General features: G+C 32.8%; 2 protein-coding genes and 2 non-coding genes across 6 annotated transcripts; 3 read left to right on the plus strand and 1 right to left on the minus strand.

The window, feature by feature from the left end:
* Positions 1-327: 327 nt before the first annotated feature.
* On the plus strand, positions 328-5,113 carry LOC107920442 (rhamnogalacturonan I rhamnosyltransferase 1). 3 transcript variants are annotated; one of them, XM_041083149.1, is made up of 8 exons: positions 328-1,051; positions 2,306-2,373; positions 2,459-2,547; positions 2,628-2,790; positions 2,997-3,286; positions 3,723-3,927; positions 4,341-4,498; positions 4,573-5,113. In XM_041083149.1, exons 1-8 carry the CDS (start codon positions 787-789, stop codon positions 4,844-4,846), a joined length of 1,512 nt encoding a protein of 503 aa, XP_040939083.1. In that variant the 5' UTR covers positions 328-786; the 3' UTR covers positions 4,847-5,113. The 3 variants fall into 3 exon arrangements, with proteins under 3 accessions (XP_040939083.1, XP_040939084.1, XP_040939085.1); XM_041083150.1 differs by having other exon boundaries at positions 439-1,051; positions 2,676-2,790; XM_041083151.1 differs by having other exon boundaries at positions 971-1,051; positions 2,514-2,547.
* Positions 5,114-13,905: 8,792 nt separating this feature from the next.
* Positions 13,906-17,656, plus strand: LOC107918749 (phosphate transporter PHO1 homolog 3). Its single transcript, XM_016848332.2, has 13 exons — positions 13,906-14,640; positions 14,731-15,076; positions 15,155-15,203; positions 15,292-15,363; positions 15,462-15,591; positions 15,692-15,812; positions 15,894-16,152; positions 16,244-16,348; positions 16,457-16,501; positions 16,588-16,737; positions 16,839-17,117; positions 17,197-17,333; positions 17,425-17,656. The coding sequence occupies exons 1-13, from the start codon at positions 14,043-14,045 to the stop codon at positions 17,528-17,530; spliced, it is 2,397 nt and encodes a 798-aa protein (XP_016703821.2). The 5' UTR covers positions 13,906-14,042; the 3' UTR covers positions 17,531-17,656.
* Positions 17,657-27,887: 10,231 nt separating this feature from the next.
* On the minus strand, positions 27,888-27,993 carry LOC121212048 (small nucleolar RNA R71). Its single transcript, XR_005907259.1, has one exon. It is a non-coding gene; the product is annotated as a small nucleolar RNA R71 (small nucleolar RNA).
* Positions 27,994-61,434: 33,441 nt separating this feature from the next.
* Positions 61,435-61,541, plus strand: LOC121212037 (small nucleolar RNA R71). The gene has a single exon (XR_005907249.1). It is a non-coding gene; the product is annotated as a small nucleolar RNA R71 (small nucleolar RNA).
* Positions 61,542-72,089: the final 10,548 nt, after the last annotated feature.

A 72,089-nucleotide genomic window follows, 5' to 3' on the forward strand; every position in this document is an offset into this window, starting at 1 on the left:
TGAATTTCCAGTTTAGAAAAAAAATCGAGAAAATGAGAATGTAGAAAATAAAAATGGAGTGAGGTAAACTGTTTGAAGTTAATGTTATTTTTTAAAGGAATTAATTAAATCTTTAAAAAAAATAAAATATTTAAATTAACCTCGAAATTTATTAATTAAAAATTGTTATTTAGAAGCTTTGGATTGAGGAAAGACTTAAAAAGATTGGTTATTTAAATCTCGAACAAATCTCGTTAATGGAGGTGGGTTTGAACAGACTAAACAATATTTTGGAAAAAAAAATAGTTTAATAATAAAAATTGGATGAAGTTATTTCTCCCGTGAGTGTGCATGCTGAGGCTGGATTTAGACAATAAATCATTGAAACGTTCGAACTTCGAAGCCGTCCGTCCAATTTAATTTTTCCCTTATATATATATATTATTTTATTTAATTCCTCAAAGTTCTTCGATCTTCCCGGTAACCAAACAGACCCTATCCACTAGAGAAAACAGAATAGAAAAGTGAAAAATATGCATAAAATTCATAGTCTAAATGTACTTTATATCAGTTAAAAGCCTGAAAAGGAAAATAAAAAACTTTTCCAGTTGTTTTCTGTTCGGTCGGTGAGATTCTTTCATTTATTCAATTTAATTCTCTTTTTCTTACCTTCATCTGTTGGGGATCGAGATCTCTTTCTAGGGCTTCTTTTTTTTGGGGAAAAAAAGGACGGAAATCGCAAAGTGTGAAAAGAAATGATATTTTTTGTTGAAATGAAGAAGCGGCAATGAAGAGAGAAGAAGAGGAATGGAGGTTAGATCAGAGAATAATATACAAGTGAGGTGCGACAAGATTCCTAGTCAACTGATTCCTAGGACTCGTCTTCAGGTCTGGTTCTTTAGAGTTTGTTCCAGCATTTTGCTTTGGACTTGTTTGATTCAGCTCCTTGCCGTCTGTGAGTTATGGCACCCGCGTTTGCTTACTGGTTTGACCAATCGGATTCCCTGGACCTCTCGCCCTCCTCTTCGTCTTCAACACTCGCTCCATTCCCCGCCTCCTCTTCCTCCCCCCAGTGAGTCACCCCTTCTTTCTGTTTTGCTTTGAATTTGCCCTAAATTTTTTATTCACTTAGGAATTTATTTTGAATTTGATTAAGAGAGAAAAAGGGTCTTAGGAAATATGCTTGGGAATTTTATTCTGTTTATGAGTAAGTTTTTTTAGGCCCTCATAGTGATTTTTAGCTACAAGTTTGGCAGATAAATTGTAGGAATGTTTTTCTAGTTGCTACCTTGGTGTTGGCTTCAGTTTCTCAAAATGCATATCACAGATTTGAGATTTGAAATTGTTTTGTTTTGATCGTTATTTTCTCTTTTAAAGGTATAGTTTTTCTTGTTCACTATCATATGCTGATTCCTTTTGATTGGCTATTTCTGCATGTTTAGATGATCAATACAAAGCAATATGTTGCGACAAAGAAAAGAGATCATCCCCTTTATTTTCTATCTGGATGCTGATCTTGCAACATTCTGATCGATCATCTTGTTACATTTGATATATTTGTTACCTTGAAGAACTACGACCTTCCCCTTTATTTATTCATTTTTCTCTAGTTGCTGATTTAACAACATTCTGATTACATGTCATATATTTACCTTTCTTCCATCATTCCACCGATGGGGTGTCTGGGGCTCATTAAGATTGCCAATTACTCAAGGAGTGCAATCATTGCTAACGGAAAGGCCACCTTTCAGATTTGAACTGCATCACTCTGTTATACTAGAAACACTTATAACAGCATTTTATTTTTATTGCTTGCTGGAAGACAGTGTCTGTTAGATTGCTATTTACTTTTCAGTTTGCATTTCATTATAGCATCCTTAGTTTTATTCGTAAGTAGTTTTGCCTTGAAGCTCTAATGCATTCATGCCATCTATGTTACCTTCAAGGCTTGTCAGCATACCGTGGATGCTAAATTTCTAGGTTCTTGATCATCTTTCTGAATTACTTGGGTTAAGGTACGGTTTGTAAGTTCTGCTTTCCAAAAATTGTTAATGGTTCATGACTTAAGAACCTCCGTATCTTGGTTTCTTTAAATATCTTACAAATTCCATATAAGTACAAACTTGTGCTACCAGACTATTTTGAGTCATTAGCTTCCTTATTATCTAACATGCTGGGCAATCTTCTTGGGCAATTGAGAAATTTATACCAATACTTTGTACCTTGTATGTGTCCCTGAATTTTATTGAAGGAAATATTTTTGCTTTCTCAGTTTGATCTTTTGGTAAAAGTAAGAACTTCATTCTTGTACATTTGCATTTTGCAGGAAACTATAGAAGTAATGGTTTTCTCAAAGTTTCATGCAATGGGGGCTTGAATCAAATGCGTGCTGCGGTCTGTGTCTTTTCTCTAGCTCATCTTTTCCTTGTTCTTCTATTCAACATTATGTTATTAATTTAAGCTGATTAAGCCTTTTTAGATCTGTGACATGGTAATCGTTGCTCGACTTTTAAATCTCACTTTGGTTGTTCCAGAACTTGATAAGACATCATTCTGGGCGGACCCTAGGTATATTTATAATTCTGGAAAGGTTGTTTAGTTCTTTCTCAGCTGCTGTAAATGTCTTTGACTCATGATCTGTTTGGCAGTGATTTTGGTGACATTTTTGATGTGAGCCATTTCATTGATTCTCTAAGGGATGAAGTTCGGATTATCAAAAGGCTGCCAAAGAAGTTTAGTAGGAAATATGGGTTTCAAGCTTTTCAGATGTCTCCCGTTAGCTGGTCAAATGAAAAGTACTACTTAGAACAGGTTTGGTTGCTCGTTATTAATTACTATTTTTAGCTTAAAAAAGAGTTTCTGTCTCATTTACTGTTTCAACAACAACAAAATGGTGATTCTCTCAATGAATGGATGGAAGTGTTTATCTCCTCTTTTTTTTTTTTTTTGGGGGGGGGGTGGGAGTGGGGGAGGGATATATGCAGTAAAATCTAATGCCTTTGATATTATTTTCGCAGATTCTTCCCCTGTTCAGTAAGCATAAGGTAGTGCACTTCAATCGAACTGATACACGACTGGCAAATAATGGGATTCAACTTGATCTTCAGAAACTTAGGTGCCGTGTGAATTTCCAAGGACTGAAATTTACTCCTGAGATTGAGACATTGGGGTACAAATTGGTTCGCATACTCCAAGATAAGGGACCCTTTGTGGCATTGCATCTAAGATATGAGATGGACATGTTGGCTTTCTCAGGTTGCACGCATGGCTGCACCGTTGAAGAAGCTGAGGAGCTAAAACGATTGAGGTTTGCCATGTTTGAAGCTGAAATATTCATGTCAAAACACTCAAATTATCATAGCAAAAAAGTGGTGTACCATCTGTTTAGGAGACACAAAGTAGTGATTAGTGAACCCCAGCATTCACACACCCTACAAATAAGATAGCAAATCTGTGTGCTGCGACTTAGATATGAGCACTTCTCTAAAGTATAATGTCAGACAGGGAATAAAAATAACAGTATGATGCCTTCTGCCGTTGGTAGGCAAATAACCAAAGTACGACCATGGTGTACCCTTGCCTTGTTTTTTATGAGTTGCATCAAATGTTTGCACTAGTGATGACAAGATATTAATCTGCACTTTTAGATCTATGAAGTATCTTGTGATCTTAACATTATCAGTTTCAAGAATCAGGACGCAATGATACAGAAATGTAACTAGGTAGTTACCCCTTTCTTTCAGGTATGCATACCCTTGGTGGAGAGAGAAAGAGATAATGTCTGAAGAGAGGAGACAACAAGGGTTGTGTCCTCTGACACCCGAAGAAGCGACGCTAGTTTTGCAAGCATTAGGTTTCGATAAGGAAACTCAGATTTACATCGCTTCTGGTGAGATTTATGGCAGTGAACGGAGATTGGCATCGCTAAGAGCTGCATTTCCACACATTGTGAGATTTTGACCCTGTAAATGTTTTGCTTTGGGCATTCGTAAGTTTGTTTAAAGTCTGGTGAGAGCACTGGGTTTCTATATTGACAACTTTTTCGGTGCACATGAAAACTAGCTTTTGTTAGGGTTTTTGGAACCTAGTTGAAAATGGTTGTTGAGGTCTTCTTTGATTCCAATGTGATGTGGCACTCACCCATGCCAAATGGACAGTTTGGATGGCATGAACCATTTTCGCTGCACTCAGTTGAGCTAACAGAATCTCTTTAATCTTTGCCCAGTTTGCATGTTTTCTAACCGCAACCGGTGTTAGCTCTACTTCTGGCTTCTAAATCAGGCACCTATAACTGTAGTTTCTGTTGTGTTTTTTATCCCCATGTAGATCTTGTAAATCTGATAACAATGTAACAATTTCAGGTTAAAAAGGAAACAATATTAGATCCTGCAGAACTGCAGCAATTTCAGAACCATTCATCTCAGATGGCGGCTTTGGACTTTATGGTATCGGTTGCCAGCAATACATTCATTCCAACATATTATGGGAACATGGCAAAAGTTGTAGAAGGTCATCGCAGGTATATATATTACTGAATTATGTAATGACACTGTGGAACGGTTATTTTCATAGGCTTGACAAGCTTTTGTTCAGGTATCTTGGGTTTAAAAGAAGTGTCCTGCCTGATCGAAAGAAACTCGTTGAATTGCTGGATTTGCATCAGAACGGGACACTTCCATGGAATGATTTTGCACTGGCTGTAAGGCAAGTGCATGAGAAACGGATGGGACAACCCTTCCGTCGTCGGATAATTCCAGACAAACCAAAGGAGGAAGATTATTTCTATGCAAACCCTGAAGAGTGCCTTTGTGAGGGAACAAAGTGTGAAGATTTGGTAGGCCCTAGTAACTCAAGTACACTACATTAATTGTGGGTGCCCAGATCCTAACTTGGACTAATATAGTGTGGATGATGCAGCAGTTAGGTTCAGGATTGAATGCCCAAACCCACCCATTTATACAACACATGCATTTAAAGGAGTTTTGTAAGAAACGGCTGCTGAAAATACCCCCAGCTCCCCTTTGTTTTTGTCTTTGTTTTTTTTTTTTTAAATTTTTTGCCTCTCACCTGTTGAATTTGTATTCAGAACTGTCACATAATTCCACAGTTAAATTAACCAATATTTGTACATTAATGCCATTGTCTCTCTGGTCCCTGATGCAACCAATTCGGTTCCTCTCTCCTTCCAAATCAAGCAGTCATCTAAAATTCATGTTTATCTATGTTGTACTAAAATTTTAAAATATATATTAAGGATGTCTACGATCTTATATTGTTTTTATATTATATAAAAACAAAAATAAAAAAAATTAAGTATCCAGATTTTAAATCAGAAACAAGTTCTTTCAAAAGTAATCATAATAAATAGTTTAATTTTCAGGTGGGCTAATTTTAGGTGTATGAAGTTGGATGTGAGGTGTGGATATTAAAAATCCTTTTTCCGTATCTGTAAACGTGGATCTTGTGACTGTTTTTTATTAAAAGAAAAGAGAAAAAGACGTATCAAATTATTTTGAAGTTTCATCAGAGAAACATGGGTGTGTTAGAGGGTATCCAATTCCATCCAAGTGAGAAAAGAATAAAAGCAAAAGGTGAGGATTTGGTGGTGTTGTTACTAAATGTTTGGAAGGAAGCAGTGACGTTGTTGTTACTTTGAAGCTTAGATATTATGACGAAACAGAAGTCCAACGTTGACCAACCCCCCCCCCCCCTCTCTTTTGGGGAGTCCACCAAGTTTAACCAATAGGAAATAGATCAACTTATCATCCAATTCAAACGCACGCTGCTCCACTAATTAGTATCTTATTTCGGCAACAATTAATTCCCGCCTCTCCTATGTCTACATTTTATTCGGTTTAAAGATATTTCTTACACAACCAGGGCGACTCTACCTTTTAACACGCACTGTTGTTTGTAATCTTTTGAAACGTGCTGCACGCTTCTCTCGCACTCAATTTTTTTTTGGATCTTTTAAAATCCACCGCACAGATTCCAAAATTAAAAATACTTATTTTCAGAAGGTCACACTTTTTTATTTTTATTTTCGCCTTAAAATATTTACATTCAATGTTTTATTTTATTTTAACAAGGCCTAAAATAGTAATTTTACAATTTAGCCAAACGTTCACAGTAACCATTTTTTTTTGTGGATTATTATCTATTTTAAATTTGGTGCAATGAGTTAATTAGGTCCACATTACTAAAATATATTGTTATATATAAATACAAAGATGTTTTTTTGTATTTTCATGTGTTTTCCATGGGCCCTTCATTTCTTTGTCTTAATTCACTTGTAATGAGCTGGGAACTTCATACTTGTCTTTTCCCCTTCATACCATCAAATTTTAACATAAGAATTTATGTCTACAACAGGCAATAACTTGGAAAATATGATGACAGACTCCCTAAAAATAATTTTTTTTTCATATAACTCTTTTAAAATTTTAAAAAAATTTAAATTAGTAAAAGTAAAATTATATTTTGACTCTTTCTAAAAATATAAAAATTCAATTTAATCCTTTAAAAATTATAAAAATATAATCTATTAAAATAATAAAATTACATTTTTTCTATCGTAATAATTATAATTTAATTTCGACCGCCTTAAAAATTTTTCTAATTTTGTCCCTAGGCTGACTTATTAGCAAGTCCATGGGTCATCCTCCGAGATTGGTGCACCTGTAGAACCGGTGAACATACTGAGATGACAGGCATGTACATTTTTAAATGGATTCTAACTAACAGTTCCACAAGTGATGAATTCGTAAAGAGACTTCAGCAAATGGTAGTTATTATTTAGTATGATAAAAGATGTGTTGGTGGATCAAATTGATAGAGTTTGTAATTGTGAAGAGTTAAATTTGTTTAGTTATTTAAAATTAAGATTAAATTGATAGAATGTGTAAATATTGAGGACTACATGGGTTATTATACTAATAAAAGAAAGATCAGATCATCATTCCTTAACGTAGGGTGACTAAAATAGAATGGATTAAAAACATTAGTGACAAAATTGAAAGTTTTGTAATTTAGTGACCAAAAAAAATACACTAATAATTAGGTGACTAATGATGTACTTTATTTTTTTTATTTTTTAATTAAAATATACTTCGAGTTTTTGTACTTTTTAGTATACTTTGAATTTAATTTGTCATTTTTTTTATAAGAGAATAAATGCACTCCAACGTGATTAAAATCACATCTTCTTAGGCTAACAATGAAATCGATGTCAACCAAAATCACATATGTTTTTAATAAAGATATTAATTATATATTTTGAAAAACATTTCATTTTAAAATTTAAAATTATTATAAAATTTTAAAATATTCAAATATTGAAAAAATATTTTTAAATATAAATTTTTTATTTATTTGTTAAAAAAATTATAGTATTATTTTTTTTAAAATAAATCTTACGAAATTGTTTTTAAACATATAAAACATTTTTTTGATATAATATCTATTTCTACCCGAAATCTCTTCTCGACTTTAAATTAGAGAAAAAACAGGCATAATCCGAAGTTAAATAATAGCAATACTCAATTGGCACTTACAAAGTAATTCTAAAATTGGTACTTTTTTTTTTCCAATAATAAAAAATGGTATCTTTTAATATTTTTAAATATTATTGGATAATCACTTTGGTAATTTTTTAAGATATATAACATGATATTATAAATAATCGTTTTTATTTTAAAAACCAACATATTAATTTAAAATATAAATTTAAAGTGGAGTTTAAGGGTTATTACGATAATCTTGCATTTAATATTTTGGAAGTTTTGGTCCCAAACCCAAAAGCAAAGAAATTGGGGTTTCATATATGACAAAGAAAATGACCATCTGTAAAAGGTCATCTGCAAAAAGTCATGCACGCACTGCCTATTTTATTAAATAATTTTGGTATTATATGAAAAAGGGGAAAAAAACTTATCCAGGCCTTCGCCTCGAAATCCCTTTTTCATGCCAACAATCCCCTTTTTTTTTATACAATCAAGTCCATCTCCTGGACCTGAATTTATTATTTTATTTAATACAAAGAGTAATTATTAAGATTAAATGGGATCAAATTAAATTGTTAAAAACAGCTCGGCTTTTGGAAAAAATCTATAAAAAAAAAAAGTAATTTGAGTTCCATATACATATGTACATAAAAAAGTGTATTAACAGAAGATTATTAGTTAATATATAAAAGAAATCAACGAATTAGATTAGCATACAAATTACGAATTAAACAATGAAGTAGTAAAATAAATAAATAAATTTATAGTTAGATAAATCCACCTTGAAATGTGGATCAAATTTACCGTACTGATGGAACTTGTACCTAATATTTCATTATTCCATCTTTGTCTCAATAATATTGAATACAATAATGTTTACAAATATGGAAAATGTATTTGAATGTTGGGTGCAATGAAGTCGAGTCGAGTTTGAATATTATCAAGTTTGAGTTCGAGTTTAATTTGAAGTTTAGAGCTCGATTCGAGCTCGATTGAACATATTTATTTTTAAGTTTGAGTTCGAGTTTGGTTAAGCTCGTTTTTACTAATTTTCGCACTCAAGCTCGACTTAGTAATTAAGCTTAAGGTTAATAATATATATTAAGAGCTATAATGTAATTTAATAATATAAATATATGAAAAACTTGATAAGGCTCGTGAGCTGTTCGAGTTTAAGTATTATTAAGCTCAAATTCAACTCGATAATTACTAAATAGAATTTATTTTTTTTGAATAACTTGCGAGCATTAGTATCTCAATTTACACCCTACAAGAGAGTGTCCATTCCCTTACCACGTTAGTACTTTCTTGAATGATATTTATGGTTTTGCTTATTATGTGAATGATATCTGGACTAATAAAGATCATATCAATTGTTGAAACATATTTGAAGATTGGATTGAATAGGATCAGATCAGATGAGATCATTCTTATCTAATCCTTTGAATCAATGACCAAGAATCTCTGTTTACCTTGTTTTTTTTTATTAATATGGATAAACTATACAAATAGTCATCCAATTAAAAAAAGAGAGAGTTAATTTTAGGCACCAAAAATAAAAAATTGCAATTAAAGCACCCACGTTACATAGTTTGGTCATTTTGGTCACTCTCGCTAAAATCACAAATGGGACACTAATGTGGGAATTAAACAATCAATATAATAATAAAATTAGCCTTCAACTTTTACATATTATATTAATTTATTTATAATTTTAAAAAATTTAACTCTCAAAATTTACAAATGATCTCAATTTGGTCCTAATTCTAAAAAAGTTAAAGAAATATATAAAATACACAAATATTTTTTAAGAATATAATAATAAAATTAATATTAAATAAAAATAAAAAGAAGAAATAGAGCATTTATAAAATTTTCCAAGTATTTGGTGATGGATATCCATGGTTTTGAGCAATGGCTTGATATTTAAGACTGGTAATTACGATTAAATTGATTAGAAGAGAGGGAGACATTAGATATTATCTGGAAGTTGAAACTTCAAAGTCGACTTATGAATGAAGTGGCTCAGTTTCTAAGACTATTTTGTGCCAAATTGATTGAAGCTCTATGTCTCATTTTCAACTTAACCCACTGTTTAAACTCCAAAATTCAAAATGTAGAAGTAGAAGGCCAAGTCGTTCATGTATGAAGTTAGGTTAAGTGCAGACCGTAAAAAATGTGGTTGGCCTAATGCCTACACAGTCGTAAAAACGAAGAAAACATTTTACTCTTCATCGTAAAAAGAAATTGGCTCGCAACAGACTCTATTTGTTTTGACTTTTTAATAATTATCATGACAATAGTGTGCATAGACGTGTAAAAACTTTAGTATTTACCTTCTTTTCGAGTAAGATAAATTTTATTATTATCGTGGTGAAAAAATAATTATATAATAAATATATTCATTGAAGACAACTAAAGATGGTATAAAATTTAAATGATTAAAGCAAAAGTTTTATGTACATATTATTATTGGTTCAAATCTTTTCTTTTTATTTATAAAAATATTTAAAAATAAAATATTCACATAATCATAAAACTTTGTAAATAAAATAAATTTTTTTTGGTAATTCGATTGATGAGTGATAATATTTCAAACTCTATAATAATAATTTTCTATTTTTATTATACAATATAAATTTCAAGTCAAATATAATATCTAAAAATTTGGAGATAGATAAAGACATTTTATATATAAGATCTGAGATAAAATCTTTGGATAAATTGGAGGATTTTTCTTGAAATAAAATTTTTAAGCCAAATTATTCTATGGGTAAACTATAAAAACAATTGCTTTTATTTGCCTATATTTTAGTCACTTATGTTTTAAATTTTATGTTTTAATCACTTACATTATTATTTTGTTACGAAGTGGTCACTCTACTGTTAAGTTCCATTACTTCTTTAACGATGGTCCTACATATGGCAGTCCAAATTAATTAAATTTATTTAATTAAAAATCTATTTAATCCCAACAACTGAATATTTAAGTTGACATTTAAAATCATTTGGACTGCCACATAGAACCGTTGTTAGAGAGGTAATGGAGTTTAACGGTAGAGTGACCACTTTATAACAAAATAATAACATAAATGAGTAAAATGTAATATTTTAAGCATAAAGAAAAAAACAAAAGTCACCCCTAGTGTAAACATACCCTTAACTTGTCTTTTTCTTAAGACAAAAAAATTGAAATTATGGAGATCAATATTTAAAGATGAAACGAATTAAATTGTGAAGTCTTAGTTAAGCAATAAAATAATTTTAGATGCATGAACATGATACGTGAAGGAACGACCAGATAACTCGGCAAAATTATCAGAATCAATATTGACCGAGAAAAAGGGAAGGATGGGACCCAAAATTTTAGATATTTGTCAAATTCCGTAAATCAAAGTTTTAGGAATGACTTGTCCAGCAGTCCGCAATGGTTACCTCAAATGGTTCCCTTTCAGTTACAGCTGAGGAAAAAAAGAAGCTCAAAATCAATTAGAGATAAAATTATTTCGGTTAGCTTTTCACTACTCTATATATATTTGACTGTGATTTGGATAATTATTGAGATACATTGAAGTTTATTAACTGAAAATGATTTCACTTAATATTTAGATGAATCAAATAACATGACCAATTTTCAAATAAATATGTACAATAAAAATTAATAATAAAATTTGACCTATTCAATATATAATTGGTGTAATTATTACGATTATATTATGTTAGCATCTTAGGTGTGTAATACTTAAAATTTAAACAATAATTAATATAGCCAATAAGATTAAATAATAAAAATTTAAATATCTAAATAGAAAACCTTAATATTATATTAAAATTGTAATTGATGTAGTCATGAGATGTTATTATTGATTAAGGTGGAAGCCTTTATAGGTTTTGTTTGGATTTTTTCTTGTTTTTTATCTGTGGTATTTTATAATAATTTGATTATATATTATAATTACTTGTTGAAACATGTATTTGTATTAATAAATATATTCTATTTATAAAAATAAAAAAATAAATTTTTTTTTATATTTATTGGTATAAAGAATCAACAAAAATAAATCGAAGAGGTTCTAAGACAGCAGAAAATGGATCCCTCATTTCAGAGAAAAATGGAGGCTCAAGGAGTCCCCTACTTTCGGGTTTAGGGTTTCCCTTTATTATACTAGGTTGAATCCCGAGTCGAACCCCTGGTCAAATCATTTTTATTTTATTATAATTATATAACAATACTATAAATATAACGTACTAACAACCATGAAATCGTATCATTACAGATTTTTTTTTTGGGAGAATGTATAAAATTATAATATAAGTTTAATGATCCAAAGGAAAAAAATGGATTTAAGAAGTAATAAAAAAAATAATAAAAAGAAACATTTGTCAAAAAGGTATATTGAATGAAAGGAAAAATGTAAAGAAGCAGAAGCAGAGAAGGGGAAAACGAAAGTTACAACTTTTTGACCTGAAAATCTTTTGCTGTGATTATGATGACGCTAGGGATGATGTTAAAATGCTAATTGATTTTGATTACGACCCTCCTCAATTGGATTAAGTTTTGACGGTAAAAACTTTGCTAATCCAAAACCTACTTTCGCTATAATTAATTTATAATCAAACAAAATGTAGTTAGATTTATTTATTTTTATAAAAATGAAACTAATCAAATGTCGGGTTTATTATTCAGATTTCAGCAAAACCAAATATTCGTACAATTAAGTAGCATACTAATGTTGTCAATTTGTACAAATAAAAAAATAAAAAATAAAGCAATTTTGTAAATTCAAAAACGGTTTATTGTGTTTGACCAGAAAAAAAAGCAACAAACGGTTTCTTATTTAAGATGTAAATAATAATTAAATTATCAAAATGTTTTCTTATTTCATAGATTACTTTAATTATTTAATGCTTTGATTTTGTCCATCCGTACTACCTAACAGAAAGAAATTTTGATAACTTCAATTCAAACGATGGGTCTCCTAATAACTAAAACTCCCAACTTTTTAATTAATTAAATATGAGATTTGATTTCTTATTTCTTACTTTACCTTAATTAATTCAATGTTTAAATAAAGAAATTATAACTAGGGAAATCAATTGAGATAGTTTTAAAATTTAATTTAATCTATTCATGTAATATTTTGTTGGACAGAAATCATATAATTTTTTTTTTTAAAATTTTAATAATTCCAATTTTCATATAATTTCTTCTTAACCCAAAACTTTTTTATGAGCCCTTTTTTTATAATTTATTTTCTTAACAGAATTTGTAAAGAAAGAGACAATAGTCAAAAGATTTGACAATTTTGACGACTAACCCTATAATTTAAGCGAAACGCGATGAGGAAGAATATTCAAGAAACTGGTTCTAATTTTTTAGGACATTATTAATTTTCTTTTTTGGTGTAAAAAATTGTTAAAAATTTCAAAGAAGAAAGAGAAAGCAACATTTTTCTTCACCTGCTACATTAAACTAAGCCTAAAGTTAAAACAGAAAAAACTTAAATTTGACTCGATTTAAAAAACCCTCCAAAATACAAAACCAAGGTTTAAGAGATGGTCAACCATTGTTTGTCTTAAATTCTAAGTGGTCAGACATGTGAATGTTTCTTCACGTCAAAAGGTTCTGCTCCCTGTATACATGCAAAGTCTAAACGGTCATGCATTCCAGCTCACTCTGTTCCCCATACCTAAAATGTTATTTATTGAATTTCACGATTTTATTTATAAAAATATCTTTCATAATTCTTTTTTGTCTAGAACCATCTCATTTTCTTATACCTCAAGTATTAGAGCGAACCATTCTTGGTAGGCATTACAATAATATTTTACTCTAATATTTAGGGTGAATATTCAATCGAATCGAATAAATATTTTTAGAGTTAGCTGAGTTAATGAATTTTATTTTACCATCCTAACTCAATTTAAAATTTTCTCGAATCGAGTCAAGTGAGATGAAATTCGAATCAAATCGAATAGAAAAAAATAATTTTGGGTACTTGTAGCTACTAACACCTACCATAATTAAATTTGTTGTTAACTTTTATCCATTCAAATTTTTTATTAATTTTTTCGAATCGAATCGAATTTTAGTCACACTTACTAATATCAAATATATGCTTCACGATTTTATTCACAAAAATGTGTATCCATCAATTTAGTGAAAAACAATATGAAATGAGCTCAGGGATCCCTTTCTATTTCTAGTTCATACTAGTCCTCCGTTTTCACGTACATGCATGGCCTGCTAATTAATAAATGGCCTTATACAGCTGCCAACCGCAATGGTAGGTGTTACAGTGTTGATTTTTTAACTAAAAGTTGAAGTTTCTTTACGTGAACAGTGAAACGAAAAGTACTGAGAAAGGATATTAAAGAGAAAAGGTCAATGTTTTACGTCTATAAATATGCACACAAGGACGTCAGGTCGAGGCCAAGCTAATTTCCCTCTCCTCATTGATTTTCTTTCAAACCCATTTTCCAGACATTTCTTCAAGCTTCGTTTTGCACTCTGTCTGCTAAGTGCTAAGCAGTAAACAAAAACGAAAGAGTGGGTAAAAGATGAAGTTTGGAAAGGAATTTGCATCTCAAATGGTGCCGGAATGGCAAGGGGCGTACATGGATTATGATTATCTCAAAACCCTGTTAAAAGATATTCATACTTTCAATCAAAGAACCAAACAACAATCCATCCCACATGGGCTGAAACGCAGCCTGTCAATGTATAGAGCTTTCAGTGGGTTGTTGATTCACAGGCATAGTCAACACCCACCCACTAGTCCACCTTCACCGGATGTGGAAGAACAACCAATTTTGGTGAACTCCGTGAACCGAAATGGCTCCCACAAGGTTGAAACAACGTTCCTTATGCAAGGAGACAAAGGTGGAGAATACGAATTGGTTTACTTCAGAAGGCTTGATGATGAGTTCAATAAAGTGGATAAGTTTTACAAGTCCAAGGTAGCCGAGGTAACGCAGGAGGCTGAGGTCTTGAACAAGCAAATGGATGCCCTCATTGCTTTCAGAATCAAAGTGGAGAATCCTCATGGATGGTCCTGGCAAGATCAGTCCGGCGACTTGACTCGTCTTGCCTCCGATGTTGCCATGTCCACTGCCACACTCGCAGCTACGATTCCGGCCGGTGCTAGAGCAAGCGGCAGTAAGTACTAAGTAGTCAAGCATTGGTTTAAACTAAAATTAAAGCTGGTGAGGCAAATTTTGTGAATACCCCTTTGTTGTTGATTTGCAGGAAGATCAGTTGAGCACATGGAGATCATCGAAGAAGGGCCAAGCGTCCACGATGATTCAGATGAAGATAAGAAAGATACTGTAAAGAAAGATAGCGGAGAGCAAAATATTGAAAAACCAGTGGGTAGTAAGTTCAAGAAACATAAACCAGCTCCATTGCAGATACTAGACCGTGTAAAAATGAATAACACACTTGCGACGCCTCGATCCACCATTAAAGTGTTTCTAAACGCCCCTAAACAGTCTGATTTGAAGTTCGATAGGGAGAATCTCAAGAGAGTTGAGAATAAACTTAAGCGAGCTTTTGTTGAATTCTACCAGAAACTTCTCCTCCTTAAAAGTTACAGGTACTGATCAATGCTGCTTATTTTAACACTTTGTTTGATTTCATGAAATTGTATTTGACTTTGTTTCCCATTAAGCAGCTTCTTAAATACATTGGCTTTCTCAAAAATCATGAAGAAATATGACAAGGTATGTATACCTCTCATTTATATGCCAAATCATTCGATGATTAGATTTCTGTTTTTTATGAACAATGTTTTGTTCTTCATCATTGCAGATTGCTTCAAGGAATGCTTCAGAATCTTACATGAACATGGTGGATTGTTCATATCTAGGAAGCTCGGAAGAGGTAAGCTTTCTTTAGTTACTAAAATAAAAGCAGTAAAGGTACTGCCAGTAACTATGATTTAATGGATGATTACTGATAATTTAAATGTTGAATCACAGGTTACAAAACTTATGGAAAGAGTTGAGGCTACGTTCATCAAACATTTCGCAAACTCAAACCGCAGCAAAGGAATGAATGTTTTAAGACCGAAAGCTAGGAAACAGAGACATACGACAACATTTTATACTGGTAGAACTTTGAACTTCACACATATATATGTAGGAAATTACAAAAAGCAATTTCGTTTCAATAAATATATAACTCTCTGCAATTCTTGAATATTTCTCAGGTTTCTTTGCTGGATGCACAGCTGCTCTCATAATAGCACTTATTTTGGTAATTCGTGCTCGGCATATCTTGGGTCATGACGGAACGGACCAGTACATGGAAACCATGTTTCCACTTTACAGGTAACAAATTAATCGTTTTGGCTTAGAATCCTGTCCCAGTAATCCGTATATTAAACAAGCCATTTGCAAAACATGTTGCAGTTTGTTTGGATTCATTGTTCTACATACGGTAATGTACGCTGGCAACGTGTACTTTTGGAGACGGTATCGAGTTAATTATGCCTTCATATTTGGTTTCAAACAAGGAACTGAACTTGGGTACCGAGAAGTGCTGCTTGTCAGTTTTGGCCTTGCAGTAATGTCACTTGGTAGTGCGCTCTCAAATCTTGATATGGAGATGGACCCCAAAACTAATGATTATAAAGCTTTCACCGAAATCGTCCCTTTGATCCTGGTTGTGGTAAGATCATTGAATTCATTCATAACTATTTTTATATATAATGTATATATAAACTTACAACTGACTTTTCAACGTCTTCTTTCATCTGCAGGTGGTGTTTATTATACTGTTCTTTCCATTCAACATCCTGTATCGATCGAGTCGTTTCTTCTTCCTCACTTGTTTGTTTCACAGTATCTTAGCCCCTCTATACAAGGCAAGTTTGAACTTACCCGTTTTTGATGATACTCCTATTTGAGTTTGAGTAACTTATGAAGTTAATGATGAGGTTTAATTTAATCTGAAAATTACTTTGAAATTGCAGGTCAGGCTTCCGGATTTCTTCCTGGCAGATCAGTTAACTAGCCAGGTTTGTGACATGAACCTTTGATATCAGAAAACACCAAGACATTGTTCGAAACGGTCTTTGATATTCAAAACACTGTTTTGTTTCAGGTTCAAGCATTTAGAAGCCTTGAGTTCTACGTTTGCTACTACGGATGGGGAGATTTCAGACACAGAGAAAACAGTTGCAAAACCAACGATGTCTTCAACACTTTTAGCTTCATTGTCGCTGTAATTCCTTTTTGGTCTCGCCTTCTTCAGGTACTTGATACAAATTTCAAACTTGAAACAAATACTATATTCCGCCATTGACACCGACAAATAAGATTTAAGAATGATTTTGTTCACCATTTTTTTTCCAGTGCTTGCGTCGGTTTTTTGAAGAGAAAGACACCTTGCAAGGTTACAATGGGATAAAATATTTCATCACAATTGTAGCCCTTTGTTTAAGAACTGCTTACAGTCTGAACAAAGGGTTAGGTTGGGAAATATTGGCTCTCGTGTTCTCAGTGGCTGCTGCCATTGTTGGTACTTATTGGGACCTTGTCTATGATTGGGGACTTCTCCAACGCCATTCTAGGAATCGATGGTTGAGAGATAAACTCCTTGTACCACGAAAAAGTGTCTACTTTGGTGCCATGGTAAGTCTTAAGAACGAACTCGAAACTAGCTCGTTGCTCTCTGTTATCCGTTTAACCAGGTTCATTGATTGGAATGCAGGTCCTGAATGTTCTGCTGAGATTTGCATGGTTGCAAACAGTGTTCAATTTCAAGATATTTGACTTGCACAGACAAACCGTGACCACCATGGTCGCCAGCCTCGAGATCATCCGGCGAGGGATGTGGAATTTCTTCAGGTAACACAGCCAAGTGTCTTCCTTCCTTGTTATCTTATAAATTCAAATCTTAAAACATTGACCCTGACATGTTTCTGAACGTTATTTCCAGGCTAGAAAACGAGCATTTGAATAATGTCGGTAAGTATCGAGCATTCAAGTCCGTGCCATTACCTTTCAACTACGATGAGGATGAAGATGAAGATAAAAATGAATAAATTGTTTAGAATTCAACAAGAAATGTACAAGAATACTAGTTATACATGTACATGCATTTGTCATATATATAAATATTTGCAGTAAAAAGAAGATCAATTAGTGAATTGGGTGATACACTTCCCTCTTTCTGCTTTCAACATACTAAATTGACAAAAACAAACTAACATATACAAGTAATCTAAACAAGCAAAGATAATTTAAAGGGGCGAATATGATTTTTCATTGTAATTTCAACTTTTCCTCTGTTTCAACACATTTAAGTTGTATAAATACCCTCAGCTCGTTATGAGTTGTAAGCTTTCCTGAATAGATCACCCGTATGCTTTATCTTCAACGTCGCAAATATGGTTCTTCGATGTCGTAACATACCCATCCCAGTATGTAGAGGTGCCGGGCCCGAAAAATGGGCCTAAAATTTTGTTCAAGCCTGACCCTAATAAAAATGCTAAAACTCGAGCCGGGTTCAGCTCGGCCATATTAATTTTTTTATATTATTTTTATATAGTTTTTAAATATATATAATACATTAAAAATACTAAAAACATCAAAATAAATATTTCTCAACAAATTGAAAGTAAATTTTAAAAAATATGTACACTTAAATAACACTAAGATAGATGCAATTTAATAAGAAAATTCCTCTAAAATAATAACAAAATTAACAAATACCTTTAAAATAACAATAAAAGTAACAATAAAATAAGTTTTATACAATATCCAAACAATAACAACAAAATAGTAGCAACATAATAGTAAAATGGTAGCAAAATACGAAAAAAACAACAAGAATATAACATTCAAAAACAAAAAAAAATGAAGATTTTTTTTGTCCTTTAGTGAATTCGGGCTGGGCCCTGGCCAAAAATGCCTTAACCGAGGCCCCGCCTGTTTTTTAAATGGGCCTTATTTTTTTGCTCAAGTCTATTTTTCGGGCCTATATTTTTGCCCAAACCCTCCCACATTTCGGGCGGGCCTTCAGGTCGGGCCGGGTGGCCCGACCCATTAGCAGGTCTAGTATGTGATGTCGTAACTCTAGTTTTTTTGACGTTGTCACGTTCCTTCTGCAGTAGGTGACGTCGCTATGTTCCCTATTCCATGATCACGACGTTGTAACAGCCCAATTTTTCAGTGGTGTCGGAAACAGTGGTTTCGAGGCCACCAAATTTGACGAGTAAGTTCATAAATTTTTGTGGTATTAAATTTTGTTAAAAAAATTTAACGTTTCGATAGTTAATTAATTAAAAAGAACTAAATCGTAAAAAATTTAAAATTTAGTCACTATTTGATTTAAGTGATTACATGGTTTATTGAATAAAGAAAAGGGACTTAAATGGTAATTACACCATTCAAAGGTTGGTGTGGGCTTTTAAATTGTTCAAGCTTGATTATATTTATAAGGTTAAAATAGTAAATTATTAAATAAGTATAATATAACAAAAACATGTTAAAAATTCATTATCATCTTCTTCATTTTAAAAGCCACCACTGAAACCCTAACAGAGAAGAAACATTCGACTAACTTTGGTTTGGTGATTTGGTAAGCAAACTTTTTCCATATTTAATAATTTTTATGTTTTTGAGATCGTTGCAACTTGGTCCAGCTAACCCGTACATTCGTTTCTGATTCTGTTAAAAATTTTGGAAGTTTCCATTGATAAATATTATATGTTTTTGTTGAATAGTATGGATTTGGAGCTTTGATTGTGTTGTGTGATGATTTGTAGAGTGATTTTTGTTAAATATTGATTTTAGAATTAAATTGTGAAAATGTCAAAATATTAGGGTTTGATAGTGAATTTTAAGTTTATTAGGGGCTGTCTGAGGGCCTAGAATATTTAAATAGATTACTGATTTGAGAAAATTAGTTAATTTAATAGATTAACTAATTAAGGGATTAAATTGTAAAAATTATAAAATTTTGGGTTAATTGCATAAATTTGAAAGGGTATTAATTGTAAAATGGATTGGAAATGAAATATATGCTAATAAATGAGTCCTTTTATATTTTAGATCAAGATCGCGTATATACTCGCGAAAAAGGAAAAATAGCGGAATAGTCCTTGAACTTCTGCAATTATTACAATTCAGTCTAAGGTAAGTTCGTACGGTTAAAATTTAACATTTGTATAAATTGATGATTGGTCTTATGTATATATTCTATTGTTGGAAATGAATTATTGTTTGAATTATAATATTGAATTGGATATATTCGGTTTGAATTGAACATGAGATTTGAGTACATTCGTGATTTGGTACATGACGGGGGTTTGAAGTGGAGATTGTATTGAAGGGAGATATCGACATTTTACCCAAGTAAACCGAGGTTTAGGATTTGTTGAAAACTCTCGTGTTTTACTTTCTATTAGGCGTGATTGAGTGGATCAGCACTTACGAGCTTTTGTTCAGCTCTTAGGAGCTTCTGTTCAGCTTTCGAGCTTCTGTTGGTGTATTCGGGAGGACCAGCTCTTATGAGCTTCTGTTGATGATGTACTCTTATTCGTAAGTCATTCTTCGAATGGAAAAATCTTGGTAAGGTGATTTATTTAATGAATTTGAAAGACATGTTATTTATCTTTGTATTGATTTGAATACAAATGTATTTATCGATTGAAGTTGTGAATGTCAGGGAGTTGTAATGGATGATTTTTTTATTGTTTGATTTATTATAATTAGTTCGTAAGATTTTTATTTATCTCGTTGAACTTACTAAACTTCATTAAGCTTAATTGTGTTGTTTAATGTCATTGTAGATTTCTGGAAGGTTGGACAATCGGAGTGGCACTCAAGTCACACTATCCAGTCTATCTCGGTAGTTTTTGAAAAGTTAAATTCAGATTATATGGCATGTATAGAATCTTGTGCTATTTTGGTTAATGTTTGACTTATGTAAATGTTATGAATGATATTTTGTGCAAATAACCAATTTGCAAAGGGTATGAGAATGAGGTATAGTTGTTATGCTAGTATGTGTGGCTTACATATATTTGATTTGTTGTGGTTGTGGTAACTTTGTTTGGTATTTTGATTTGGTATTGGTTGAATGAGTTGATGAATTGAATTAATGTGTATTTTGAGATTAAATTGTATATAATTGTGGTACCAATGAGGGTACATTGGTTCAGCACATATTAGGTTGGTTTTGATGTGTTTTTGACCCATTTAATGTCATTTTGATTTTGTATTTTGGTTAGTATTTGAGTTTCTTAAGGTCTAAGAAATTTGATTATATTTGTATTAATGTATGATTTGAATGATTTACTATTTCGTTGTCCTGTAATACTTCGTAACCTTATTCTGACGACAGATATGGGTTAGGGGTGTTACAACACATTATTTGAGTATAAAAATTTAACTTTTTTGAGGCTTCATAATTACTTTTTGGGACATAAATTGAGCTGAGATAATCAGATTAAAAATTTGGTGTTGTCTATTTTCGATGTAATTATGGCAATGTTCTAAATTGCATAATTTTGTTTACTTTCAAGTTAAAATATTACCTTCGCCTTAATTTAACAATGCTTCTAAAAAATATTTGTGTCAATTTTTATTTCTATAGAATCACTTTTTCTCTAAAAAAGTAGTATCTTGTTTAGAAATGTTTTTGTCTCAAAAGTGCTTCTTAGAAACAATACTAAACACACCCTTTAAGTTTTACATTAGTAAACGTTGTAACACTTAACATTTGTACTAGTAACGAGATCGAGTGTGAGGTGTGACAAGGTTTGTGAGATGATTGCTTGAAAGAAAAAAATAAGTTAAAGGAAAAAGGAGATCAAAAGCAATGGCGGGGTCAGAAAATGACACAAAAAAATTGTTACAACCCGTTTTTAGTCAAATCGGAACAGTGATTTTGGGAACACAAATCTGAGGTCAAAATATTTATTTTATTATTATTTTAATGTCTACAACATGATAGTATGATTGTGTAAAAATTTCGTTGAGAAATTTTACGGTTTGAATGCTTAATTCGACAAAAAGGACTAAATCACGTAAAGTGTAAAAGTTGTGTTCTAATAGCTAAATTTGTCTAACAGCTATGGAACCTTAAAGTGGAAGTCCTTAAATGGTAATTAGACCATTAGTATAATTAGTGGACTGATAAACCATAAAAGTAACATGTTTTAATCTCATGCTTGGCATGTTTTTGGATGATTTATTATGTGAATTAGTGAATTTGATGCTCTTAATCCTTTAAATTGTTTCTATACTTAAGTGAGCATATGGAAGTGAAAAGAGCGAAAAACGGGCCAAAATAAGACAAAAAGAGCTATTTTTAGGAACCATACGGCTTGGGCACTTCCATACAGGCTGGGCACACGCTTGTGTGAGCCACACGAGCTGGCCACACGCCCATGTGCCAGCCTGTGTCGATTTCGAACCCTATTTCTCTTTTACGCTAAAAAACTCAATTTTTAGGGTTTCTGAGCATTCTAAAGTTTATAAATACCTAATAGAAGAGGACTAAAAGAGAGCACGCAGAGAAGATTGAAGAAAAGACTTGAAGAATGCTAATGAATTCAACCCAGAAGCAAGATCTTCTTCAAGATTGAAGATCTCCATTCAATTTCTCTAGAAGTTTTTGAGTTTCTTTATGTCTTGTTATTTTCCTAATTTTGAGATGTTTTCCTTCCAAATTATGAACTAAATTCCCTAGATACATAGGATAGATGAAACATTTGATGGATCTTATTATTTGATTGTCAGAATTACATGATAAATACTTATTTCTTGTTCTCAATTATGTATGCTTAATTATTGCTTTAATATTTTCAGGATATTAATTTGAGTGTGATATGCTTATTTCAGTAGAGTAAAAGTCCTTGTTTAAGAGTAGATCTGGCATAATTGAGTGGGGTTTGATGATCGCTAAACTAACTAAAAATTCGACTAAGGCAAGCGCACCTATCAAACAGTAGTATAGTTATGGTGAGACTGGAAATATTGTATCCACAAGGACTAAAGGTACTAGTAATTACTATCTCTTTATTATCTAGCCTAAGAATTAAAGGATGTTTTAAACTAAGACTAATTATTTAATTGAATAAGATTATGACAGAGATAAAAGTTGGAAAATACTGTTGGAAAACTGATGGAGAAGACAATACCCAAGGAATAATCCACCTAGACTTTACTTATTACCTCAGAATTAGACGATTTATTCACTTGACTTAATTCGTAGAAATCCATGATTTATGTTAATATCTCTCTCAAGACTAAAAAAAACTGACTCTAGGTTGATTAATTGAAATCTCTTTCTAATTAAAACCCCTATTGTCGCATTAATTCGATCTATGGACTCCTTTATTAGATTTTACTCTAATCCGGCAGATTTATGTCGTCCTATCTTTAGGATTGCATGCAACTCCGCTTAATTATGGAAGATCTACTCTTAAACAGGGACTTTTGCTCCACTGAATAAGCACATCAGACTTGAATTAATATCCTGAAATATTAAAGCAAGAATTAAGAACACATAATTAAGAATAAGAACAAGTATTTATCATATAATTCAAATAGTAATAAGATCTGTCTTAGGTTTCATCTCCCTCAAGTATTTAGGGAGTTTAGTTCATAATTAAGGAGGGAAAACATCTCAAAATTAGGAAAATAACAAAACATAAGAAACCCAAAAACTTCGGTAGAAATTGAATGGAGATCTTCAGTCTTGACGTAATTCCTACTTCCGAGTTGATTCCAATGGCTGTCCTCGAGTATTTTCTGCCTTCTGCTTTCTGTGTCCCCATTGATCCTCTTCTAGGGTGTTTTTATAGACTTTGGAATGCCCAAAATAACCCAAAATTAGCCTTTTCCAAATAGAATTAAACTTGGGCTCGACAGGGACACGGCCATGTGCCATGCCCGTGTGAAGGTGCTCAGGCCGAGTGCAATTCTGACATGGTTTAATGTCAACACAGCCATGACACACGGGCGTGTGCCCAACCCGTGTGTCACACACGGGCATGTGGATTACCCGTGTGGGAGTGCCTAGGCCGTGTGAAACACTGATTTTATCCTATTTTGTCCGTTTTTGGTCCGTTTCTTGCTCTTTTCATTATCCTATGCTCTCCTGAGTATAAAACATGGGATTAAAGGATTAGGAGCATCGAATTCAATAAAACCAAGGAAAAGAATCATCCATAAATATACCAAACATGGGGTAAAAATATGTATAACTTATGGTTTATCAGAGTTACATGCAATCCTAGAAATATGACAACATAAATTTACCAAATTAGAATCAAATTTAATAGGGGAATCCATAGATCGAGTTAATGCGACAATAGAGATTTTAATAAGAAAGTGATTTCAATTAATCAACCTAGAGTCAGTTGTTCTTACTCTCGAAAGAGATATTAACATAATTTAGAGATTTTTACGGATCAAAGCAAGTGAATAAATCGTTTAATTCAGATTCAAAATAATAGGTGAAGTCTAGGTGGATTCTTTCCTGGGTATTATCTTTATCATTGGTTTTCTTCAAATATTTTCCCAATTTGCTTTCTACCGTGTTCTTAGTAATTAGTTTAGATAATTTTAAATTAAAAATATCCCCTTTAATTATAGGCTAGATAATAAAAAGATAGTAATTACTAGTACTTTTAGTCCTCGTGGATACGATATTCCCGACTCACCATAGCTATACTATTATTCGATAGGTGTGCTTGCCTTTGCCATGATTTAATTTGTAATACCCCCTACCCGTATTCATTGCCGGAATAGGGTACGAGGTATTACCGGAGTTTACGATTTTTTTATATTCAATATAGCCCCTTTATAAATATCTAACATTCCCTGCAATATTAAATCGAGACCAATCCACATCAACCAAACCAATTCAACATATTTTCAAGATAAATTCATGCATATTTATAAGATAACGTCATCACATACCCAAAACCAGGTTTGTTAACCATACTAATGACTAACTTTACATTCATTTCATGTTAACATTTACTTTATTAGCTTATACATGCCATTGATTTCCAAAATAAAGTTTCTTTATATACCGAAATCCTGAGGTTGATAGTGTGATGTGTCTCCGACCAAATCCGACCTCCGAGCTCTTAACACTACAAAACAGGGGAAAAGGAAATAGGGTAAGCACTTTGTGCTTAGTAAGCTTATGTAACAAGAATTATACTTACCTAATATTTTCAATACAATACAAGAAACATTCATATATCCATTCAATGCATTATTACCCTAACATGCACAAACTCAACATTCAAGTTAGTACAATAATTTCCATGTACCAATAATATATACTATGATTGATGAGCTCATCAATACCATGATTTCCATTTCCTTATATTTTTTTTCATATTTATCCCGTTGAATTTCTTGGAATTTTCGATGGATTTTCAGAGGTACACTTTTAGTGTACATTTCCGGGTCCGTCAATTCATATTCATGTACGCATATGTCTATTTCAGAGAGCACACTCCCGCGAACTTCATCCTTACAGCGGGATTACCAGTCCAGGCTAAATCCCTATAATATAAACTCATAGAGTATTGTTGGGATTACCAGTCCAGGCTAAATCCCCTGCAACGACAATTACTCTAATGAGCTTGGATCTGAATTACCAGTCCAGGTTAAATTCAGACCCTAATTCGGATTACCCGTCCGGGCTAAATCTATTTTCCACATATTCTTCGGGAGGGCTGTATCAGGATATGATCACCCGTCCGGGCTAGATCCTTTTTACCGTTAATTCCTTTTCAGAGATCCATCGAAATTTCCTTTCATTCAACCGAGATTTCTTCCCCTTTTTATGAAATATATCAATGTTTCATAAATTTTCATACAATGAACTTTCAAATCATATTCACGTCAATAACATACATTTCAAGCATTTAAGAATATAATTCAAGTTACATGAACTTACCTTGATACTTGTTCGTGTACAAAAATCTACTAATCCTGAACTTTTTCCTTTCCTCGATCTAGCTTTGTATTTGAATCTTCTGGATCTAAATCAATAAATTTAATTATCAATTTAATACATTTCATGTTCATATGCAACAATTTCTATAATTTCATTATTATTATTTATAATTTATTCAAAGCTGTCTATTTTAGTCATAGTCACTAAATTATTTATAAATTGAGCTACGGAACTAAAAATTAAGATCTGTTAATTTTTCTTGAAACTAGACTCATATATCTTATTACCATAAAATTTTCATAATTTTTGGTTTAACCAAAAGTACATTTTATTCTTTAAATTTACCCCTGTTCTGCTGTCTAATAGTTCTGACCCTTATTCACTAAAAATTAATTATCTCTTCATACAGAATTCGGATGATGTTCTCGTTTATTTATCTTGAAAATAGATTCATTCAGGATTCTATACATATAAATTTAAGCCCCTAATTATTTTTATTAAATTTTTTATGATTTTTAAAAATCAGAACAGGGGAACTCGAATTCATTCTGACTTTGTCTCACAAAATTCATTATATCTCATGATTTATGTGAAACTAGACTCAATAAGATTTAATTTCATAGTTTGTTCATCTTCTAATTTGATTCCTAAAATTTATGGTGATTTTTCAAAGTTAGTCTACTGCCGCTGTCCAATATTGTTTTAGTGCAAGCTGTTTATTACCATTTTTCCCTTAAGCTTTTAATAAATAACAATTTCGTCCCTACTCAATTAGCCTCTCAATTGAGCTGATTTTTCTCAATTAACACTTTATTCTATCACCTTAAACTAGCTTACAGCCTTTAGGAATCAAAATTTCAGCAATAGACTTTAATTCCAAACATTTTCACAATTAGGTCCTAAAAATCAATTTCTATTGAAATTACCTAATAAAATCATCTCATAAACAAATTAAAGCTTTAATTTCATTCTATTTCATCATAAAATTACAGCACTAAACCATGGCGACTTTCAATTTCATCCATGAAATCAAAAACTAATGAATTTAATAGTAGGACCTAGTTGTAAAAGTCTTAGAAACACAAAAATTACAAGAAAAAGGTAAGGATTAACTCACTTGGTGCAAAAATTATGGAGTACCAGCTTATAGAACCCTCCTATGGCATTTTTAGCTGCTGGAATTGAAGAGAAATGAAGAGAAATCTAGATATTTCCTATTTAGTCCTAGCTTTATTTAGTTAATTTTGCAATATTCCAATTTTGCCCTTAATTTATCAATTTTCTTGTTGATTTCATGCTCTTACCGTCTAGCCCAAATAAATTTTGGGTCTAATTTCCTTTTAAATCCTCTCTCATTAGACACTTAAGCTATTTAATCATCCCATCCACTTTTACACCTTTTACAATTTAGTCCTTTTCATTTAATTAACTATCCAAACATTAAAATTTCCTAACGAAATTTTAATACCACATTACTAACATTTCATAAATATTTATAAAATTATTTTTGACTCGGTTTTACGAGATAGAGGTCCCAATACCTTATTTTACCCAATTTCTTCAATAATTTCTTTTTCTAACTAACCACTAAATCGGTAAAATTTTTCTATTAATATTTTCATACGATTTTCCTATCATATCAATTTTCATGCAAAAATATTAAAATAAATTTCTTTTTAAATCAGATATGTGGTTACGAAACCACTGTTCCGATAACCTTGAATTTAGGCCATTACATAATTAGTTAAGTGACTCATCAAGTTTTTGGCGCCGTTGTCGGGGACTAAGATATTAGGAACACTAGATTTTTATTAATTTAGCTATTTTTATTTTTATTGCATTTTTTTAGTTTAATTTTGTTTTCTAATTTTTCTTTTGTTTGCTTCTGGCATGTTCCTTTAATATATGACTAGAAGAAACCCGTCAGGACCTTTAGTATTCGATAGTGAGATTGAAAGCACAACTCAGAGAAACCGTAGAGAAGTAAGATAGAATCGACATAATATAATGGAAGAGCAAGAGGACATCATTAATATTACTAAGGAGATGGTTGAAAATCAGAATAATCAGTTACCTCCTGTGGTTGCCGCAAATCATGCTTCTCGTACTATGTGCAATTATGCCAAGCTCAATTTAACTGGGGTTGAATCAAGTATTGTGAGACCTGCTATTGCTGCGAATAACTTCGAACTAAAGTCGAACACCATCCAGATGACCCAACAATTTGTTCAGTTTGATGGTTTACAAGATGAAGATCCAAATACTCATTTGGCTAACTTTTTGGAATTCTGCGACACTTTCAAGATAAATGGCATTTTTGGCGACGCCATTCGCTTACAGTTTTTCCCTTCTCATTGAGGCATAAGACTAAACAGTGGTTGAACTCCCTACCACGAGGTTCTATCACTACATGGGAGCAAATGATCGAAAAGTTCTTATTAAATTATTTCCCGCAGACTAAGATAGCTATGTTGAGGAATGGTATCTCTTCCTTCATGCAAATGAATTTAGAGACTTTATATGATGCAGGGAGAGGTATAAGGACTTATTGAGAAGGTGCCCTCACCATGGGTTACCTTTATGGCTACAAGTTCAAACTTTCTACAACGGTTTGAACCGCTCGACTAGGCAATTGATCGATGTAGTTGCCGGTGGGACTCTGAAGAATAAAATGTCTGAAGCGGCTTATGAGTTCATAGAGGAAATGTCACTGAATAATTATTAGTGGCAAGTTATGGGAATGAAGCCGATGAAAGCAGCCAGTGTTTTTAATGTAGATGCGGTAACCATGTTATCGAATCAGGTAGAACTTTTGAATAAAAATATTGATGGTTTATATGGTTCTACGCAGGTACATCTGGTGGTGCAATGTGATACAAATAGAGGAGGGATAAACAATCCAGAATGTCTATCCTACAACCCTAGCACAGAAAACGAACAAGTTAACTATATGGTTAATAATTCTAGACCTCAGAATAATCCCTATAGTAACACTTATAATGCAGGTTGGAGGAACCATCCCAATTTCTCGTAGGGTGGTAAAGGAAATCAGAGACCACAACCCCTTCCTGGATTTCAACCACCTTATCAACAAGAGAAGAAGCCAAACCTTGAGAAGATGCTAATGAAGTTTTTTTCGGTGTTAGAAACTCGTTTCCAAAACACCAAAACCACACTTAAAAATCAACAAGCGTCGATTCAAGGACTCGAGAACCAGATAAGTCAGCTTGCTAAGCTGATTTCAGAGAGACCATAAGGTAGCTTGCCTAGCAACACCGAAACTAACCTAAGAAAGCAGCTTCATGCAATTACGGTTCGAGATGAAGAAGGGTTAGTTGAATCGGAACCAGAACTAAGGTAAGAAAGTGTGGTAAGTCAAGGTAAGATTGAGGTGAGCCACTGTGAACAAAAACTGGTAGGTAAGGAGTATAAACCTCGTGTGCTATATCTAAACACGGTAAAGAAAGACCACACAAACGAACAATTTGGTAAATTTCTTAAACTTTTGAAAAAGTTGCATATTAACTTACCGTTTATTGAAGTTTTGTCGCAGATGTCCAATTCAGTTAAATTTCTAAAGGAGCTTTTGGCAAACAAACGAAAGTTAGATGATTCGTCGCATGTGGAGCTAAATGCTGGTTGCTCAGCTATTTTGCAGAATAAACTACCAAACAAATTAAAATCTAAGGAGTTTTACTATTTTTATTTAATTGGTAGTTTAAATGTTAATAATGCTTTGGCTGATTTAGAGGCAAGTATTAATGTCACGCCCTATAAAATGTTTAAGCAACTAGGTCTTGAGAAACCCAAACAAACTAGGATAAGTATTTAGTTGGAAGATAGAACCATTAGATTTCCTAAGGGTATTATTGAAGACGTTCTTTTTAAAATTGACAAATTTATATTCCTAGTCGATTTTGTTGTCTTAGACATAGATGGAGATAGTGATGTACCTTTAATTCTAGGTCGGCCCTTTTTAACAACTGCTAAAACTATCATTGATGTTGGTATAGGTGAATTGATACTTCATGTAGGTGATATCACAATCACTCTCCAAGCTCGTGATTCTACTAAGATATCTAGTAATCGAGATGATTATATGAGTTCTGTTAATAAAAGTAACCTTGTGGCTCAACCTTCTTTGTAGGAAATCCCTCGGAAAAATGTGATAGAGCCACGTTCCAGCTTATACGACAAAAACAGAACAACTCATGAAGAACGAATGTTGCAAATCGATAAACTAGACGAATGGCGGACTCATGTCAAGGAGAACCTAAGAATACAGGATGCAGAACCGAAGCGACGCCATGACGGGCATAAGGATGAAACAAACCAATTTAAGGTTGGGGACCAGGTACTGTTGTTAGATAAAATGAACCATCAAATTGCCACTGCAGAGCTTAATGCAAACGGAGAAACTCCTTTTACAGTATTGAATGTCTTCCCAATGGTACAGTAGAGGTAACTCATTCTAAATTTGACATTTTTAATGTAAATATTACTCGACTCAAACTTTATTTGAATAAAAGAATTGACAGCGAGAAAGAGGAGTCTCGACTCCACAAATCACCGTGACTGTGCGAATACGAGGTAAGTCGAGCTTAGGCTTTAAATAAGCGCTTCTCGAGAGACAGCCCGAGTGCTAATACTGCCAATTTTTTTAATTTTATACCATAATATTTTTTTAAATTAATTAAGAAAAAATATGTTTTTGACCCACACGACCTGGACACACGAGCGTGTCTTTGGCCGTGTGGATAAAAAGGGGTCCGACAGTGAATTACGCGGCCTGGCAACATGGCCATGTGACCCACACGGCCTAGACACACGGGGGTGTTCTTGGCCATGTGGATCTTGGGACTTAATTTTTCCAAAAAATCGATAGAGACACAGCCTAAAATAGTCACACGGCGGTGTGGGCTACACGGCTTGGACACATGGGAATGTCTAAGGCCGTGTGAAACTTAGAGCTAAAATTTTCAATTTTAAAACAAGTCAGAGAGTTACATGGGCAAAGCACACGACCGTGTGCGAGACACGACTGCGCCAAACAGGCTAGTATGAAGTTACATGGGCTTGGAAGAAGCGAAGGGGATTGCACACGACCATGTGCACAACACGGCCTAGACACACGGGCGTGGCCAGGGCCGTGTAAAAACTGGGCGTGCAGTGTTAAAACGCACACGGGCTGAACAAAGGCCACATAATAGCCTAATTTTTAGTGCTGTTTGAAATATTGATTCGAGATCACTAAATCTGATAAGTGAGTTCAAAGATTTAATAAAATAATATATATGAGACAAGTATGACATTAGAAGAATTTTTGAATTAGTGAATTTTATGAACTAAAAGAATTTATTGGGTAAATGGATCAAAAACGAGGTATCGAGACCTCGAATTCATAAACCAAACCATAAATTTTTTTATAAATATTTATGGAGTGTTATGGAGTTAGTATTAAAGTTTCGTTAGGAAATTTTAACGTTTTGATAGTTAATTAATAAAAAAGAACTAAATTGTAAAAGATGTAAAGTTCATTTAAATGATTAAATTGTTCAAATAATAAATAGGAAGGATTTAAAGAGTAATTTGGCCTAAAGTTAAATGGGCTGGATAGAAGAGACAAGAAAATTAGAAAAGGAACAATGTGAACAAGGGGCAAAATTAGAAATTTTGTAAATTAAGCTTAAAAATTGAAATTCCATGAGAAATCTAGACATTTTCTCCTTCAAAACTTCAAAAAAATGCAATAGGAGAACCTTGAAGCTAGTTTTTCATATTTTTTCACCATTTGAGTTCAATTCTTGCTTTTTCTTTGAAATTTTTATGTTTTTGTGACTTTTATAATTAGGTCCAACTAATGAATTCATTTGTTTTTGATTCCATGAGTGATTTTTAAAGTTACTATGAATGAGTGCTGGAATTTTATGATGAATTATCATGAATTTGAAGCTTTAATTTCATTATATGATGATTTTATTAGGTGATTTTAATAGAAAATGATTTTTAAGACCTAATTGTGAAAAAGTTGTGAATTAGGTTTGGGTGTTGAAATTCTGTGTATCAAAGGCTGTATAGTAGCTTAAAATAATTAGATAAAGTGTTAATTGTGAAAAATTAGCTCAATTGATGGATAAATTAAGTAGGGACTAAATTATAAAAACTGTAAAGTTTAGGGGAAGTGTGTAATTTCAAAAATTGATGGGTATAAATTGTGAAGTGAAATGAGACTGAAATATGTGTGCTAATGAATGAATAATTTTATATTATAGATCATGAAATTAAAGATAAACGAGGAAAAGAAAAAGTAGCAGAATAGTACCTGAATTTCTACAGTTTTTTGCAAATTAGCCAGGTAAGTTCATATTGTTGAATTTTATGATCTATTGTATAAATTAGAGATTATATAATGTATTATTTCATATCTCTGTTATGGAATTATGATTACTATGATAAAATGAAAATCGAAGCCAAAGTTTAAATTGAGTAGAACGCTAGATTGAGTACAATCGTTCAGTGATAAGTGTAGTGACAATTGATGAATTGAAGGATAAAATCTTGTTATAGCTGGGCTATGGCATTTCAGTGAAAAATCTATAACTGAACTATTGCACAGTAAACGTAAGACCATGGTTGGATCATGGTAGTAAGTGTACATGTATAAGACCATAATTGGGTTATGACATCATGAGTGCAAGACCATAGCAAGGCCATGACAATAATTGTGAAATATCATAGTGGGATTGTGATATCAAATAAACGATGTACTCAAATCCGTAAGACGTTCTCTAATTTGGCAAGGTTTGGTAAGTGTTACATGAAATAATATGATAGGACTTTAATAGACATTGAAATTGAGCTCAATTAGTGAATTCATCATTTGCCATTGTGAGTGACAGGAAATGTTAGTGAAATGTTAGATAAATGATTTATTAAAGTATGATAGGTAAGATTTTTTTTTAAGCCCATGAACTTACTAAGCTTCTATAAGCTTACTTGTGTATGTATTATTCTTTGTAAATTAATGTGAGATTGGAGGATCGTATCAACACATTGGGACACACAATCTAGATTTTCTCTAGTAGATTTTGACAAAGTACCTTACGGTTTATATGGCATGTATAGGATTGGAAAAGAGTTATATTTGAGATATGGGTGTGAAAGTCGTATATATATATTTAGTAGTAGTTTTTAGTATTCGATAGATAGAATTAATATAGTATGTTTATGCAATTTGAGTAATGTTGTTATAAATTATGCTTAAAATATGTTTAAAACATAAATTATTAACTTGAATTGGTTGATTGGTTTGGATATTTTGGTGTGTACAAGTGTTATATGCAGGTACATTTTGAAAAGGGTGAGAAAAGTGGCATTGGAATGACCTACTTTCGTCCACATGGGTAGACACACGGGAGTGTGACATAAGGCCTAGTACATAGGCATGTGGTTTGGCCGTGTGTCCTTTGCATCTTAAATTTGAGAAGTAGAATGCTTAGGATTGAGCACACGGGTAGAGACACGGGCGTGTGTCTCCGCTGTGTGTGCCACAGGACCTAGAACACGGGTGTGTGTCTTGGCCGTGTGAAAACTGCACCTTAATGTTTTACAAATTAGTGAGTTACACAGGTTGGGGATATGACCATGTGACCTGTGTCACTTGGCTGTGTGAGCCACACGGCCTACTCACACGGGCGTGTGACCCCTGTATATGAGAAAAATTTTAGAATTTTGCGGATAATTCTCTGAGTCTCTAATTTAGTCACGACTTGATTCTATTGTGTACTTTGGGCCTCGAGGGTCTATTTAAGAGACATTAGAATTAATTTCAGAAAATGAATAGTAATTGTCATAAATTATGTTTAAATGTTTTGTAAACTCCAGTAATGCTCTGTAACTCTATTTCGGCAACGGATACGGGTTAGGGGTATTATAGGCCACACGGGCCTAACACGACCGTTTCACCTCTTTGAAAGCAAACCCTAATTTTCTTTTTTACTTTTGTCTTATTCTTCAACTAATCATTCCCTTCGCCACCGCTCTTAATTCTGGCCATTTCTCCGACCACCGTCTTGCCCCACCGGTCAAACCCCAACCTCCTTCTCCCTTCCCTTTTTTCCCTCCCTCAGACCGCTACCCCACTCTTCCCCTCTCTCTTGCGCTCGCAACCTAGCCTCCACGCCACATCTCCCTCCACCTCCCATCAAGCCGTGTGTGCACCACCCCCGACCGCCCCTTCTCCCAACCCCAACTAGCCATCCAAGCTTCTCCCTTCTTTTTCTTTTCCCTTCTCCTCTCAACCCCCACTCTCGCACGAGCAGCCCCTTACCTTTCCTTGCTTCTCCTTCCTATTTTCCACCCCTGCGCACGACCCATACCATTTGGCCGACCCTTTCGCCACCACTGCCGGTTGACCTTCCAACCACCATCTATCACCGTCGGTTTTCTCCCTTTTACTCTTCCCTTTTCCTTATTTGATTATTTATTATTTATTTATTATTATTATATTATATTATGTTATTTATTTATTGTCTATTTTATTATTCTTCGTTATTTGAATTGTCTTTTCTGACTATATTTATTACCTACTATTCTTTTACTCTTTCATTCCCCTTTTATTATTCATGCTACTATTTTAGTTTATGTTTATCATCACTATTGTGATTCATCCTTCTTTTATTATTTTGACTGTCTAGCTAGTATTTCAATCTCTCTTGGAATTTGTTCTTAGTATTAGGATTATTTATTTAATTATTTATTCATGTTTTCAGAATATCATGATTTGTTTTTTTAAGTTATGAATTTCTTATTTGATTCCTTAATGTTGTCACCACTAGATTCATACTTAGTTTCACTCTATGGTTTTGGAATGCTTGAGTTTTCGTCCATACTAGTTTAGGAGTTTATTAAGACTACTTGGATTTTGCCTTATCAGATTTTATTTGCATATTTGGTGATTATTTATTTATTAATGCAAATCTTTTACCTTTTCAGGCAAACCATGACAAACACTCGTGGCAAGTCCAAGACCGCAGTCCTCGCTTCGAAGAAGCGGAAGACTCATGGTGGGACCTCTTCCTCAAGCGTTTCTGTCGAGGCTCGTCACCCTTATCTCTGATTTTCGGCTAGCCCCCAGGAGGATTATATCAGTTCTTTCGCGTATGACCACTCGGCTTAGGTCGCTATATTGATTGGGCTGCGTTTGAGCAAGTCCGCTTTGCTTACGATGTTTACGCCTTCATTACCACCGCTCCGTTGGGCAGATTTTTCTACATCATTGAGCCCACCTACATGGAGCTTACCTTAGAGTTCTACACGACATTTCTGGTACAGCAGGTCATGATGACTCATGACGAGCCAGACACTATTACTTTTCGACTGAGTGGTTTGGTACGTCATATAAGCGTTCCTGAGTTTGGTGCTACTATAGGACTCTACACAGATGAGTTTATGAGTGCGAGGACTTTATCGGCACATCCATCACTTGCCATCATGTTGTTGGACCGATCTTACAGTGAGCCAGACCCTTTATAATGTGAGTCACTCAAAGACGACTTCTCTCTCTCCAGCTCTACGGTATCTTCACGCACTCTTAGCTCACACTTTAATAGGTAGGAGAGAGAACACCAGAGTCGTTAGCACTTACGATGCTTACTTTCTATGGAGCATGGCCATTGGCCATATCATTGACTTGGTTTACTTCATCACTTTAGTCTTTACCATAGGAGGGTCCCATCTATTTAGGCCCTCATATGACTCGCCTCGCTTGACACTTTGGCCTCCTAGACACACCAGAGCAATCCTCCACACTTACATTTGTCGGCCAGATGTCCCCGCAGGGAATCTCAAGCGTGATACACATGAGGATAATCAAGCGGCGTCATGGGGTGAATCTCCTTCAGTATTGATTGTTTCATTTTGACACTCAGAATGAACTTGAGGACTTCACTGATGATGTTCCTCCCTATAACGAGGATCCACCATAGCCTCCATCTTCGAGTCACCGCTCTACTCCTTCTACTACCACTTTAGCGGACCTCCTCGAGTAGTTTGCTCAATTCTAGCAATATTTCGTTCGAAGGTTTGACAATCTTGAGGCGACATTGCAACAGATATGTCAGCGTCTCCATATATCTTCTTCTGCACTGACGACTCACGACACCGATATGTCTGATGATGAGGACCATTGAGTCTATTTATTTTATTTTTAGTTTTATTTCTATTTTTATGTTTATTGTTATTTTCTTAGACTTCTTTTGTTTTTATATTTTGAACTATATTTTTAATTCTTATGGTTGTTTCTAATCGAGTAACCCTTTAATCTTCTTCACCATTTGTGTTTATTTTTTTATTAGTTGCTCAGAATCATGCACTACATTTAGATTTATCTCCAATTTTGCTACTGTTCTGGGGATTTCATCCAATATTCAGGGCAGTTTCAATTCTCTCCCTCTCTTATGATATTATGTTTCTACTGTGATTATTTCTGTTTGTAAATTGAGGACAATGTACATCTTAAGTGTGGGGACGTTATTTATATGATTATTAGAAAATCCCTGAATTATATCTTGCGTTCAAGTGATTTTCTCATATTACTATTAGAATGAATTCTTATCGATTTGTGATTATCATTGATACATTTTAGATTAAATTTGTAGATATTTGTGCATTGATTGTTTAAACTTTAAGACATGAGAGAACCAAGCATGATAAGTCTATTTTTAGAATTAAAATTTTTTAGATTGTTTCCCTGAATTAAGGTATTACTTTGAAGTTTGAAATTTGCAAGATTGATATCAAAAAACCATAATTTTTTTGTGAGATTTTGAGCTTTTAGAGCATACATTTTTCTTGCTCATTTTATTATTGATTATGAGTGTGCCAATATTGATTGGTTATTCTAGAACTTGTTTTGATTATGCATGTTGAGACCACACCTTTGGTTTGATATACTGATGTGATAAAGGCACTTAGGTTTTAACCTACTTATCCCATAAAAAACCTACCTTCATAATTAACCCTTAGTGAACCCCTTTTGAGCCTAACACACCGTTTCTTGATTTACATATTAATGATAACCCATAACTCATTTTTGTTCATTGAGAACTTTTGCTGTTTTATAAACCCTATTTTTATCGAGATTTGATTTGGTTAATTGCTTGATTATGCCTTTTGATGAAGTTGCTGAATTATTTCTTCTTATTTACATATAAAAAAATCATAAAAAAGGAAAAAAAAGGAAAAAGTATAGATATATAGTTTTTTAGTTCTTTGTTATTTGAGCTTGAACAGTTAAATTAATATTTTGAGACAAAGCTCGTGTTATTCTTGAATAGTTTCGATTTATGTAATTATTTGTAAATCAACATTTGTTATTTTTTCTAGTTTGGTAATTTATCAATTCGATCTATTCTAACCTTCTTTTTCAGCCTTTCTCTACATCATTAACTAAGCCCCATTACAACCTTTTAAAACCCTTTTGATTTATGTGTCATCTCATTTTATAGTGGTGGAGATTTGATTTTCATGCAAGCATATGGTAATAACTTTTCAAATTTGTCTTTTGATTGCTTAATTTTTGAACCTTAAACACTTTGAGTAATTTGAGTGAATCTCTAGTGGGGATATTAATTTTTGTCGATTTTGAATTAAAGGTAATCACTTAGATAAGGGAAAATACCTATATTTTCATACTTTAAAATGTTTGACTTGGATTGTTTGAATCTTTAGTGCTCTTTTAGTTGAATTATCAATGTATGATTATTTATGAATTATGACAAAACATTGTTGATGAGAATTATGAATTGAGAAAGTTTAATTTTAATTGTGAGTTGAAGATTTTGTTTGAGGATAAGCAAACGCTTAAGTGTGGGGATATTTGATAAACCATAAAAGTTACATGTTTTAATCCTATGCTTGGCATGTTTTTAGATGATTTATTATGTGAATTAGTGAATTTGATGCTCCTAATCCTTTAAATTTATGTTTCTATACTTAGGTAAGCATAGGGAAGTGAAAGGAGCAAAAAATGGGCTAAATTTAAGCAAAAAGAGCTATTTTCAGGAATCACACGGCCTGGGCACTTCCACATAGGCTGGCCACACGCCCATGTGCCAGCCCTGTGTTAATTTCAAACCCTGCTTCACTTTTATGTGGATAAACCCAATTTTTAGGGTTTCTAAGCATTCTAAAGTTTATAAATACCTATTAGAAGAGGATTAAAAAAGAGCACGCAGAGAAGAACAAAGAAAAGACTCGAAGAACTCCAACAGATTCAACTCAGAAGCAGAATCTCCTTCAAGATTGAAGATCTCCATTCAATTTCTCTAGAAGTTTTTAGGTTTCTTTATGTCTTGTTATTTTCCTAATTTTGAGATGTTTTCCTTCCAAATTATGAACTAAATTCCCTAGATGAAACCTTTGATGGACCTTATTATTTGATTTTTCGAATTACATGATAAATACTTGTTTCTTGTTCTCAATTATGTATGCTAAATTCTTGCTTTAATATTTTCAAGATATTAATTCAAGTGTGATGTACTTATTTCGGAGGAGAAAAAGTCCCTATTTAAGAGTAGATCTGACATAATTGAGTGGAGTTGCATGCAATCCTAGAAAAACGACGACATAAATCTACCGGATTAGAGTCAAATCTAATAGGGGAATCCATAGATCGGGTTAATGTGACAATAGAGGTTTTAATTAGAAAGAGATTTCAATTAATCAACCTAGAGTCAGTTGTTCTTACTCTCGAAAGAGATATTAACATAATTTAGGGATTTCTACAGATCAAGGCAAGTGAATAAATCATTTAATTTAGATTCAGAATAATAGGTGAAGTCTAGGTGGATTCTTTCCTATGTATTATCTTTATAACTGGTTTTCTTCAAATATTTTCCCAATTCACTCTCTATCGCGTTCTTAATAATTAGTTTAGATAATTTTAAATTAAAAATATCCCCTTTAATTATAGGCTAGATAATAAAAAGATAGTAATTACTAGTACTTTTAGTCCTCGTGGATACGATATTCTCGGCTCACCATAGCTATACTACTATTCGATATGTGCGCTTGCTTTTGTCATGATTTAGCTAGTTAAGTGACTCATCATGGAAAAATATGGGCATTAAATTAAGTGATTTGGTTGTTAATTAATAAGGTTAAAAATGTAAGTAAATAACTTAATTAAAATATAGAAAAAAGAAGTATCATCTTTCTAAATGAAGATGACCACCGAAATTAGGGCTTAAGGAAGCCATTTTTAAGCTTCAATATTCGACCAATGCATTTTTGTCCAATTAGGTATGATTTTTTGTCTCGTTTTTAATGATTTTTATGTTTTTGAGATCGTTGTAACTTAATGTAGCTAGCCCATGGACTAATCTGCAAAACTCTTAAAGATTTAGGGATTTAACATTAATGAATATGTGTCTATTTTGATGTTTGATGTAGATAATGGATGATTATTGTTAGATAAACAACATTTGTTAAGTGATTTTGGTAGAAATTTCAATTTAAGGATTTATTTGTGAAATATGAAAATTTTGTGGTAGAAATGTGAAATAAATGGAATATAGGGCTTGCTAGGAACTTAATTGAAATTCAGCGAGCATGGGTATAAGTTGAATTGCTTGAATTTGCATTTTTATGAGCTAGGGACTAAATTGTAAAGAAGTTGAAATATTAGGGGTAAAAGTGTAAAATTTCCATAATATGAATTTTCGGAATGAATTGAATAGAATGTGTTTTAAATGAGTTAAATTTGATTATATAGATCAAGAAAGGCAACGTACGGATCTAGATCAGGGGAAAAATAAAATTTTGGATTAGTCGATCCTATTCCATCGTTTTTGTGATCGAGGTAAGTTCGTATGTTAATAAGCATTAATGTAATTGAGTTTTAAATGCTTTAGAATTGTATTGTTAATGAATATGACCTTACAAAAATGTTCGATGTAGATTCGACAATGTGAAATCCCGGTTGAACCTTAGGAATAGATAGGATACAAATGACATGTTATTAGGAGTTATTGTGTTTGGGTGTTGGTCCGTACGTTCTACCGGTGGCTGAGTTTTTCGGTATGTGTTGCGGGTTCTTTTCATTTTGTGTGAGCAGCATCGTGTAGTTACGTCTTAACCGTCAGCTTGTGTGAGCAGATCCGTTGATAGCTCGAGAGTGAGCATTATATGAGATATGAGATTGAGATGACTTTGGCCATGTATTGGCACTTAAGGTGCGAGATTCCCGAGTATTTGATATTATTCCAAATTGTTCAACGGGTATATCGATGAATTGGAAGAGTATGAAATTGATACGAATTAGTACATGTATGTACGTGAACTATACAATCATTGAATCAAATAAATTGATGAAATTCATGTCTAACTTTTGGATTAAGTATGTGATAGGTTTTTGGATTTAAATTGAATTGCATATTGTAATGTTTAATGTACTTGAATTGTGGTTGTATGGTAAGTTTTACTTATTAAGCATACGAGCTTACTAAGCTTTATAGCTTACTCGATTTACTTTTCCATGTTTTATAATGATTATCGAAGCTTGCTAGGATTGGGAGTCGTCAGAGATCTCATCACACTAACCAACTGTCATTTTGGTACTTTTTAACTTGTGTATTTGGTTATATGGCATGTATAGGAGTTGTGGTTAATATGGTCTGTATGTTGGTAATATATTTAGCCAATTGATTTGGCTTGTAAATGATGAATGTTTGGTTATGTGTATAGCCATGTGATTTGGCTTATTTTGGTATATTTGGTTATGTATATATAAGTGCAAATGGCCTTTGTTATGTGGTTGGTAATTGCTTTATGAATGTTTGTTGTGAATTGGTATTGAAGGTAGCAAATAAATGAAATTGAGAATGTATTAGTATGATAAGCATTAGGCAAGATAATGCATATATGAAGTTAACCATTTAGGTGATTTGCGAATGTGAAATTGGTATGTTTTAAATTGGCAAAACATGATCTTATGTGCCTTATAGTTGTTGGTATTGGAATAGCATGATTTAGGCTTGGTTGAGATTGGTTTGAATGCCTATTGATGCTACGTTATATGCCATTTGACATGTTTAGGTGGATGCAAATTTGAGTGAGAAAGATGGCTTGGTAAATAGCCTATTTTTGTCCATACGGGCAGAGACACGGGCGTGTATCTCAGTCGTGTGTGACACACGGTTAAGTGACATGGTCGTGTGTCCCTTGATGTTTATTTAGAAACCAAGTCAGTAGCTCCACACGGCCCAGCACACAGGCGTGTGACTTGGTCGTGTGGCATAAGCCAGTATACCTTACAGTTTTGGCACGGCCTAGCGCACGGCCTGGCACACAGGCGTGTGAGGCCATTTCAAAGGGCACATGGGCTAGTCACACGGGCGTGTGGTTGGCCGTGTGACCCAATTCAGAGAGTTACACGAGGTAGGACACAGGCTAGGACACGGCCATGTGATCTCATTTCGAATGTCCACACAGCCTGTGGCACGGGCGTGTCTTTGGTCGTGTGAGACACACGGTCGGGCCACACGGGTGTGTGACTCCTGTATTTTGAAAATTTTTCTATGTTTTCCAAAAATTTCTTGAGTTATAGTCTCGAACCACTTCTAATGCTTGTTTATGGCTTTGAGGGCTCGTGTTAGGGACTATATGATTGTATTTGTATGGTTTTTAATTGATATGAGAATTGTAATTCGAATTATACGATTATTTATGAGATTAATCTGATAATGCTTCGTAACCTTATTCCGATGATGGATACGGGTTAGGGGTGTTACAAAAATGATGATTTGATATGCATAGTTGTCATTAGGGTTTTAACATTTGGATTATTAAATATCAAATTTCTCTACTGGCAATGATAAAATTGTAAAGATTTTTTTAGGTGACCCAAATAAAAATGCCCTAAAAGTTGGGTGACTAGTAATTTACCCTAATTTTTTTTAATATTTTAATTAATAGTTCAAAATATTATTTTCATTAAGGGGGTAATATTAAAACTGCACATGAACTTTGGTACAATATACAATGTTATATAAGAACTTTGATTTTATACAATTTTATACATGAAATTTTAATTTGATTCACTCTTCACAAACTACTAACATATTATCAATATAACACCATCTTAGGTTTATTTATTACATACACAAATAATTATATTTATCTAATATAAAAATAAATTGATATATTTATTTTTTAAAATATATGCAATTGAATTAAAATCAATTTTTATATATCAAAAAACAAATAAAGTCTATAATTATACCAAATTAAAATCCATGTATCAAATTATACGTTAAATAAAATTGATGTCTACCTTAAAAATTTAAAAAATTATTCCTTTTATTAAAAATTTCTTAAAAATCAATTTAAAAATTGAAGTTAAAGTAAAAAAAAATCAATATAAAATTTCAAATGTATAATAATAAAGTTAAAAAAAACTTTCTCAAAATGGAAATTAAATATGGAGTTAAAATATAGTGATAGATTTACTTTTTTATGAATCTATATTTTATCTTAGCATTTTAGTATCAAATTTCAAACGACAAATAGAAAACAAACCAAATTAAATTTCATTAAAACATTCCTACCCTATGCCTTAATCTACCATCACTGTCCAAAGTCCTATTTGTTCCCTTTTGCCCTCGCCATAATTACGAGAGGTCAACATCTTTGTATATATAGTTTGGGACTACATTTACATGCCAACATTTAAGTGTTATAAATTCAGAAATACTAGTTTCTCCCAGGGGATTTTCATTTCAACAAATTATTTAATTAATATTAAGGTAGATAATATTCGTAGTCATTTAATTATTGATAATTTTTATTGTTATTCAATTATAAAATAATTATAAAATAATTATCTAACTATTCAATTTTCTTTTGGTTACTGACCATGGAAAGATAACTTGGTAGTTTTTAAAATTTGTATAATAACAACTTTAACCCTCAACATTTATATATTGTGTTAATTTAGTATTGATTCTAAAAAAATTAACTCTCAATATTTACACATTATATAATATAGTTTTTTTTTTCTGTAATTTTACTTTTCTTTGCAAATGCTTAACATTCTTAACCATCTCACTTTAAATATAAAATTTAAATCAAGTACAAACCTTAAATTCACTTGCAAATAGATTTACTGATTTAACCTTTTTAATGTATAATTTTAGCATAAAATAAAATAACTTTTATTTTTATTTTTACCTTTTTTTTCATAATTGGTTTATTGTAGATATGTAATGTGCAAATTTTATGTAGCTTTTCACAAATTTTGCAATCTACAATTGGATGCTGACATTCAGTTGGGAAGGCTCTTTGTCTCATTCTTTCTATTAAGTTTGATTTGGGACAAGTAATTTTTAATCAAAATTATTAAGCATACTGAGAGAGATGATGCGTGCACTGGACTTCCATTTCCTTCATTAAATTATCAATTGATCATGAGGCAAAATAATGTAAAACGAGTTGATGATTTCTTAGAGCCTTTGCCTCATGAGCTGAAATACAACATCAAGTTTCACATTGGGAGCCATGTTGATGGTACTGTCCAAGCTGCTACTCAATCTGTTGAGGATACAAAGGAGGAACATGCTGTTGGGGATGTTGTTGTGACCGCCATAGATACCACAACTTTTCTGGCTTGTGTGAGGATAACTCAAATTTTGAAGAACTTGAAGGCAGAGCTAGAGTTTCTTAACTCTCTCTTTCTGGGGATCAACAAACCGAAGATTGTAGTGTTGTACTTTATTTGTGACATCGAGGCAGAACATCCATTGTTCTTCCCTTTGGACTTCTAACAAAATGGGAGAGTCAACATTTAGTAGTAGGAGTAGTGGTGTGATGCAATTAGGATTGTAAATGAATCGAGCTTGAATTAATGAGTCTTTATTTATGTTCGTTTGTTTATTTCGTGTTTGTTTGTGTTTGGTTCATTAAGAATTTTAAAATTTTTGTTTTTGCTCGTTTATTTAAAATTATGTGTGTTATATTTATTTGTTTAATGTTTACGAATATGCTTGTTTAACTTAAATGAATTTGTTCACAAACATTAAACGAATATGCTCTCATACATGTTCATGAACATATAATTGAACATGTTCACGAACAATGTTCATGAATAAAAAACAAACAATAAATAAAAACACACATATATATTATTTTTAGATATAAAATAGTCAAATATAAATATTAATAATTATATTATAAATTTTAAAAAAAGCATACAAATTAAAATAATTTTATTAATATATACCAGTGAAATAATAAACGAGCTTGTTCATGAATATAAATGAACTGAACAAACTTTATTGGTGTTCAGTTCATTTAATAAACAAGCCTCAAAATTTTGTTTATATCCATTTATTTAACTTAATAAACGAACAAAAACCGAACTGTTTATAAATTGTTTATCGAATGCTTTATTTATTTACAACTTTAGATGTAACAAAGTAGTTGTTATTGAATTTTTTTTTCTAGGAATATGTTTTTTTTATTTTCAGTGGAATTTATATTTGGTGGACTTAATAATTTTTCTTCTTTTAAAATAATATTGCAGGGGAGATTTGCAACGAATTTCTTTGGTTTAATCTCTCATTCAGATTTTGTTATTTTAAAGATTTTTTCGAATGTTAGAAATCAAGTTGTGACATCCACAGTAAAAACTTTACTAACCACAACTTTCTTCCTCAATTTGATCTATTTAGTTGGAAAATTTTGACTTTTGTTGTAATCCATTTTATTCTTGTAAGATAACATTATTCTAGTTTGTAATTAAGTTCAGATATAGGATTCCACAAAGACTTTAAAAGGGTGATCATGCCTAAAACCATAAAGATTTGAAGAAGAGTCTTCTCTATCTTGAACACTTATTTGTTATTTTATGATAAGATAAGATGACCTATTTGAATTGAAGAAGGCTGCTCTTTTTGAACTAGGGATAACCCTAATCGTTCCTTGTACAATGCATGTATGTGGAATTGCTTCATAGTGAGTATATTTGAGAGAAAATTTTTGTTACTTCTGTGTGAGATTTTTTTATCATTTTTAGATGACCATTGCAAACATTTGTTAAGTGACTAAGTGTGTGATTAGATAAGCTGTGCTATGCGTTTATTTACTTTTTGTCTAACGTTATATATAGTATCGCTATAGTATATAATATTATTATAACCGCTATTTTTACACCAACCACAGATAAACGCATCGCTCATCCAAACTCACCCTAAGAGAGCAGCGTGTTAGAATCAAGGATAGATTATAAAAATGTGATGCAAATTAAGAGAAAGGAGTTGAGCTTAAATCATTATTTTTTGTATTGTGAATATTTTAGTGAATTGATTCATTGAATAAGACTTTAGAGACATAGGTTAAATTTGAATTGTGTAAACATTTTTTTGTGTGTTATTTATTTTCAGTTGTTTCTTTCATTATACTAGCAATTTATCTCACAATCTAGTCAAATGAACTTTTATATTTGTTACATGATTTTTTTCATTTTTATTGTGGATGTACCATAATCTAATTATTTTTAAGTGGTTGATTAAGTTGGCGTCACTCACAGTGTAGTGGGTTCCACATCGGTTTTGGTTGCACAGATCGGTGTACATCGTTTTAGTAATAAATTAGAACGATCACTTCTCTTTTCAGCACCAATTTAATTAATTTTTTGTCAGTACTGGTAGCACCGGCTCGTTTGATCAATTCCAGTTGCACTGATAGGAATATTGTACACGGATCAGTACATGAATAATCTTAAAAAATAGATAAATTTATTATTATTTTACCAACATTAAAATTTTTTTATTAACCAAAATCAAACTATAAAATTTAACCAAAGTAAAGCATAAACTTAAAGTAGAAAATGAATAAAATAATAAGAAAGTGAAGAATTTATACAACAAACAAATTAAAGAAAAAAAAAGACAATTTCTAAAAGCTTGACAAACATGTATATGTTTTTATTAAACTCTCATTTTACATATTTACCATGTGATGATTTTATTGTATATTTCTTTTAAATATGTGAGATGTTTTTATTTATTTATTTTAGATTTGTTAAATGATGAAATTTTATTTGTGAAGTTTATTATAAATATTTTATATAATTAATTAGTTGTTTTATATTTGAAATTATTTAATCTACTTCATTTGATATATTTAAATATTTTTCAAAAAGATTGATAAATTTGAAACGGTACACCTAATTAGATAAATATTGATACATACCAATTCTAGTAAAAAACTGATGTAGCACTAACTACCTTAGTCACTCATCAATAAAGTTTTAACACAATTGAAAGATATAAAAAATCTATTTTTTTACAAAATAAATATTACTATAAGAATATTTTTGTGTTTTCATATTTGTGTACAAAATTTTAAAAAATAAACCCATAATAAAATTTCAACTTAATACGCTATGATTTTCAATATTTTAATTTTATTTATTATATAATGAAAATAAGCAAACAATACTGGATCAAGCATAACATCCAAATAATATTAAATACTTATCCAAAACATTTATCACCCTTTACACTGTTCCACTCCCAAAGTTTTTAGACGTTTGATATTAATTTTACAAGCTCCTTAATAAAAGTTTGATCGATCTTTGTTCATTGGATATCGCCCTGCTCGATTGTGTAATCAAAATCATGCACCGACATATCCAAAAAGAACTTATATGATGTCTCCGGTTGCAGCAGTCCTAATCCAATGATACGTCGTATCATGCAACAGCATGGAGTCATCAAACCTTTAATTCAATCCTGGTACTTGGTTATATGATCTGTCGTTCTCCAACATTAATTCATCACTGTAAGATACTATACTACTACACAATAACAAATTGAGAGAGATGAATTTACTGAGAAATTGCTTAGTATTTTTTATATGCTTTAATCAATTACATTGTTGATGTTTATATATTTGAATATGAGTAATTGCTCCTAATCAATTATACACCAGATTAAGTAACTGAATAATAATAATAGATTAACAGTCTCTGTATTAACTATCTCTATACTCTAACATTCACCCAGCTTCTCAATAGGTAAAACTCGAAGCAAACTTCGAAATCGAGCAAAAGTAGAGAGAGACAATGTCTTAGTAAGAATATCTACAACCTGGTCACAAGCTGGTACTTCACCACCAACTAGTGAGCCACTAGCCACCTTTTCGTAAACAAAAAATAAGTCAAGTTCGACATGTTTGAATTTGGAGTGTAAGGCCGGATTAGCAGCAACAACAACTGTGCTGGAATTGTCACACCAAATAGTAGGAGGATCAGTATAACCGATTTGTAATTCCGTTAACAGAGAGACTAACCAAGAAACATCACTGGTAGCTGCAGCCAAGCTCCGATATTCAGCCTCTGCCGTAGATCGAGAAATAATTTGATGTTTCTTAGAGCATCAGGAGACAGGCGTATGACCAAAGTAGACACAATAGCTTGTCGCAAAACGACGGTCATCAAAATCTAGACCCCAGTTGGCATCTGCATAACCAACTAAAGATAGTCAGTCGGATCGACGAAACACCAGCCCATGATTAATAGTGCCATGTAAATACCTCAAAATACATTTTAATGCTACCATATGAACAGAAGTAGGGGCATGCATGAATTGACACACATGATTTACCGCATACGCATATCCGGCCAAGTTAATACCACATATTGAAAAGCACCAGCAAGACTTCTGTATTCAGTAGGGTCAACAAGACGATCACCCTCATCTTTAGACAATGTAGATGAACTGACTATCGGCGTATGAACACTCTTTGCATTAGTCAAAGAACACCTATCAAGTAGGTCTCGAATGTATTTGCGCTACCATAAGTGGGGACTGCCAGTAGATGACCGAATGACTTCAATACCTAAAAAATAATGGAGGTCGCCCAAATCCTTCAGAGAAAATTCGGTATGTAGCTGTTGAACAAAACAGTTTATGTAACACCCCGAAAATTTTTGTAGTAAGATATTATCATTTATATAGTAAAATAAGGAAATAAAGTGACAAGAAGAGGAAATTTGAGTTATGTCATTGGGAAGTATATTATGACATATTAATTCAAGAAAGGACTAAATTGTAAAAGTGAGAAAAGTTTTGTTGCCCAAGAGTAAATACTCTAAATTTAAGGGGTGAAGTGTAAATATGAAAAATTTGAAGGACTAATAATGAAAATGTTTTAAGGGTGGAATGATTTAGAAACCAAGGAAAATTGATGAATTAGGACTCAAGAATGGAATTTTAAAAGATCACGAAGGGCAAAATGGTCAATTGGAAGAGAGAGAAATCTAGAAAGTAATGATGATGTTGGTGATATTTTATAATTATTTAATTATATAATTATTATTTATTTAATATTTTAATAAGATATTTATTATTATTTTATTATTTTATTTAATATATATATGTGTGTGTATGGAAAGAAAAAAAAGAGAGGGAACAACACCATCCATCTTTCCCATGCAAAACCAACGTGAGAAGAAGAAGAAGAAAAGAAGTTTTCTTTTCTTTATAATTTGATCCTTCTACCAAAAATTCACCATTTTTACCCAAAAATCAAAAAAATTTCCATAGCTACCAAGAGAGAAAAATGTTAAGGAGACTATGGGAAGTTAGAATATCAAGTTGGATTCAAGAAATGGAAGCTCAAGAAGAGAGAAAATCAAGATGAAGATTGAAATCAATAGAACAAGGTAAGAACATCATGATTTCAATATATTTTTAAGTTTGATATTATTGAAAAGGCATGAGATTGATGTTAATGTAGAGTTTCCTTACATATGGTCCTATGTTCTTGATATGTTAGTGAAGAGAAAATAAGAGAAAGTGATGAGAAATAGTGTAGAGAAAGAAAACAAGGGTGTTATAAACATGGTAATTAATATATTGCACTAAAACAGTTTTGGACAGCAACAGTGGTCTAACTTTGAAAAATCACCAAAAATTGTGGAAATCGAATTAGAAGTTGAATAAAATATGAAGTTAAATTTTATTGAGTCTAGTTTTTCATAGAAGAAACAGTGTAAGCAACAAAATTGTAAACTGTGAGATATAACAAATTTAGTTAGACAAGGTCAGAATGATTTTGGGTTCCCCTGTTCTGACTTTGGAAAATCATAAAAAAATTTGGATAAAAATAATTATGGGATTAAATTTACATGTTTATAATCCTAAATAAGTCTATTTTCAAGAGAAACAAACGGGAACACCATTCAAATTCTGTACGAGGAGATAATTAATTTTTAGTGAAGAAGGGTCAGAACTGTTAGACAACAGAATAGAGGTGAGTTTAAAGAATAAACTGTACTTATTGGCTAAACCAAAAATTCTGAAAATTTTAAGGTAAGAAGATATGTAAGTCTAGTTTCAGGGAAAATTATCAGATCTTAATTTTGAGTTCTGTATCTCAAGATATAAATAATTTAGTGACTATGACTTAAATGGACAATTTTGAATATATAAATAAGTAAATAGTGAAATTATTGATAATGTTATTTATAGCAAGTTATGTAAATTAAGGATGTGGAATGAAGAGGAGGAGGAGGAAAATATGTATGAATATTCAGCTAGCATGGCTAATTTGCATATTTTAGGCTCAGGGACTAAATTGAATAAAAGTAAAACTTTATGGGCAATTTTGTAAAAATGTTAGAAATAACCAATTTGCATGAATTGGATTATTTTATTATTTAAAATTGAAAAATTGAATGAAATTATTAATTTAGTTCAAGATCGGGAAAAAAATGTTTTAAGGATTGAATTGAAAAGTGTTGAAATTATGAAAAATTCTGATATTTTATAGAATTCATGGGTTGTTATCAATTTGTATGAGAATAATGACTAGAAATAAGGATTAAATTGCAAGAATTTTATTTTTTTGAGCCCAAGGATGAAATCGTCATTAATTAAAAGTTTAAGGGTAAAATGGTAATTTTGTTTAGAGCATTAATTGAACGTATTATAACATGAAATAAATGAAAACGATGATCAAATTTATTTATAAAGATCCGGATGACTCGAATATGAGACTTGAACGTGGAAAAGAAAATACATCAGATTAATGAAATTATAAACATGAACAAACAACGAGGTAAGTTAGTATAACTTGAATCGTATTTTTAAATGCATGAAATATCGATATAATGAATTACCTGATTTATGTTTATGAAGAAATGGCAAGAGAATGATATTTATCATGACATGTAAATATGTGATTATCTTTGATATGTTGATACAAGGAAATTAAGTATAGTGAGACGAGTAATAAATTCAAGTAAAACATATCGAGAAAAATAAGTACGTTTAAGGGACAATATGTTTGATTTTAATTCTTTCCAAATATGAACGTTAGATGAAATAAAATATCTGATAAATAAATCGGTAACTCCGGTAATGCTCCGTAACTCTATTCCGGTGACGTATTCGGGTTAGGGGCGTGACAGTTTATTTCGTCAGTCGACCTTTCAGTAATAATAATATCATCCACATTGACCAAAACATAGTTGATGGACTTGGTTGTAACTCTAACAAAAAAGGAAGCATCAAATTTAGATAAGACAAAACCAGTAGAAACAAGAAACTGTTTCAATTTGTCAAACCAGACACAGGGAGCTTGTTGTAGTCCATGCAACGCCTTTGTTAGACGACACACCAAAGGCTCACCATTTGGTCCATATTGGACATAGCCTGGTGGTTGCTGCATAAACACTTCGTCAGTGAGATCTTCATTTAAAAAGGCATTGTTTACATCGACTTGACGGAGTTGCCAACTATTTGATACAACAATAGATAATATGGTTTAGATAGTAGCAGGTTTGACCACCGGACTAAATGTTTCCTTGAAGTCACCATCCAGGTACCTATGAACATCCTTTTACCACCAACCGTGCCTTTTGACGATCAACCGACCCATAAGGATTCTTCTTGACATTGAAAAGCCATTTGCATCCAATCTCTTTTCGACTAAGAGGTAGATGAACAAGTTCCAAGGTAGAGTTAGCCATTAAAGCATCAAATTCAACTTGAACTGCTAATTTCCACTCCTTATGAGCAAAAGCTTCCTCAATAGTTTGTGGCTTTAAATCAATAGCCTCAACTGACAAAACCTTAGGTTTAAAAATTCCTGCCTTAGACCGAGTAACCATGGTGTGAGTATTTCCCAGAAGAACATAAGGAGTATTAGAGGACTCAGTGATTAGGCTGGACGGACTAGCTTCAGCTGACGGTACTGCAAGACAATCAGATCCTAATTCAGCTGATGAATCAACGAAACTGGCTGTATTAGACTATATATAGATGGTGAGTCAACTTAAACAGACTACACAAGATTGCAACTCGGAGTAGGAGACGAATGTAAAGTGGGTGAAGCTACAATAGTTTCTCTTGGTTCGACAGTGGATCGATCAGAGGAGGGCTGAATGATAGAAACATAAGTGGTGACACAGGCAGGAGACTTAATGGTGTCCAAAGCAAGTGAAGAAAACAAGAATCGATGCTCATCAAAAACAACATGCCGAGAGATAATAACCTTACCATCTGGTGTGAGACAGTGATAGCCCTTATGTTGAGAGCTATACCTCAAAAACGTACATGGTTGTGAATGAAAATCTAACTTATGATGTATAAATAGATGCAAATATGGAAAACAACAACAACTAAATACCCTTAAGTGATCATACGTAGGTTTATGACCATGAAAAGCTTGATATGGAGACTGACCTTTTAAGACCGGAGTAGGCAAACAATTGATAAAATGAACAGCATTGCAAAACGCATAACCCCAGTAATCCATTGGTAGATTGGCCTGAGCTACGAGTGTAAGACCGGTATCCACAATGTACCTGTGTTTACGCTCAGCAACACCATTCTGTTTGGATGTACGTGGATAGGAAAAACAATGAAGAATCCCATGACTAGCCAAAATCGATGCAAAAGCACAAAACTCACCACCCCAATCACTCTGAAATTTTTTAAAATGCTTCCCGAACTGAGTGAGAACTATTTTCTAAAACTGAAGAAAATACTTAACCGCTTGAGATTTACGTTTAATGAGATAAACCCAAGTAAACTGACTGCATATGTCAATAAACGAAACATAGTACAAACTACTTCTACAAACAACAAAAGTCGGTCCCCACAAATCAAAAACAACCAAGTCAAATAATTCCATATATTCAGTAGTAGAGTGTGCAAAGGGCAATTTATATGAATTCCCTTTCTAACAGGCAATACAACCATTATCTAGACAATTCTTATTAGAAACAGTTTGACACTTATCAAGAACAATTTTAACAATTGCGATAGAAGGATGGCCAAGACTCTTATGCCACAATGTAAAAACATAATTATTTGAAGGACAATCTTGGATCTTGGTGTTTTGAATAGAAGGTATTGTATCAGATGGAATAAAAGATCAGTCGAAAATTGATAGAGATCATCACGAGCTTAGCCCCGCAGCAAAATTTTCTGTATCTGGACATCCTTAATAACACAATAAGACGAATGAAATTCAAAAAATACATTGTTGTCATTAGCAAACTGAAAAACAGACATAAGATTCTTTCGGATACTTGGGAAATACAGGACATTAGATAGACGTAATAACTTTTTCTTCAGGATAGAATTTCAATAGATGAGATTTTAGTGGGGGTCCCATTCCCCATTAAAAGAGAAGTTCCTGAGTATGGAATGGACTCATTTAAACCCAAGGCATTCTTACAAACATGATTAATAGCCTCTGAATCTGGGTACCAGGATGAGGTTCCTACAGGCACATATACATAGGAATCATTATTATCAAAATTGGACCTATACACAGTAGTAGCTAAAAAAATCAGATGTACACCATGGAACTCCAGAATTATTATTTTGCATGGACACCACGTGTCCATAGCCTTGGTCAGATTCAAGAAATCCCTCAAGGCCAACATAATTAGCAGTAGGCCCGATGGGATTTTGCCTAGAATTCAGTCCAGCAAGGACCTGCTCACCAGAATTGAACGACCCATTATATTGGCTTGTCTCATGTGTTTTGAGAACACCAGTAGAGGGCCCAAATTAATGCTGGCCTAACTTTTGCACTGTAGGTGATCAGCCATAAGAGCTAGGAGGCTCAAACCGACACTGGCCCATTTCTTGCGCCACATTTGGTCTGCCATACGGACCATAATAAGCATGTGGACCACCGGTAGACCTAAATATGCAAAGGGATTAGAATCCCTAACTTGTGACAGAAATCCAACATTCGAGAGTATCAACCATCTTCTCCATGAAGTCCTGGTCAAAAATTGTGTTGGACCGACCCCCGCCTAGGGACAAAATTATCACTAATTAAAAGTTTAAGGGCAAAGTGGTAATTTTTCCTAGGATGTGAATTGAATTGAATTTAATATGTATTAAATTAAGTTAAATTTAATCATATAGATCCTGATAGACCTAGTAAAGAGTTGGATCGAGGAAAACAAAAAGTATCAGATTAGTATATTCTCATGTGTGAACAAGTGTCAAGGTAAGTTCGTGTAACTAAATTGTGTATATTTACATGTTTGAGTGAAATGTTGTATATGTGAATGTTGAATTATGAATTTGGTATGTTTAGGAATTAAATTCATAAATTCGATAATGCTTGGTAAATATTAAGTTCCATTTGAATACATGAAATTTGATTGGATACTGGGAAATTGGATTGGATACTGGGCTACTTTATTCGTTGTGGTCTTGCATATATTGCAGACACACCATAGCTCGAAAGAGCATCCCGTTATTAGCTCTCCTGAGCTTCCCATTGGTTCTTGCGAGCTTCTTGTTATAGCTCTTCGGAGCGTCCCAATAGGTTGTGATCTTACATGTGTTGTGGACACACCTTAGCTTTTATGAGCTTCTCGATTACAACTCTTCATGAGTTTCCTGTTAATTAGCTCTTTGTGAGTTTCCCAATACGGCTCGCTTGAACTTCCCGATATATGGCTATCCGAAACTCCCCGATTAATGGCTCTTCAGAGCTACTCGTTATAGGCTCGCACGAGCTTCCTGAATATTGCTCTTATGAGCTTCCTGTTTTAGCCTGGATAAGCTTCTCGTTTATGTGATTTTAGAAGCACCCTTGAAAATGAGTTGGCGAATTTACCGTATTGTACACTTCGTGTGTATTGCCCATGTATCCATTGATATTTTAAATGATTCAACAGGTAAAGTTCTGATATGAGATAATATGAATTTCAAGATGAATTACTATGAGAAATACTTGAAATATAAAGATATAATATGTACATGATTATTGTATACTTGATATGATAAATACATGTATGTGGAAATTGAATAAGGATGAGTTCATTCTTGTTTCTTGAAACTTATGTGATTTACATAACTAACATGTTTAATGAGGATGTATGTGTATTTAGATATTGATTTAATTGATTTGGATGCACTTGTATGATTATTTTAAAAGCGAATAAATGGTAAGTTTATTTGTCATTATATGATCGCATGATTTCGTGATAGGTTTTAAATATTTATAATTACTCGTTCTTAAACTAACTATTATTGCAATGTAGGCAAGTGTACCAATCGAACAATAGTATAGTTTTAGCAAGACCGGATTGTCGAACCCAAAGGAACTAAAAGTACTAGTAATGACTGTCTTTTTATTATCTAGCCTAAGAATAAAGAGGTTTTGTTTTAATTAACTAATTATCTAAACTAAGAAAGCACAGAGAAAAGAATTGGGGAATTGCTTTTGGGAAAAATCGATTGACTTAAGACAATACCTAAGGAAAAATCCACCTAGACTTTACTTGTTATTCTGGCTTCGAATCGGACGATTTATTCATTCAACTTGTTCCGTAGAAATCGTTAAGTTATGTTATTATCCCTATTCAAGACTAATAATGTCTAATCCCTAGATTGAATAACCGAGACTTTTCCCTAATTAACATTCTAGGGTTGCATTAACTCGATATATGGATCCCCTTATTAGTTTCACCCTAATCCGACAAAATCTTGTCACCCTATGTCTAGGCACGCAATCAACTCCACTTAATTATGAAAAATGTACTCTTAGACAGGGTCTATTCCTCCTCTGAATAAGAGCATATCTTGAATCAGTATCCTGGGACATCAAAACAAGAATTAAGAACACATAATTAAGAACAAGTTAAATATTTATCATACGATTCAGAAAGTAATAACAAGATTCGTCTTAGGTTTCATTCCCCTTAGGTATTTAGGGGTTTTAGTTCATAACTAAATAAGAAAACATCTCAAAAGAAGAATACAAAACATAAAGAAAACCCAAAACTCCTGAAGGGAAATTGAGGAGAGATCTTCAGTCTTGATGATGAATCCAGCTTCTAAGATGGATCAATCGGCTTCCTTAAAGTAATTCCTTACTCCCCCTTCTCCGCCTCCATTTTCTTCCTCCTCTAGGGTGTATTTATAGGCTTTGGAATGCCTAAAAGCCCTCAAAATTAGCTTTTTCTGAATTGGACTCTACTTGGGTTCAGCAGGGACACGCCTGTGGCACACGCCCGTGTTCGATTACTTCAGGCTGTGCTCGAGCCTGCCAAATTGACACGGCCGTGTGGTCTACCCGTGTGAGGAGGTCCAGGCCGTTTTGATTTCGTACTTTGGCCCATTTTCTCCGTTTTTGGCCCGTTTCTCGTTCCTTTCACTCTCCTAAGTATAAAATATGAAATTAAAGTATTAGAAGCATCGAATTCACCAGATCTAATGAGAAATCATCCATCAAATGCATTAAACATGGGGTAAAAATATGTATAATTTACGATTTATCAAATACCCCCACACTTAAGCATTTTCTTGTCCTCAAGAAAAATTCTCAACTCATAATCAAAATAAATTCTTCTCAACTTATAATTTCTATCAATAATATCTCACATTAATCTATAAGTAATCATACATTGAGAATTCAACTAAAAGAACATAAAAGTTTCAAACATTCCAAGTTGAGTATTTAATCATGCAAACATAGGTGTCTCTCCGTATCTAAGTAATTACCTTTGATTCAGAATATCATAAAGTTTCACATCCTCACTAAAGATTCACTTAAATCACTCGAGGTGTTTAAGGACAATAAATGAAGCACTCAACAATCAATAATGAAAAGTCATTACCAAAGGTTTGCATGAAAATCAAATTTCCACCACAATAATTTAAGATGATATATCAATTAAAAGGTCTTTAGAGGGTTGTAATGAGGTTTGGTTAGGGGGTATGGTCACAAGTTGAAAGAAAGGGTTAGAATCGAGATTAGAATCGGGATTGAATTGAAAAATTGCCTAACTAGAAAAGAAGTTAATTTTTCACTTGCGTACAACAGAGCTTCGAAAAAAAGGTTAGAACCGAGATTAGAATCAAGATTAAACTGAAAAATTGCCTAACTAGAAAAAGAGTTAATTTTCACTTGCGTACAACAGAGCTTCTTTCAGATTATGAAATTACAGATATGTATACATAGTTTTTTTTTAAGAACAAGTTAAATAATCATAGACTAACTTATTACAAACAAGACATAGCTAAGCAATTTCTTCAACTCAAATCTCGACAAAAATAGAAATCAAGTTAATTTAGGGGATTTCAACAATAATGGGTTAAGTGTTAATATTGAGGTTAATACAAGGAATGGCTTGTTAGGCTCAAATGGGTTTACTAATGGTTAATCGTGGAGGTAGGCTTTCAATGGCATGAGTGGGTTAATCCTAAGTGCCTTAATCATTTTGATATATCAAATCAAATGGTGTGGTCTCGACATGCATAATCAAGCAAGTTCTAGAATAACAGTTCAATATTGACACACTCAAAGCAATAATAAAAGTGAGCATGAAAGAATTAATAGATGTTCAAAAGGCTAAAAAATCTCACAAAAATTATGGCTTTTTGATGTTTAGACTCGTGAATTCCAATTCAAAGTAATACCTAGACTTGGGGAAACAACCTATAATTTTAAATTCTTAAAAATCAACTCATCATGCTTGATTATCTAATGTCTTAAAGTTTAAACAATCAATTTATAAATCCCTATGTTTTAATTCAAGATATATCACTCAAAATCAGAAATCAATTAAAATTTATCCCAAATATGATATGAGAGCTTTTCAAGAGAACAAGGTAATCATTTAGGGATTTTTTTGATAATGAAATAAATACCCCCCCACACTTAAGATGTATATTGCCCTCAATGTAAAAAGATAGATATTAGAGTATAAAAATAAGATAGGGAGAGAGGTGAAACTTCCTGTATTAAGAATGGATGATATTCTTGGATTGACGGGATCGAGTATTGGAGATAACTCTGGATGGCAAGCTTGACTTTGAAGGTAAGCCGTTTTTAAAAGGAAAACAAATGAATCTTAAAAACAATTGAATCTTAAAATTTTAATGAAAGAAAAATAAAATAAGATAATTATTCTAATTTTTCAAGTGGCATGGCCGGTGTACATGCCCGTGTGGTTTGTGTCCCGTCCGTGTTCGTCGTGAATTGTGATGTCGTCACACGGTCTTCTCGCACGCCCGTGTGGCTACAAGATCGTGTCGCACGGTCGTGTCTGGTGTGGTTCGCTCCTCCCACGGCCGTGTAGGTTTTCGCACACCCGTGCCATTATGACAGTGTTATCCACGGGTGCTAGACACGGGCATGTCTAACGTCCGTGTTTATTTGGCAGATTTGACCACGGCATGTCGCACGGCCATGGTGTTTTATCTCAATCTATGTTTGGGGAAATCTTCTACCCTATTTCTGCACGGCCATATCGCACGGTCGTGTTTCTATCCGTGTTTTTTAAACGGCCTTAAGTACGGCCGTGTGCTAGGCCGTGTGGAGTTGGGAACCTGTGCTTTAAGTACTCTGTTGTGACCTAAATGTTTAAAACTTGAAATGTAAATAATTTAAAACCGTTAGTATTCGGGTTGCCTCTCGAGAAACACTTGTTTATAGTCTAAGCTCCACTGTTGCCTTGTTGGTTTATTCAAGGCGGTTTGTGGAGGTGTAGCCCCTTTCCATCGACTTTAAAATTCTCACCATTATAAAATTTGAGACGATGTCCATTTACTTTGAAAGTACTGTATGATGGGTGACTTACCTCTATTGTGCCATATGGAAGAACATATTAAATTATGAAGGGTCCTGACCATCGTGATTGTAGTTTCCAAGGGAACAATTTGAGTCTAGAGTTGTATAGTAAGACGAGATCTCCAACTTCAAATTGTTTTCGTTGCTTTAAACGAACGTCATGGTGCTGCTTTTTTGCTTCCTTGTATAGGCGTAAATTTTCGTATACATTGGCTCGCCATTCATCAAGCTCGTTCAGCTGCATCAACCTATTTTTTCCTGCAAGTTCGGGATCAAGGTTTAGAAATTTAATAGCCCAAAAAGCTTTATGCTCTAGTTCGAATGGTAGATGATAAACTTTTTCCATAAACAAGTCTGTAAGGTGATGTCCTGATGGGAGTCTTAAAAGCAGTTCTGTAAGCCCATAAGGCATCATCTACTTTCGTTGCCCAGTCTTTTCTGTTTGATTCTACTGTTTTTTTAAGGATCCGTTTGATTTCTCGGTTTGCTACTTCAACTTGTCCATTAGTCTGAAAATGGTATGCGGTGGCTGTTCTATGATTAACTCCGTATTTCTTAAGGGTTTTTTCAAATTGGGTATTACAAAAATGAGTGCCCTTGTCACTGATAATTGCTCTAAGTGTTCTGAATCTCAAGAAGAGTTTTTTAAGGAAACGTACTACCACTTTAGCATCATTAGTAGGTAGAGCTTGGGCTTCTACCCATTTGGAGATGTAGTCAACTGCTACTAAGATGTATTTATTCCCAAATGAACTGGGGAATGGACTCATGAAATCGATACCCCAAACGTCAAATATTTCACATGAAAGCATATAGTTTTGAGGCATTTCATCACGTTTAGATATGTTACCTGTCCGTTGGCATTTGTCACATGAAGTAACATACCTGAAAGCGTCTTTGAATAACGAAGGCCAATAAAAACCTGATTCAAGTATTTTGTGTGCGGTCTTAGTTGCACTATAGTGTCCTCCGGTTGGCCCTGAGTGGCAATGTTCCAATATTTTTTTATGTTTCTGATCCTGTAATGCATTTTCTAATGATTTGCACATCTGCGAAACAGAAATGGGTCGTCCCAAAAGTAGTTTTTCACATTATTAAAGAATCGCTTCTTTTGCTAGTGTGTTAACCCTTTTGGGATAATGTTAGCAGCTAAAAAATTCCCGATGTCTGCAAACCAAGGTACCTCGGAGTTAGATATAGCGAAAAATTGTTCTTCAGGGAACGAATCATTTATTTCAACGTCATCTAGTTCTCTGGTATTGGATTTCTAGAGCCTGGAAAAATGATCAGTCGCGAGATTTTTAGCTCTTTTTTTATCCTGAATCTCCAAGTCAAATTCGTGCAATAGGAGAATCCATCAAATGAGTCGAGGTTTTGCATCAGTTTTAGTTAAAAGGTAGCAAAGGGTGGAATGGTCAGTGTAAACAACAATGTTAGACAATATGAGATATGATCAAAATTTATCAAATGCAAAAACCACAACTAGCGACTCTTTTTTCGTAGTAGTATAATTTATCCTTTAAAGTATTAAATGCTTCTAAACATTCTTGATCGAAGTTAAAAGGTATATCTTTTTCTAGCAATTTAGTCAAAGGCTTAGCTATTTTAGAAAAATCCTTTATAAACCTTCTATAAAAACCAGCATGTCCTAAAAAGCTTCTAATAGCCTTAACCGAACTAAGAGGTGGTAATTTTTCAATTGTTTCTATTTTAAATTTATCCACCTCAATCCCTTTACTAGAAATTTTATGCCCTAATACAATACCTTCTTGAACTATGAAGTGACATTTCTTCCAGTTAAGTATAAGGTTTGTTTCCTCACATTTTATTAAAACTCGTTTTAAATTTTTAACGCAGAGATGGAAAGAGTTACCGAATACCAAAAAATCATCCATAAATACTTCCATGATATCTTCCACGAGTTCATCGAATATGGCCATCATACAACGTTGAAAAGTGGCAGGAGCATTACATAATCCAAAAGGCATTCTACGATAAGCGAACGTACCATATGGGCATGTGAATGTCGTCTTTTCTTGATCTTCAGGAGCTATTGGGATTTGGAAGTAACCAGAGAGTCCATCTAAAAAGTAGTAATACTTGTGTCCGGATAATATTTCCAACATTTGGTCAATGAATGGCAAGAGGAATTGATCTTTTCTTGTGGCATCATTTAGTTTCCTGTAGTCTATGTAAATTCTCCATCCTGTGACTGTTCTTGTTGGGATTAATTCATTCTTCTCGTTGGTCACAACCGTCATGCCTCCTTTCTTTGGGACAACCTGCACTGGATACTGTTCCGTCGTCTCCTCTTGTACAATTTCCTGAAAAGAGTCTTGAGTAATATGATCAATAGAGTCAATAAAATAACATGAATCATCCTGTTCCCTAGAGAATCTCATAGCATCGTAAATTTTAAAGATAATCTCCTCGTCACCTACTCTAAGTACCAATTTACCGTCACCCACGTTGATTACAACTCTAGTAGTGGCTAGAAATGGGCGTCCTAAAATCAAGGGTACTTCCACATCTTTATCCATGTCAAGCACAACAAAATCAACATGGAATATAAATTTATCTCCTTTTACGAGTACGTCTTTTATAATACCCCTAGGATATTTAACAGATTTATCGGCTAATTGAATACTCATCCTAGTAGGGTTAGGTTCCCCAGGACCAAGTTGTTTGAACATCTTATATGGCATTAAATTAATGCTAGCGCCTAAATCAGCTAGTGCTTTTTCAACATTCAGACTACCAATTAAGTAAAGGATAGTAAAACTTCCTGGATCTTTCAGTTTGGTTGGCAGCTTGTTTTGGAGTATGGCTGAGCACTCCTCGTTGAGTTCTACTGTAGATAAGTCCTCGAACTTCCTTTTATTTGTTAGAAGCTCCTTCAAAATTTTTTCGTAGGTAGGCATCTGCGAGATGGCTTCAACAAAAGGTAAGTTGATATGTAATTGCTTAAAAAGTTCAAGAAACTTATCGAATTGTGCATCAATGCGATCTTTTTTCAATTTTGTTGGATATGGAACTAGTGGTTTATATTCCTCTGGCACTGGTTTGTCACTATTTTCGGGTTTTTCTTCCCTTCTTTCGCTTTCCACGGCTTCTTGTGCTAACTTCTTTTCAAATTACGTTAACACTTTCCTACTCCTTAGTGTAACTGCTTTGACATGCTCTCTTGATTTGGTGTTACTAAGTAAACTTTCTAGTGGTCTTTTCGAGATCAGTTTGGATAGCTGACTTATCTGAGTTTCGAGCCATTGGATCAACGCTTGTTGATTCTTAAATGCTGTCTCGGTGTTCTGAAAACGGGTTTCTGACACTGATATGAACTTTGAGAGCATCTCTTCAAGGTTTGGCTTCTTTTCCTGTTGGTAGGGTGGTTGTTGGTAGCCCGAAGGATGTTGAGGTCTTTGATTTCCTTGATCGCCCCACGAAAAATTGGGGTGGTTCCTCCAACCTGTATTATAAGTGTTACAATATAGATTGTTTTGAGGTTGAGGATTATTACCCATGTAGTTTAATTACTCATTATCCATGTTGTGGCCATAAGGTTGGTATTCCGAATGGTTTGTTCCACCCCTACTTACTTCGCACTGTATTATTGGGTGAACCTGTGAAGAATTAAGAAAACCATCAATCTTTTTATTTAAGAGTTCTACCTGATTAGAGAGCATGGTGACCGAATCGACGTTATAAACACTAGCTGTTTTAGTTGGCTTTGTCCTCATGACTTGCCACTGATAGTTATTCAGTGACATCTCCTCTATAAACTCATAAGCATCTTCTGGTGTTTTATTGTTGATGGTTCTGCCTGCCGCTGCGTCAACCATTTGTCGAGTCAAAGGATTCAGACCATTGTGAAATGTTTGTACTTGGAGCCAAAGCTGTAACCCATGGTGAGGGCACCTTCTTAGAAGGTCCTTGTATCTCTCCCATGCATCGTAGAGTGTTTCTAAATCCATTTGCACAAAAGAAGAGATATCAATCCGTAATTTAGCTATTTTAGTCGGCGAAAAATATTTTAGTAAAAATTTTTCAGTCATTTGTTCCCAAATAGTAATTGACCCTCGTGGTAATGAGTTCAACCAGTGCTTAGCTTTGTTCCTCAATGAAAAGGGAAACAACCGAAGACGTATGGCATCATTAGAAACACCATTAATTTTAGATGTATCGCATAGTTCTAAGAAGTTGGCTAAATGAGCATTGGGATCCTCATCTTGCAAACCATCAAACTGAACAAATTGTTGTATCATTTGAATAGTGTTAGGTTTCAATTCAAAAGTATTTACAGCTACAGCAGGTCTAACTATGCTAGATTCAGTTCCTGTTAAAGAAGGTTTAGCATAATAATACATAATGCGTGGAGCAAGATTTTGATTAACCGCAATTGCAGGATGTAGCTGGTTGTCTTGGTTTTCAGTCATCTCTTCGGTTGGGGGTTGAGTATCGTCTTCTTGCTCGTTTTCCGTGTATCATAAGTTGCACCTTATTTCTCTTACGTTTCTACGAACTGTACGATCGATTTCTTCGTCAAAAAGTAATGGTCCCGACGGGTTTCTTCTAGTCATAAACTATAAAAACCTGCCAAGAGAAAGAAAAAGTAAGTTAATATATAAAAAAAGTTAAATTAAATTGCAAGAAAAATAAATGGCTAAAGTAATAACAATTGAGCGTTCCTAATATTTCAGTTCCCCAGCAACAGCGCCAAAAACTTGATTGCGTGATTTCGTGATAGGTTTTAAATATTTATAATTACTCATTCTTAAACTAACTATTATTGCGATGTTGGCAAGTGTTCCTATCGAACAGTAGTATAGTTTTAGTAAGACCGGATTGTCGAACCCAAAAGAATTAAAAGTACTAGTAATGACTGTCTTTTTATTATCTAGCCTAAGAATAAAGAGGTCTATTTTAATTAACTAATTATCTAAACTAAGAACACACAGAGAAAAGAATTGGGGAATTGTTTTGGGGAAAAATCAGTTGACTTAAGACAATACCTAAGGAAAAATCCACCTAGACTTTACCTGTTATTTTGGCTCCGAATTGGACGATTTATTAATTCAACTTGTTCCGTAGATATCCCTAATTTATGTTATTATCCCTATTCAAGACTAATAATGTCTAATCCCTAGATTGAATAACCGAGACTTTTCTCTAATTAACACACTAGGGTTGTATTAACTGGATCTATGGATCCCCTTATTAGGTTTCACCCTAATCCGGCAAAATCTTATCACCCTATGTCTAGGCGCACAATCAACTCCACTTAATTATGACAATATACTCTTAGACAGGGTCTATTCCTCCTCTGAATAAGAGTATGTCTTGAATCAGTATCCTGGGATATCAAAACAAGAATTAAGAACACATAATTAAGAATAAGTTAAATATTACCATACGATTCAGAAAATAATAACAAGATTCGTCTTAGGTTTCATTCCCCTTAGGTATTTAGGGGTTTTAGTTCATAACTAAATAAGAAAACATCTCAGAAGAAGAATACAAAACATAAAGAAAACCCAAAACTCTTGAAAGGAAATTGAGGAGAGATCTTCAGTCTTGATGATGAATTCGGCTTCTGAGATGGATTAATCGACTTCCTTGGAGTAATTCCTTACTCCTCCTTCTCCGCCTCCCTTTTCTTCCTCCTCTAAGGTGTATTTATAGGCTTTGAAATGCCTAAAAGCCCTCAAAATTAGCCTTTTCCGAATTGGACTCAACTTGGGCTCGGCAGGGACACGCCCGTGGCACACGCCCGTGTTCGATTACTTTATGCCATGTTCGAGCCTACCAAATTGACACGACCGTGTGGTCTTGAAACGCTCCTAACCTGAATCCATCACCGGAATAGAGTTATGGAGCATTACCGGAGTTACCAATTCATTTATCAGATATTTCATTAATACGATATCTTTTATTTTCCACGTTCAAGTCTCGTATTCAAGTCATCCGGATCTTTATAAAGAAATTTGATCGTCGTTTTCATTTATTTCATGTTATAATACATTCAACTAATGCTCTAAACAAAATTATCATTTTTCCCCTAAACTTTTAATTAATGACGATTTCATCCTTAGGTTAAAATAAAATAAAATTATTGCAATTTAATCCTTATTTCCAGCCGTTATTCTCACACAAATTGATAACAACCTATGAATTCTATAAAATGTTAGAATTTTCCATAATTTCAACACTTTTCAATTTAATCCTTAAAACATGTTTTTCCCTGATCTTGAGCTAAATTAATAATTTCATTCAATTTTGTAATTTAAATAATAAAATAATCCATTTCATGCAATTTGGTCATTTCTGACATTTTTACAAAATTACCCATAAAGTTTTACTTTTATTCAATTTAGTCTATGAGCCTAAAACATACAAACTAGCCATGCTAGCTGAATATTCATACATATTTTCCTCCTCCTCCTCTCCATTCCACATCCTTAATTTATATAACATGCAACAAGTAACATTATCAATAATTTCACTATTTACTTATGTATATTCAAAACTGTTCATTTGCATCATAGTCACTAAATTATTTATATCTTAACCTACAGAGCTCGAAATTAAGATCCGATAATTTTCCCTGAAACTAGACTTACTTATATTATTACCATAAAATTTTCAGAATTTTTTGTCCAGCCAATAAGTACAGTTTATTTTTTAAAGTAGCCCCTGTTCCGCTGTCTGACAGTTCTGACCCTTCTTTACTAAGAATTAATTATCTCATATTACGAGATTCGGATGATGTTCCCGCTTATTTATATTGAAAATAGATCTTTAAGAATTTTAAACATATAAATTTAATCCCTTAATTATTTTTCTCCAATTTTTGATGATTTTCCAAAGTTAGAATAGGGGAACCCGAAATCATTCTGACATTGTCTCACAAAACTTATTATATCTCATGATTTACAATTCCATTGCTTACACCGTTTCTTCTATAAGAAAGTTGACTCAATAAGCTTTAATTTCATATTTTATTCATCCTCTAATTAGATTTCTACAATTTTTGGAGATTTTTCAAAGTTAGACTATTGCTACTGTCCAAAACTGTTTTAGTGCAAAATGTTGATTTTCATTTTGCCCCAAATTTCACAGTTCATACAAGTCAGTCCTTACTTAATTAACCCCTCAATTAAACTAATTTTCTCAATTAATACTTTTCCTAGACATTATAAGTTATTTCATAACTATTGAAATTCAGAATTTCCATATAAAACTCTAACTTCAAACTCTTTTACAATTTAGATCACAAATATTCACTTTCTATTCAATTCTTTCAATAAAATCAGCATATAAACAATTTAAAGCTCTAATTCTATGTCAAATCATCATATACTTCCAGCACATATTCATAGAAACTTTCAATTGCTTTCATAGAATCAAGAACTAATGAATTCAACAAACGGACCTAGTTGTAAAAGTCACAAAAACACAAAAATTGCAAGAAATAATCAAGAATTGAACTTACTTGCAGTAAAAATATGAAAAACCAGCTTAAGAGAACTCTTCCATGGTGTTTTTTCTTATGAGAATGCAGAAAAATAAAGAGAAATCTAGATAATTCCACTTTAGTCCTAGCTTTATTAAGTAAATTTTGTAATTTTCCAATTTTGACCTTATTTTCTTGGTGATTTCATGCTCTTGCCGTCCAGCCCAAATAGACCTTGGGTCTATTTGCCTTTTAAACCCTCTTTCTTTTATCATTTAAGCTATTTAATCATTTCTCACAATTTTGCATTTGATACAATTTAGTCCTTTTTGTTCAATTAGTTATCAGTACTTTAAAATTTCTTGACGAAACTTTAATACTAACTTATTAACACTCCATAAATATTTATAAAAATATTTATGACTCGATTTAAAATTCCCGAGGTCTCGATACCTCCTTTTCAATTCTAATTATTTTAATATATATATTTGTACATTTCACTATTTCAAAATTTTTCCTAACTTCACATTTAACTTATACTCACTAAATTAATAATATTTCCTACTCATTTGTCGGATTTAGTGATCTCTTATCACTGTTCCGATACCACTAAAAATTAGGCTGTTACAACTCTCCCCCCTTTAGGGATTTTTGTCCCCGAAAATCTTACCAGAAGTTGCTTTCAACATTCATAAAACACCTTTACTAACTTCTCAGAATCACAATTTGATTTAACCTCGAATATCTTTTTCCATTCACCTTTGAATTCTAGAACACAATGTTGGAACATGCTGTCAAAATTCTAAATTACCCTCTCAGGTATATATATACTCAGCTGATCTGTCAAATGAAAACTCTGTACCTACTGAAATGATCATACAGATCTTTCTTTGTCAAATGAACAACCATAAACTAAATAACATTTTCCTTTCCGCTGTTAATGACAATCCTAATTCGAAATCTATAGTCATTCTATCTCATAACACACTAGTATTATCATTGACTGCAATAATCCTAAATGTTCTTAATGTTCGGCTTACTTGCTAACAAATAGACATCTGAACATGAACTCAAAGATATTATGTAACGCTCGTGCAATCACTAGTACATCTAACTCACAAGAAGATAATAAAGATCTTGATAATTTCTCAAAGAAAGCCAGAAGAAAAACACTGCTTACCAACTCTGGACTTCCATCATAACAGAGATAATATATTTCCCGCATGTATAAAACAAAATCATAATCAGTAGAAACATAAGAATAGTCTCACATAAATTTTTACCATTAACTTCATTTCCAACATATTAAAATAGAATTCCAAGAAGATGAAGAAATGACGATCATAAACTGACCAGACCAATAGGCTTTCGTCTAACATCATAATTAACTAGCATTCTCAAAACATCAGAACTCCACCAGAAACTGAACAACCACACACATATCTCTGAGGATAAAAGAATATATAGAATACCCAGAAAAGATAATCATATTTGTTTCAACTGTAACTATCACATAGACATCTTTACTACTCAATTATCTTTTTTTTTACTAATTCTGTCATCATAAACCCCACATCATTCCATTCACTAACGAAAACCAATTCGGGAAAAATTTCAGCAAACACAGACTTTAGACATTGTATCTGAATAAGTCGACTAGCTGAGGTTAACTTTTTCTTTAACCGTGACATTACGTAATCTGAATGATCTTTAGAATAATCTGATATCTTTTTTTTTAAACTGTATTCACTTGTCAAACTATTTTCAACTCCGTTTGCATTATTAATTATTTCATTACTGTACTCATTAGTTTCACATTTGTGAACTTATTCAACATTTTTTTTTGTTTGTAAATTTTCATTATAAAATACTACATTGGTAAGAGGGTGAGGTCATAAAGCCTTTAACTGAGTTCTCATAAATACACACATATAACTTAGCGTTTATCATCAACATTATATCATCAGAATTACATAATTCACTTCAAACAAATTAACATACATGATTATGTTACACGAACTTTTCAATTATCCATTTCAAACTAATGTACTTAAACATACATTCCATGAATTTTGAGTAAATTTACTCATAGAATTTACTTAACCAAACAAGTCAGACACATAATACCATATGAATGCCACACAAATATAGATAAGTTTATCACAATATAAACTTTCATTTCATTCACGTTTCATCATTTCTCAACTTTTGATTATCTCATTTCGTACATTGTCACATACATATCATGAACTTCTATTCTTACATTTCTAAGTTCCTTCTCATCATAAACACATTTCAAATATCTCAATATCACTAACTCATACTTCTCTTACCATATACAGAATTTAAATTTAACATTTAATAATAAATAATTTGAATTATAGTAATACTTCATACGTTGAGTATGTTTGTACTCAGTGGTATTACCATAATTCAAATTATAAATACTATAATAAATAATAGACATCAAACATGTAACAATATAAGTCATATGTGTTAATTATGCTTTAATTTCATATCTCGGCAATAGTCTTTCATCAAATGGCATCATATATCATCTATATTATCTTTAATCAATTCATGAACCTTTGGTTCAAGCTTTCAATCTCATATCTCTATTTCAATTCACAATTCACATTTCTTTTCATAATTCCACTTTTTCACACTTTCAATAGTTTAATCGATCAAATTCATTCGATTTTCTCATTTCATTTACTCAACCCTATTAACATAACTCGGACTCTGACGGATACACGGATCCAACCAAACACACCAGTAAGGCACATTGTGCCTAAAACGCTACATAGTACCTGATCAGAATACGACACATAAGTGCCTGAAACGACACACGAGGTGTCTGCTGCGACACACAAGGTGCCTGAAATACGACACATAAAGTGTCTGATCAGTAAAGCCAACAAATCCCATACACTTCCAGTTCCTATGCCATGCCAATTATATCCGACTAGTCCGACAAGTTAATAGGGAATTCAATTCTCATTTCAATTTCACTTAATATTCATATTTACCCCTATTAACAAGACTCGGACTTTGGCAGATACACGGATTCCATCCAAATACACCAAAATGTCCAACCAAAACACACTAGTATAATCCTCCAAAACACACCAGTATCATATAATCCTCCCAAACACATCAGAATAATATAATCCATCCAAAACACACCAGAATAGCACAAAGTGCCTCTTCGGATAAATCCGAAGGATATAAACATCAGCATATCCAAATCTCATCTCCAAATCCCTTCTCAAAATCCTATGGCATGCCAACTATATCCGACTCAGTCCGGTACAGTTAATAGGGTATTCAATTCACTTTCCAGTTTCCAATCAATACACATTTCAATTAATCACATATTCATATCAATTTCATCACATTCCCAATCAATAAAATTTTCAGATATAACATATATCCAAAATTCTATTTCCACATCAATCACATATATCCATACAAATTTAATTCAATATTGATACTTACCTTAAAATTTTACTTACTATACACATACACTTAAATATAACATTTATTCATACCGTTATGAGTTCCGACTCATCATAATCTACTTTTGCTCACATATTTGAGTATCGCTTTCAACATTATCGTAATTAGCTCGGTTGGGAAAGTATCTCTATCTTTAAGTAAAATAAATCTCATCAGAGCTGGAAGATATTAAATTATCTTATCACAAGTTATATAATGGCATGTATTTCTAGACTTCACATATGCTACGTTCGGTCCGAGAACCGACTAAACCTTAGCTCTGATACCAATAAATCTAACGCTCCTAACCCGAATCCGTCACCGGAATAAAGTTATGGAGCATTACCGGAGTTACCGATTCATTTATCAGATATTTCATTAATCCGATATATTTTATTTTCCACGTTCAAGTCTCGTATTCAAGTCATCCGGATCTTTATAAAGAAATTTGATCATCGTTTTCATTTATTTCATGTTATAATACATTCAACTAATGCTCTAAACAAAATTATCATTTTTCCTCTAAACTTTTAATTAATGACGATTTCATCCTTAGGTTAAAATAAAATAAAATTATTGCAATTTAATCCTTATTTCCAGCCGTTATTCTCACACAAATTGATAACAACCTATGAATTCTATAAAATGTTAGAATTTTCCATAATTTCAACACTTTTCAATTTAATCCTTAAAACATGTTTTTCCCTGATCTTGAGCTAAATTAATAATTTCATTCAATTTTGTAATTTAAATAATAAAATAATCCATTTCATGCAATTTGGTCATTTCTGACATTTTTACAAAATTACCCATAAATTTTTACTTTTATTCAATTTAGTCTATGAGCCTAAAACATACAAACTAGCCATGCTAGCTGAATATTCATACATATTTTCCTCCTCCTCTTCTCCATTCCACATCCTTAATTTATATAACATGCAACAAGTAACATTATCAATAATTTCACTATTTACTTATGTATATTAAAAACTATACATTTCCATCATAGTCACTAAATTATTTATATCTTAACCTACAGAACTCGAAATTAAGATCCGATAATTTTCCCTGAAACTAGACTTACTTATCTTATTACCATAAAATTTTCAGAATTTTTGGTCCAGCCAATAAGTACAGTTTATTCTTTAAAGTTGCCCTATTCCGCTATCTGGCAGTTCCGACCCTTCTTTACTAAGAATTAATTATCTCATCGTACAAGATTCAGATGATGTTCCCGCTTATTTTTATTGAAAATAGATCTTTAAGGATTTTAAACATATAAATTTAATCCCTTGATTATTTTTCTCCAATTTTTGATGATTTTCCAAAGTTAGAACAGGGGAACCCGAAATCATTCTAACATTGTCTCACAAAACTTATTATATCTCATGATTTACAATTCCATTGCTTACACCGTTTCTTCTATAAGAAACTTGACTCAATAAGCTTTAATTTCATATTTTATTCATCCTATAATTAGATTTATAAAATTTTTGGAGTTTTTTCAAAGTTAGACTATTGCTATTGTCCAAAACTGTTTTAGTGCAAAATGTTGATTTTCATTTTGCCCCAAATTTCACAGTTCATACAATTCAATCCTTATTTAATTAACCCCTCAATTAAACTAATTTTCTCAATTAATACTTTTCCTAGAAATTATAAGTTATTTCATAACTATTGAAATTCAGAATTTCCATATAAAACTCTAACTTCAAACTCTTTTACAATTTAGATCCCAAACATTCACTTTCTATTCAATTCTTTCAATAAAATCAGCATATAAACAATTTAAAGCTCTAATTCTCTGTCAAATCATCATATACTTCCAGCACATATTCATAGAAACTTTCAATTTCTTTCATAGAATCAAGAACTAATGAATTCAACAAATGGACCTAGTTGTAAAAGTCACAAAAACACAAACATTTCAAGAAATAATCAAGAATTGAACTTACTTGCAGTAAAAATATGAAAAACCAGCTTAAGGAAACTCTTCCATGGTGTTTTTGCTGATGAGAATGCAGAAAAATAAAGAGAAATCTAGATAATTCCACTTTAGTCCTAGCTTTATTAAGTAAATTTTGTAATTTTCCAATTTTGCCCTTATTTTCTTGGTGATTTCATGCTCTTGCCGTCCAGCCCAAATAGACATTGGGTCTATTTTCCTTTTAAACCGTCTTTCTTTTATCATTTAAGCTATTTAATCATTTCCCACAATTTTGTATTTGATACAATTTAGTCCTTTTTGTTCAATTAGCTATCAGTACTTTAAAATTTCTTGACGAAACTTTAATACTAACTTATTAACACTCCATAAATATTTATAAAAATATTTATGGCTCAATTTAAAATTCTCGAGGTCTCGATACCTTGTTTTCAATTCTAATTATTTTAATATATATATATTGTACATTTCACTATTTCAAAATTTTTCCAAACTTCACATTTAACTTATACTCACTAAATTAATAATATTTCCTATTCATTTGTCGAATTTAGTGATCTCGAATCACTGTTCCGACACTACTAAAAATTAGGCTGTTACAGGTCTGCCCATGTGAGGAGGTCCAGGCCATGTTGATTTCGTGCTTTGACCCATTTTCTTCGTTTTTGGCTCGTTTCTCGTTCCTTTCGCTCTCTTATGCTCTCCTAAGTATAAAACATGAAATTAAAGCATTAGGAGCATCGAATTCACCTATTCTAATGAGAAATCATCCATAAAATGCATTAAACATGGGGTAAAAATATGTATAATTTACGGGTTATCATTATACGAACTTACTAAGCTTAAAAGCTTACTTAGTTTTATTTCCTCTATTCTTTTTAGTACTCAGAAGCTCATAAAGGTTGGAATCGGTTGAAGCATCATCACATTATCCTTCAGTTCGTTTTGGTATAAATAGCAAACTTATTTTAATATAATGGCATGTAAAGGTTAAGTTGGCCAATGATGGCATATATATGGTTGGTTGTAACTAGCCATTGGAATGGCTAGGGATGGCTTGTTTGATGTAAATCTATGAGGGTATAATATGATTAATATAAATATGTAATTGGTATGATTAGATTGAATTTTGGAAAATTTATATGTTTATACAAATAGGTAACTTTGAATACATGAATACATGTGATGATATATCATGCATAAGATCGGTAAATGTATTCAAGTGTTGTTGTAGGTTGAAGGCAAATATGGTTGAGAAAAATGGCCTTGAAAATGACCTATTTTCATCCACACAACTATGCACATGGACGTGTGGTTTGACCGTGTGTCCTCTGCATCTTTAAAATTGATAAAAAGAATGCCCAGCTATTTTCACATTGGCAGAGACACAGGCGTGTGTCTCAGTCGTGTATGACACATAACCTAGCACACGGGCATGTGACTTGGCTATGTGACCCCTGCACCTAATTAATGTAAAATAAATTATTCACATGGCCTAGCACACGGGTGCATGGCTTAGCCGTATGACCCAAGTTAATAGCTACCTTAATTTGAACACTGGCTGGGACACAGCCGTGTACCTCACATCGAATGCCAACACGGTCTGGGACACGGGCATGTCACTTGGTCGTGTGAGCCACATGATCTGGCCACACAGGC

Source organism: Gossypium hirsutum, chromosome A12 (assembly GCF_007990345.1).
Source record: "Gossypium hirsutum isolate 1008001.06 chromosome A12, Gossypium_hirsutum_v2.1, whole genome shotgun sequence".
Classification (NCBI taxonomy): domain Eukaryota; kingdom Viridiplantae; phylum Streptophyta; class Magnoliopsida; order Malvales; family Malvaceae; genus Gossypium; species Gossypium hirsutum.

Excerpts from the sequence above, each read along its gene's own strand:
- LOC107920442 (XM_041083149.1), top strand. The coding sequence starts at position 787 with ATGGAGGTTAGATCAGAGAATAATATACAAGTGAGGTGCGACAAGATT. Across the intron at positions 2,374-2,458 it reads TGAATCAAATGCGTGCTGCG|ATCTGTGACATGGTAATCGT; the intron begins GTCTGTGTCTTT and ends AAGCCTTTTTAG. Across the intron at positions 3,928-4,340 it reads GAGCTGCATTTCCACACATT|GTTAAAAAGGAAACAATATT; the intron begins GTGAGATTTTGA and ends TAACAATTTCAG.
- LOC107918749 (XM_016848332.2), top strand. The coding sequence starts at position 14,043 with ATGAAGTTTGGAAAGGAATTTGCATCTCAAATGGTGCCGGAATGGCAA. Across the intron at positions 15,077-15,154 it reads CTCCTCCTTAAAAGTTACAG|CTTCTTAAATACATTGGCTT; the intron begins GTACTGATCAAT and ends CCCATTAAGCAG. Across the intron at positions 16,349-16,456 it reads TCTTAGCCCCTCTATACAAG|GTCAGGCTTCCGGATTTCTT; the intron begins GCAAGTTTGAAC and ends TTGAAATTGCAG.